At 38.8% G+C, this 56,281-nt stretch overlaps 2 protein-coding genes across 4 annotated transcripts; both read right to left on the bottom strand.

Moving 5' to 3' along the window:
- Positions 1-1,259: 1,259 nt before the first annotated feature.
- On the bottom strand, positions 1,260-22,360 carry LOC109033353 (glucose dehydrogenase [FAD, quinone]). Its single transcript, XM_019045937.2, has 2 exons — positions 22,215-22,360; positions 1,260-5,158 (listed from the first exon to the last, which is right to left on the bottom strand). Exon 2 carries the CDS (start codon positions 4,925-4,927, stop codon positions 2,990-2,992), a length of 1,938 nt encoding a protein of 645 aa, XP_018901482.2. The 5' UTR covers positions 4,928-5,158; positions 22,215-22,360; the 3' UTR covers positions 1,260-2,989.
- A 7,133-nt stretch (positions 22,361-29,493) lies between these two features.
- Positions 29,494-55,490, bottom strand: qm (geranylgeranyl pyrophosphate synthase quemao). Of its 3 annotated transcripts, none has more exons than XM_019047832.2 (7): positions 55,354-55,490; positions 54,314-54,468; positions 50,990-51,088; positions 40,870-41,014; positions 39,578-39,698; positions 38,194-38,333; positions 29,494-37,166 (listed from the first exon to the last, which is right to left on the bottom strand). In XM_019047832.2, exons 1-7 carry the CDS (start codon positions 55,408-55,410, stop codon positions 36,858-36,860), a joined length of 1,026 nt encoding a protein of 341 aa, XP_018903377.2. In that variant the 5' UTR covers positions 55,411-55,490; the 3' UTR covers positions 29,494-36,857. The 3 variants fall into 3 exon arrangements, with proteins under 3 accessions (XP_018903377.2, XP_072159865.1, XP_018903386.1); XM_072303764.1 differs by lacking the exon at positions 55,354-55,490 and adding an exon at positions 54,904-55,226; XM_019047841.2 differs by lacking the exon at positions 50,990-51,088.
- Positions 55,491-56,281: the final 791 nt, after the last annotated feature.

Genomic DNA, 56,281 nt, shown 5'->3' with positions numbered 1-56,281 from the left:
ATCCCTGTACCCTCTCTCCATATCACGAGCTCTCGCTCTTTGGATCCAGCAAATTGGCAAAGTTGCTTTCCCTCCGTTTAAACTTGTGTTAAATAATCGATTCTTGTCGGAGCACCTGCCCCTTCCAGAATCGATACATTTCCATGGGCTTATATGGAGAGAAAACAATGTTGCCAACTTGCTGGATCCGCCGATATACTCTCTCCCTCCTTTCTTTTATTTAAAGGAGTTTGTCAGGTACCACACCCCCCCCCCCCTTTAATACCTAACATCACCCATAGGCGGTTCTTTGATAGCTTGACATTTTTGGAAAAAATGTATCTAAACTGATTATGAGAACCATAACTCAGCAACAGTTACTATTTAAATGAGGATAAAGTACATTTTTCGAAACCGATCAAACAACTTACTTTTTAGTTTTTCTTTTTTCGTTTAAACCACGATCGCCATTTCGGGCGGGGCGCCCATCTTCAGGTGACTAGGACGGGTTGAAAACTAGGGAGATAAGACCGACGCAGTCGCGACGCGGTGGCTGGTACTGCCTCGCTAAGAAAAAACGCCGTATGAACATCCGAGAGTTGCCAAATTTTCCCCCAATAAAACATGCATTTTGAAGGAAAGTTATGCATATTTTTCCTTGAAATTTTCAGATATTTTAGATTAAATCGTGAACAAAATTGACTGAAAAAAATTGGGGAAAAATATTCATAATTTTCTCAGTAAATTTGATTTTTATTGAAGGAAATATGGCAACGCCTGAAGGCTCATACGGCGTTCTTCCTCAGCACGGCAGAGTACGACACCCGTCCCCACGTGTCGCGACTACGTCGATCTTATCCCCTAATTTTCAACCCGTTTTAGTCACCTGAAGATACATACAGGCAGTAGGGACCCCGCCCGAAATGGCCATCGTGGCTTAAAGTAATACAGAAAAACTAACGAGTGAGTTGTATGATCGGTTTCAAAAAATGTTATTTATCCTCCTTTAAAGTTGTGTTCATAGTGCCGATAAAGTTTCAGCAAAGTGCGTTACCTATGCAACAAAATTACTTTTTAAATTTAAAAAGTAATTTTGTTGCATGACGCACTTACCTACCGCGCTAACGGTAGGTACTAAAAATTACTTATTTTAGTCGTGGGATTAAAGAGAGCAAAAAAAACTTGCAATGTTGTAAACAAGTTTCTTTGCCGTCTCAGCTGACTTTAGAAAGGAGGATTTTTTGTAATCATGAAAATTTTAAAAATAGTAAACAGGTATCTTTTAATTAATTTATTCATTTATTTATTTACAATCACAAGCAGTCATATTGAGGGAAACAGTTGATGTGGTGAAAAGGTAGAAGGCTGAGGAAGATCAATGGCAAGGATATGGTTTGCGGCAATATTGATTTAAAACAGGATGTATATTTTGGAAGCTCCTGAATGACAGGAAGGACTTATGATGAAGTCTTAACAAAGAGTCTCATGTAAAAATGTATTTACCTAGCACAGAACGTAGCAAAAAATAGTATTGTGTTCATTTTCAATAACTCTCTGTCACTTTAGGTGACTTACATTTAAAAAACATTATTTCGTAAAATTTAAGTAAAATATAATCGGTTTGGCAAAACCCCTAAACTTAATGAGAACATTTAGTACGATTTTACGAAGTCGCATCCGAATTGTCAAAAGTACATCTCTGTAAAACAAGATTTAAATTGCTCATGATTTTTTATTACAATCTCAATCCCGCGGTCATTCAACTCCCAAACGTGATCTTTAAATTTTCTGGACCTCTTTGGAATCTTGCGGTTGCTTACAGATGAAGGAAGCAGAGAGCGGCCTAAAAACGGGACATTTTTGGAATACCTTTTCCTTCTCCGTCGAGAAGGAAAATAAGGATAAACATTAAATATTCATTTTGATCGGTGTGTACTCCGCTCCCTGCCACTCCGTTTGAGGAACCTTTGATCTCGTAGATGTAAGAGGTGAAATTCAAGATTCTGAGGGTAAAATGCGGTCACATCAAATCACAAGTTTTTTAAGAGGGGCAGGCCGGCGGGGCATGAGTTTTAGAACCCAAGTAGCACAGCGCAACGAAAATATTGAAATTTAATTACAATTTGATTTCAATCAAGTAATTTTTTCACCATGAGATTGCAATATTTTTACATCATTTAGTCGAATTATGTCGATTTTAAACAATCAGCAAAATGAGCTCCATCGGTCAGAAAGGGAGGCAATATGCAATGCAATGAAAAATAGGGAGTTAATATTATCGAACAAAAAATCGTGATAAATTGAGATAAAATTTCGATTTTATCGAATGTGATTTTACAGAGATAAAGGTGCGACAAGTTGAGAATGATCGCGCAGTGGATGATGACTTTAACGATTTCATCACCAAAAAAATCGTAAACAAATCGCAACTCAATTCCAAAATGTCGCGCTTTTTTCAGGTAAAAAATACTACCTGGGTGAAAACCAACTTGTTGTGACTTGGTTTCTTTCTGTTAAGGTAATTCGTCAAGCTCAAGTCACGTGGTCGAACTGGTATGCGATATATCCCATCGATTAGGTCAAAAATCTCGGCAGATTTTGAATTTTTAGCAAAAAAATGACGATAGCCCCTGCGCATGAGCCTAAAGAATCATTCTGAACCTAAACATCGGCAAAATTCAGAGAAATGAAAGCAGAATAGCGTTTGGGAAAGAACCTCGCATTCGGTACAGAAATCGATAGCTGAATCAAATGCGAGGTTTTTTTCCAAACACTATTTTGATTTTATTTCTCTGAATTTTGCCGATTTTTAGGTTTAGAATGATCCTTTAGGTTCATGCGCAGGGGCTATCGTCCTTTTTTTTGCTAAAAATTCAAAATCTGCCGAGATTTTTGACCTAATCGATGCCATGTATCGCATGCCAGTTCGACCACGTCACTTGAGTTGACGAATCACCTTAAACTCAGCTAAATTCGCCGCGTCTTCAAGTTAGGCTACACCAACGACATCTTACCCGTAGTTCGAGGTGGAATTGACAAAATTATTAAAGTGCGACTCGGTGACCTGATCCGTGGGGAACGTGCTCATACCCGTCGTCGTCTCGACCCCCCACGCCTCCTTGATCATATCCGCCAACTTCTCGCCGACCATCACCGTCGGCGCGTAGGTGTGGGCCGTCGGGAGCTGCGGGAAGATGGAGCTATCACACACCCTCAGGCTCTGGATCCCGTGCACCTGGAGCTGCGGGTTCACAACCGCCGTGGGATCCGACCTGGGGCCCATCTTACACGTGCCGGACTGATGGTGGAGCGTGTACATCAGGTACTTCAACGCGCACCGCCAGTATTCGTCCGTCCCGAAGGCGTGGGGACACCCAGGGATCCGCATCTCGAAGAGCCGGGACCCGAACCTCTTGAACGCCCGCGTCTCCGCGAACTTGACCGCGGCCTTGATCCCCTCGACGAGGACCCTGGCGTCGTCCTCGGACTGGAAGTAGTCGTGCTCGAAGACGGGCCAGTGCCAGGGGTTCTTGTCCTTGAGGCGAAGACGTCCGCGGGACTTGGGGTGCAGGATCATCGGGAGGATCGTCCAGGAGTCGCGGCCGATGACCGGGCCGTAGACCTCGTTGAAGAACTCGTCCGAGATGCCTAAACTCCTCCTCAATGTATCGCCGGAGAGGATGGACCCGGAGGCGAAAATCAGCTCGATGTCCGGGTGCTTGGGTATCTTGTTGTGCTTCGTCGAGATGTAGCCCAATCCTTCTACACCTCCACACAACGAAAGAGGTCCTTTATGGTCCACGAACCAGTCCTTGAAAAGGAGCAGGTCGTTTGCCCGCTCTTCGTTTATCGTCAGTCCTGTCTCGTTGACCAAGAAGGTCAGTCCGGCGAAGGTCCAATGTTCGTTGAGGTTCTCGCCAACCCTCAGGTTCTGTATGACAGGCTTGATGCCCAGTTCCTCCAGGTGTTCCTTCGGCCCGACACCGGACAACATTAGTAGCTGCGGCGTGTTCAACGCCCCCGCGGCGAGGATCACCTCTTTGCGCGCCATAACCGTGCGCCGCTTACGGTTCTTCACGAACTCCACACCGATAGCCTTCTTCGTGGTGGGGTCGATCAGGACCTTCGTCACTCGGGACTCGATGGAGACATGGAGGTTACGCCGATGCTTCACCGGTTTCAGGTAGGCTTTCGACGCGCTACAACGGCGACTCTTCAGGATAGTCGTTTGCACCCTGGAGACACCAATCGGGGTGCTGTTCGTGTAGTCCACCTCATCGTAGCCCAGCTCTCTCCCCGCCTCGAGGAAGGAGTCCAGAAGCTCGCTCTTATAGGGAGCGTAGCCCACGTGTAATTTACCGGTGGTCGAATGGTTAGGTGAATCCTTGAACTTCCTGATTGACGTCTTCTCCGACTTCAGGTAATAAGGTAGGACATCGTCCCAACCCCATCCAGTATTCCCGGCTTTCTCGTAGTCGTCGAAGTCTTTACGGTTTCCACGGGTGTAGATCATGTAATTGATGATGCTGCCGCCACCCATGCCTTTACCTCTTGGCCATACGCAGCGCTGGTCCTTGCTGCCCAGGCACTGGTTGTCGCGCTTCTCTGAGGTGTAGCCCCAGTTGTAGTCGGTGAAGAAGAGGTAGCTGGCCAAGGCTGGGATGTCCGTGTAGATGGATTCGTCTTTGCCGGCCTCCAGGACGAGGACGTTCCAGTCTTCGACTTCGGATAGACGACCGGCGACGGTGGCGCCCCCTGGCCCGGCGCCCACAACTATGAAGTCGTAGGTCTCGTAGATTTGCTTGTTGCCGAGCCAAGGGTCTTCTCTGAATGGGATTCCTTGTTTCTTGTATTCTCGGTAGATCTCTTGGAAGACTCCGAGCCCGAAGGAATGGACCTGGACCGCTAGGAATGCGGCGAGAATGGTTGATAAAATAGTTACCGACATGGTGGTTTGTGTAGATTGATTGGCTTTCTATTCTGATGGGTTATACTTTGGTTTGGAGTGAGAGCTTTTTTCTGAGGAAATTCTTTGCTCTTTTTACTAAATTTTAATCTTGAATCAGTCTTATATTTATCTGGAAATCTTTTGGAAGTTTGGTCTGACGGCAGAGGTTACATCTTTCTACATTTTGCTGTGTAAAAATTATAAAAGATTTTCTGCACCTGCCTCGGTTATCTGAAACAAAATGAAAGAGAGAATACCTATTAGACTTTTTGATAAGTCTCTTGAGGAAAAATATTTTGGTTTATAACGAGAGTTATGGAGGATTTTTCAAAAAAAATTCTTATTTTTTTGTCAGTAAAAATTCCTTTACCTCGCGACAACGAAAAAAAGGGGGAGTGATAAATAATTTTTGTATTCAAAACATCTGGTTTTTTTTTAAATAAAAAAATGAATCAATCAAATTTTATTTGAATCAGGGAAAGTCGTTTTAACTGCAAACTTTTTTGATTCTCATGCATAATTGAGGGGCTTGGAGGACAAGGCGCATGTAAGTCTAGTTTTTACTATTCCGAGAAATACGAGTTTGAAGCTTCGAAATTACGTAGATCCTTACGATGGAAATAAATTCAAACAAACTTTTTGATGCTTAAAAATTTTAATTTGGCGGTGAATTTTTCACAGAATGTGCATAAAGACTATTTTCACTCGAGAGTAAAGTTTTTCTATTTCGAAAAATGAGAGAATACTTTACGCATTGCGCCAAACGGCCGGTCGGCTCGGTTGGCGTCAAAATGCACGATGGTGCCTACAGGACCGTTTGAATACTTCACGCATTGCACCACACAGTACGGTGAACGGTCGGCTCGGTCGGCTTGAACCGCATATTAGCGCCTACAAGGCTGTAGGCATACTTCACGCATTGCGCCAAACACAGAGCGGTCGAGTGCAGTTTTTGCTATTTCGAGAAATACGTGTTTAAAGTTTCATAATTACATGAGTCCTTATGGCGGAAAGAAAGTTCAAATTGGCTTTCTTATGCTGAAACATTGGAATTTTAGAGCGAATTTTTCACAGAAAGTGCATTAAGACTAGTTTGACTTGAAATCGTTAATATTTCTATTTTTTTTCAAAAACTGCTTTTATGCGCCTTGTCCTCCAAGTCCCTCAATTGAAATTGGGAATTAATTGAAGTATCAAATCATCGAGATGTATCGATGCTTCCAACACGCGCTAAATAAACGCTCCTTTTCGGGTGTCCAGATTCACTCGCGGAAAAGTTCAGCATAGCTTGGATCATGTCAATCGTTTGGCTTTTGTTACCTTTTTTATTATCTCATGGATGCCACCTCTATTTCAGCTAAGGGCCATGATCTGCATGGAATTTCAATGTAAGCACGACTGACCATTTACTTGCAGCAGGAATCAACTCCCCAATTCTGCCAGCAACATCAGTATTCATGAGGTATCTGTCAGTGACTCATTAAAGCTATTTTGCTCGTAGGGTGGAGGAAGATGCGTATGTCATGTGCGCTTCATGAAATCGTGAAATTTTCTTCCGAATTGATTTTATCCCTCCCTGTCAAGCAACATTGAGCTTCTTCGTGAAATAGCGGATGATTTTGTATTTTTACTTAGGTACGTTTTGGATTCATACGTTATAGTAATTATCTTCTTTTTTTTTCTTTTCTTTTTCCTTCCATGATTTTTACCGGTTGTCACAAAAACTTAGGTTACAATGGCCATTCATCTACTTCAGCCAGCGTTTTTCCTCAGCACGGCAGCTTTGACCTTGACAGTGGCGTGGCGTGAATGATCGATTATCGATATCTCTCCATTTGAAGCTATGGTAAAGAATCGATCTTTAAGGTGTTCGTTGCGAACACCCTGCATATCGATCCTTTTCGATAGGTTTAAATGGCAGATCATTCGATACATCGCAAAGCACGCCACGCCACTGGACCTTGATGGCAATTTAATAAATGAATCTTGCATTCTAATCGCATTTTTCAATGTCTGTGAATCATTAAACATATACATACGTTCAATCAAGATTGCACGCAGTGGTGTGGCGTGCTTTGCAATATATCGATTGTTGTGCCATTTAAACCTATGGAAAAGGATCGATAAACAGGGCGTTCGCAGCGCCACTAATCGCGCGGTTGATTTGAGAGCTCGTTACTTGTAATAATTTAAAGATTAGGCTACGGATGCGATCTTGGAATTAATTGTAGCGATTGTAAGACTAAATATTGCAATTCAGAATCAATAGATCTCGCTGATTCATGAAAGTACCTATTTGAATGGGGAAACTAATGGCCCATGCGCTGTTTTTAAAATGAATCAAGCTCATAAACTGGACGTTTTATAACATGTTTAACTGTTCTCTTTCAGTTTAAGGTCTGATCCTGAAGAGGATTCTGCTTTTATGCTTAAAATAGTCTCGTCACAATCATTTTTTTGTAGATTTAGTTTTGAATTTAAATTTTAAAATTTTAATATTCGTTAAACCTGTTTTTTATTGATTTTAAAATTGAATCCTCCACGAGCATGAATATTAATGAGATCATTATGGAAAGAGTTCAATTTGAATCACATTTTAAATGCTCACCAGTAAAAAATCGGACGGTGAGATCAAACTGTAATAAATAACATCATTAAATAAATACATATTCTTATTATTTAATCAGGTTACTTTACCCCCTACATAAATAAAAGAAATTCATACAGCTTTAAATCTCTGAATGAACGGTAAAAAATTACGCTTGCCCTTCTGGCCGCACCTCAAACTTTCGTCACGCAGCTTTTGTAATTTTGGAAAAGAAAACATGAATCATTCGTTAATCCCTTCCTTTAGCGCCATTTTATGCGAAGTAATTCATATTTTGATCATTTACGTACAATCACGTGGTATAGTTTAGAGAACAAGACAATTGAGGGACCGATTAAAAAAATTAAGTCTCGTAATTTATTCAGCAAATCGATAATGCTCCGTGTAACTGTAATGGCGATCAAAAATTGAGTGTTGGCGCACGAAACATTGTTGAATTTACCATAGACTTAGGTTCCTTTTCCTGGGGTTGACAATGAATGGTGGAACTACAAAAAACCATGTTTATCGGTTTTCAACGTTGCAGACTTCCTGTCATACTTGATTTTTTAAACAGAGAGCTATTCAACGTCAATTCTTGAAAACTTTAATAATTTTTCTTTGCCGTGCTAGGCAAATTCTGAGAAAATCTCAAGAGGTGATGTTGGTTTGTTTTCCTTTAAAAAAATAAAACAGGAGATGACATTTTTAAACACGGCAAATGAGATACGTGGTTGGAAGTTTCATCTTTCATATTAGTGGCGTGGTGTGCTTTGCAATTTGATTGATTTGCCATTTAAACCTATGGGAAAGGATCGATAGACAGGGTGTTAGGTTAGGTTAGGTTTACCTTTATAATCGATTATTCTTTACCATATCTGCAAATGGAGAAATATCGATGATCGATCATTCACGCCACGCCACTAGTTGATATGGACTGAGCTCAGCAAAAACGTACCCTGGTAAAAATTGGCAGTAGAATCTGTGTTTCAAAATACCATGGACCTACAGCCGGCTGTGAGATTTCCAATAGCTTCTATAGCCGGCTACACAATTTCTTATAGCCTTTTATAGCCGATGGCGATTAAGCAACAGCCAGGCGATAAAGTGTACGCTAAGCGTTACTAATTACGGATGCTAGGACTCAGTGAGTTTTTGGAATACTGCTCTCTTTTTGGGCCGTAGTATCTTGATTTATTTTGCGAGGAAAGCTCCGTACTTTTGATGGATGCCAGCCATTACTAATATATTAGAGCGCCTTCAGTTTCGTATGATGCTGTGCAATACCTCTGGTGTGAAATAGTTGCTTGAAGCGCCGTGGCACGCTGCGGCGCGGCAGGCGGGCAGCCAACGCGAGACGCGCATTGGCGCCTACAAACCTAACAGGGATACTTCACGCGTTGCGCAATGCGTGAAGTATCCCTGTTAGGTTTGTAGGCGCCAGTGCGTCGCCGCTCCGCTTTGTGTTAGACTCTATTTAATCTGGCGGAGTCAGCGTTATTCAACTCATGATTTTGAAATTTTTGCACATCCTGTATGGATTATTCTCATTTTAATTGATGAAAAAAAAATATGTATTGAAGGAAAATATGATGTGTGTTTTGTAAATATTAAGGTGGTTCCGTTTCAAATTTAATGATTTCCAAAGCACATGAATTTCCACACAATTTCTTATAGCCTTTTATAATCGATGGCGAAAAAGCAACAGCCAGGCGATAAAGTGTAAAGCCCGGCGATAGGAACTAAAGCCCGGCTGCATAATTTTTTATCGCTTCGTATAGCCCGGCCGTATGATTTTCTCCGCATTCTACAGGCAGCTATATGATTTTCTGTAGCCTTCTTTAGCCGGCTATACGAATTCCTATGGTACTTTGAAACGCAGCTCTTATCGCCAATTTTTACCAGGGTATTGGCTCGCATTTTGAGGGGATAATCAATTGAGAGTAAATTAAAATTCAACCAGTCGTAAATTTTCTACCGTGAAAAGTTCAAAGTCGTGCAAAAATATTGTGAACGTGAAAATGATCGTTATAATTTATCCTCAACATTGAGTCTTATGGAAGAGGAAAACCTCAAACCTGTTTCTCTCGGTTCAAACTTGATGCGACTTAGTCTGCCTTGGTGAGGAATAACGCCATATGAGCCCCCAGACGTTGTCAAATCTCCTTAGACAACTCACAAATTTTCGGGGAAATTTGTAAAAAAAAAAAAAAATTCAAATTTTCAGTGAAAGTTCGTAATTTGATCTGAAGTGTCTGAAAATTTCAAGGCAAAATATTCACAACGTTCTTCAATGGAAAATATTTCCTAAGAGGCAATTTGGCAACATTCGAATGCTGATACGGCGCTTTGCCTCAGCACGGCAGAATATACTGCTGACCTGAGGAAAAACGTCGTATGAACACCCGAGAGTTCCCAAACTTCCTTCGATAAAATGTTTAATTTTGAGAAAAGCTAAGAATATTTTCCCTTGACATTTTTTGGAACTTCAGGTGGTGTTGCCAGCATAATTATCTGAAAAATTAGAAGAAAAATATTCACAAATTATCCCGGAAATTCGTGATTTACTCAAGGAAAGTTGGAAACGCCTGAAGGCTTATACAACGTTTTTCCGTAGCAAGGCAGTATTGTTTCTGGTTTGAAATGGCAAGTGAATGCTCGGATAACGTTTTAAATTGAATCATTATGTTCAGCTGCCAGTATTTCAACGAAATGACCCGTTGATGCCCATCAAGAACACCTCTAACGATGTTCGACATTTTTGTGGAGTCGTACGTTGTCACCGGGCGCGAGATCAAGTTCATTATGTTACTGTGGTTTTTTTGCTTCGACTGCGAGATCTTAATGACCATGAGGCGTTCTCAGAAGCACGTGGATATTCGGACAGAGATTTTTTTTTTTTTTCACTTTCGGTCAAAATGTCACTTCAGGGGCAGGGAGGACGCGGTTGGACCTGCATGATTATTTTATCATCATTATTAGCAAAGTCTGGCCCGTTCCAATCCGTGGAAAGCAAGAGGAAACCATACTACCTTGCTAAGGAAGAACTCCGTATGGGCCTTCAGACGTTGCCAAGTTTCCTCCGATAAAAACCGAATTTACTGGGAAATTGCGAATATTATTTTCCAAAATTTTCGGACGATTTTGTACGCAAATCACTACAAAATATCTGAAAATGTCAAGGAAAAATATGCATAACTTTCTTCAAAACTACCTATATGTTTGTTTCCGGAAATTTGGCATCTCTCGAATGGTCATATGGCGTTTTTCCTAAGCATGGCAGAATAGATAGTGGTCAACTCGGCGGGAAAAGAGCTAGTCCAAGGTCTCGCGAACCCTTCGGATCTCCACACTTAGTTTCTTCCCTCTTTCGTGGAAACGAGACGCGTCTTCTAAATGACTAAGTCAAAGTAATCTTTGTAAACTGCGTGTGTCGTTGACACTGATTTTATGAGAGTCTGGTGGAGAAAATGACCAGCCGCAAAATTGAGAGACCCTCCACTAGTATCCCAGTACTGTCGCTTATCTTTTGAAAGATTATGCTGTTCCTATGGACAAAGTTTGGATTTGTATAAAAGTTTTAAAGGGTCATAAATGCCCTAGGATTATTCTTAGGAGGAAATGGTTTAAACGCCTATGTCCGCGGTTCACATACAGGGAAGGCTAGGTTAGATCGAGGATCAAAGCAGGTTGGATGAAGAGATGTTGAGGAATGGGAAAATAGTGAAAAGAGAATAATTCAAGAACGATTACTTTCTTTTAACATTCATGCATATTGCATATATTTGCTTTGCGGTTTTAAGTGCAAGAATTCTCTTAAATTTTCAGAGGAAACTAGATTGGATCGAGAATCTAAGCAGGTGTTGGAGGAAGACGTGCTGAATGCAAAAATATCAACAGGAGAATACTTCAATAACGGTTGCAATTTTTTTTAACATTCATGCAAAAAGTTACTTGCGCTTTTACGAAAAATCTCTGAAATTTTCACTCTGAAAGACGCACCTGTTAATTTATAAAGAAATATTTTGTCAGATAAAACTTTGCAACCTTGCGATCTTTCTGATTTTGACCTCCTCATTTGAGCACTCCAGCCTCCAGCATGCAAAGAAATTAGCTTAGGGCCACATTGAGGATATTGACTCGGTATTTATCCAAAAAAGCTAGCGGAGTTTTGCATTTTTCGCGCACCTAAACTTGTGCGAGAAAAACACGAAAAAGTCATTAACGGGCCTCACCCAGCATGCACAGCGGGCGTTACCACTATGAATATTTTATTTTCCTTGGAGCAAGGAGGCTGGTCCAAAGGCGTTTCCTTCCACTTCAAAAGATAGTTTCAGATGAAACTGAGGACGACCGAGATTTGAACGTTTTTGCAACGCTTTCGTTGGAAAAACGCAAAACGGTTGCCAAATATCCCCTAGTATTTTGACGACATTCAAGCTTTTTCGAAATTTTCGGATATTTGAGTTTGCGTACAAAATTGTCTGAAAATGGGAAAAATATATTCACAATTTTCTTAGCAAATTCGGTTTTGTCGAAGGAAACTTGGCAACATCTAAGGGCTCATACGGCGTTCTTCCTTAGCAAGAACGTTCTGTAGAGGCTCACTTCCGAATGTGTTGGAGTCAGGGAAAAATGAACTACTGGAGACAGCCAAAAAAGACTTACAGCAAAAAAAAGAAAAGAAGAAGAAAAAACCAATGCTAAAATTATCTATTTTTCTATTTTTTTAACATGATCTTTTCTTAATACTCTCCATAATATTGAATCAAAGTTATTATTTGCATTATAAAGAATTTAATGTGCATTTGACAAATACTTTACATCATGACATTTTTTCAATGGACATTAAAAAGATATTTCTTAGTCAGACATTTTTTTTAAAAATATGTATGGTATCAGAAGTTCTTTCAATCATTTCGGGGGCATAGCCTCATCTGACAATAGATGAAATTTTTCAAAATTTTGACTGAGTTTCTTTCGATTTTGCAATTTTTCGTTCTGAAATTTTGAAATACTCACTGAAAGAAATAATATTTTTTGGCACCAAGGATGTCAAAAATGTGTCTGGTGATCCCAAGATGCTCCCTTTATTGCCCTCGCAGTTGACTTTAAATCCTATGAATGCAAATTCAACTGTGCGCAATCAGGTAGCATCTTAGGATCACCAACACATTTTTGACATCCTAGGTGCTAAAGCAGCATACAATTTTTTTAGTGCTGTTAAAGAGTCAATTTTCGGAATTTTTGTGTTCTGTTGCAGCAAAGAGTGCAAAATCAAGCTATCTGCCTGTCCATCTATCTATTTATCAAATTACAACGTGAAAAAGATACCCTTTGAACCAGAAACGGCCTTGGCGAGTTCAACTGTGTGCATAAAGCTATGATGAATAAATATGCAAAACCAAATATTAAAAAAACAAATAAAGATGTAAATTATTTAAAACTCGGTCATAAAAAAGCCGACAAACCCGACTACCAAGAGCTTATACACGCGGGTCACCTCAGCACGGTGGGACAGAATATTTTCACGCCCAATGACTGACCTCATCTCCTCCGTAAAGTGAGCACAACTTTCTTAAAAAAATTAGTGTTGATGAGCTTTATCGTTCTGTATCCCTCAGCACTTTTCTGAATGGAAAAAGTAAGATTTCCATCTCATAATTTTGTCGAATGGAGGAAGCATTTCCTGATCAGACTTTATGTACACTGAGCGGCATCAGACTATCTGTTTTATACAGCCGGTTGGTTCAACGACCCGACAGCAATCGGCAAACGACCGGCTTAAAAATCCAAACGATTAATTTCAGCGGGCAGCGCGTGACTTAACTCAAAGGGGGCCCCGTCTTTTGAGAATTGAATCGGTCTATGTAAATGCCGCACATGTCTATTATCTGATGAGCCTTAGAAAGTAAAAATTCTTATGGAACTGAAGGCTCGTCAGAAAATGGACTTGTAAGGTCTTAACATCGACCGCTTCATCTCACTTAATTGCACTTTTACATACTGTAAGCGAGGCTTGCAATGTAATACCGGGTACTTAGTGGGCTTTTCGCAGGAAGCATGCCAGTCAAATCCATTCGTCAAAGTAATAAAAACTACAAAATAAGGTTTTGAATCTACGATGTAAAGGTTGAAAAAATGCTCAGTTGTTGTCAACTGGAAACGCGACTAATTTATTTAGGAGACATGCTGCTTTTCTCGTTGTTTTTCCTGATCTATAGTAGTCTCTGCAAAAAGTGTGCAATTATTTCTACAGGATGTCCCAAAGTTAAACGTTATTTATTTTTTCAGAATCGATTTTTATGATCAAAATAAGACTTTTGTTCTGAAATGTTCCCCCAAAAAGTCGCCCCCTTTCAAAGATTCAATCCCCATAACCACCTTTAAAATATGATTTTAGCATTTTGTAGGTCAAGGATGTCGTTAACGTATAAAAGAAAATAGAAGAGCCAATTTTTGGGCGCTTCGGTTTTTGAACGTCGTCACAATCAAGATGAAACGGATTCTCGCTCAAAGTTTGAGGGGCTGTAACTCCAAGGGGAGCATTTTTTGGAGGGAAAACGTAAAAAAATTCATAATAAAAAAATTCATGTTTTGCAAAAGTCGATTTTGAAAATTTTCGAGTTTAACTTTGGGACACTCTGAAGACTCAGTTTGTCCCACAACAAAAAAACTGAACCTCTCAGGCAATAAAAGGAGAAGGCGGTCAAAGAAGAGTTGGTAACCTAATACTATGAAAGATGGACTATGAGAGAAAAAAAGAGATACAAATCCATATGTTTAGGGAAGTGACATATGTAGGAGAGACAGAAAAAGGAGGACAAAAAATTTTAAAACCGTTCCACGTCGCAGGATACCGTTTTAACAACGTTGAATCATTCTTCGGGTGGATATCAGTCATTAAATGTTTGCTTGCGGTTGATTCAAATCTCGCAAGCGCGTGCCTGTGTTAAATGTCTCTTTGGCCACTAAAGTAACGGAATCACAGACAGAGGGAACGAGACTTGTTGACCACAACAATCCCAGTTTTTGTTTTTAAAAGAATCCCTCTCGACTCTCTGAGTTTTGTCGATTCAACTTGAAGTACTATACTACCGCGCGTGCTATGGAAAAACGCCGTAGGAGCATTCAAGAGTTGCCAAATTTCCTTCGATGAAATGTTTATTTTTGAGGAAAGTTATGAATATTTTTCCGAGAAAATTTCAAAAACTTAGGTTAAATTGCGAACAAAATTATGTGAAAAATTGGAAGCAAATAATTACAAATTTCCCCGAAAATTCATGATTTAACCACGGAAATTTGGGAGCCCCTGAAGGTCTTTACGGCGTTTTTCTTTCGCACGGCAGTATAGCCCATGGAGGAAAAATTTTTACCCTCGTTAAAATTGGCAGTAGAATCCGTGTTCCAAAATGCCATAGACCTACAGCCGGCTGTAAGATTTCCAGTAGCTTCTATAGCCGGCTACACAATTTCTTATAGCCTTTTATAGCCGATGGCGATTAAGCAACAGCCAGGCATAAAGTGTATGCTAAGCGTTACTAATTACGGATGTTAGGACTTAGTGAGTTTTTGGAATACTGCTCTCTTTTTGGGCCATAGTATCTTGATTTATTTTGCGAGGAAAGCTCTGTACTTTTGATGGGTGCCTGTTATTACTAATATATTAGAGGGCCTTCAGTTTCGTATGATACTGTGCAATACCTCTGGCGTGAAACAGTTGCTTCAAGCGCCGTGGCAAGCTGCCGTGCGGCAGGCGGGCAGCCAGCGCGGAACGCGCATTGGCGCCTACAAACCTAACAGGGATACTTCACGCGTTGCGCAATGCGTGAAGTATCCCTGTTAGGTTTGTAGGCGCCAATGCGTCGTCGCTCCGCTTTGTGTTAGGCTCTAATATTTAATCTGGCGGAGTCAGCGTTATTCAACTCATGATTTTGAAATTTTTGCACATCCTGTATGGATTATTCTCATTTTAATTGATGAAAAAAGATATGTATTAAAGGAAAATATAATGTGTGTTTCGTAAATATTAAGGTGGTTCCGTATTAAACTTAATGCTTTTCAAAGCACACGAATTTCTTATAGCATTTTATAATCGATGGCGAAAAAGCAACAGCCAGGCGATAAAGTGTAAAGCCCAGCGATAGGAACTATAGCCCGCCTGCATAACTTTTTTATCGCTTCGTATAGCCCGGCCGTATGATTTTCTCCGCATTCTACAGCCAGCTATATGATTTTCTGTAGCCCTCTTAAGCCGGCTATAAGAATTCCTGTGGTATTTTGAAACGCAGCTCTTATTGCCAATTTTTACCAGGGTAGTGCAGCAATTTTTGTTTAATTCCATTAAAAAATCGGATAAATTGATTTCTTTGCTTGGAAACCACTTTTAAGTACCCGGAAGGGCAAGTTTCAAGTAGTATAGTTTGTTTTTAAGTAATATATAAAGCGCGTAAAATTGCGTCATAATCCGGAAATTCTGCGCCCTCCGAAAAGTAGATACAATTTTAAACAGCTTTTTTTAGAACCTTTATTTTTTGTACTGCCAATTACCAACGAAATTTTTGAAAGACACACTACTATCATGTGGTGTTGATACTTAAATGTACCTCTTGCACATTGCTTTATTTTATTAAAGCATTGCCTGAGTCGCAATCATTGCATGTATTTGTAAAATCGGCTAATAGCTCAACTTTTGATTTCACATTATTAGTAGCCGGAAACCGAAAAATCTTGTTTTGAGATTATTTAGATTATTAATATTTACATTCACTTTCTATGTTTTTTCAGTCCATGTCCATAATCCTGCCTAATTCACAGAACCAATTTTGAATGACCAGTTTTTAAAATTAAATTATCACCTGCTCTTATACTGTTTGTTTGCACATTCAGGTGTCACGTCATCAGGGTTAAAAGTCTCGCCGGATGTATTCGGAAAGAACTTCAATGACGTGCATTCTGCCGTGCTAAGGAAGAACACCGTATGAACATTCCAGAGTTGCCAAATTTCCTCCGATAAAATGTTTATGTTGGAGGAAAATTGTGAATATTATTCCTTGAAATTTTCAGACACTTTAGGTCAAAATCCGAACAAAATTCTCTGAGAAATTGGCAGAAAAATATTCAAAAATTTCCTGAAAACCAGTGATTTTTCAGAGGAAATTTGGCAACGCCTGAAGGCTCATACGGCGTTTTTCCTTAGCGCGGCAGCATTCTTAAGAGCACTGGCAGATTTTGGTGGTCATGAACTATAGTTAGCAACTCTTTGTCCTTTGTATGGCAACAAGTGCCAGTGGTCGGTCACAAAGTAAGGTTATGTCCGATGCAGATTAAATATTGTCTTAGCGTAGGAACCAATCAAGGTTATCGTCATCGCAGCGCTCGGAGGAAAGAGACGCAGTGTTTCTTTATAGAATAGCAAACAGGGACATCCTGGCGGGATGTTTGGCTATGAAGAGCCGAATTGGTTCCATTCGACACTGGTGAGAAATTAGGGACCAGGCTCTCTTGACCAATGAGCACATGAAAAACATTACCAAAATTTCCATGGCTGAAGTTGGAGAGTGCGTCATAATGGAGAATTTGCATGCAAATTTTTTATTGCTTCATCTGAATGCGCTTAAAGAGCTGATTTAACAGTATTTTTTATAATTTTTTTCTGATATAGGAAATAGTATTAAAAAAAGAAAGGTTAAAGTGAGAAAATGCACCGCATAGTGACGTCTTCTGGCAGCATTTCTCATTTAAACACACGTATTTTAGCAGATTAGATCGTTTATTATATATTCTCGAATAATTGTTCAATTCATGAACCAAGGGTATCCTCGTGTTCAGTTCACTCAGTATAGTTCCCACTTAAACATGAAATTCATCAAATTTCATCAATATGTTGAAGACACAACCGATCTCACTGTGTCCTGACAGCAGTTACGGCAACCAGCTCACGTGAAAACAGAATTTGGGTACGATGTTCAGCTTAAGATATGAAATTCATCTGCCGTAAGTCAGGGCCGGATTTACCTACTTGCCGCCCATGGGCCGCCTGTATTTTGCCGCCCTCTTCTCATTCGTTTTGAAACATCAATAAAAACCAACGAGTGAACGTGCCGGAGGAGGAGGGGTGCATAAGACGCGTTTACCTATTCGTGTTGGATACATTTTTTGCGAAAGCCCTGTCAACACTACTAGCAAAATTTCACGGAACTTGACGCAAAAGTTAAGTTCCGTAAACCTATCTCTGTGTGGGCAAGGTCCTCCATTTATAAGAAAGGGGGAAAAAATATGAAAGAACAAAAATAAATGTGGTTTAATAATTTTAACTTTCGTCGCTGCGCCGCTGATCTTATTGTGTTCGGCGTAATGCGTGAAGTATTCCTGCAGTCTTGTAGGCGCTATGCGTTTCACGCCAACCGCTCCTGACCGCACTGTGTTTGACCTAATGGGTGAAGTATTCATGCAGTCTTGTAGGCGCTATGTGTTACATGCCGATCGCCGCGCAGAGGGCTTGTCCTTTTCATCTCAAGTCCTGGTCATCATACCTCTCTGCGCTGAGCTCCAGGCCAAATCGCTTGTTTAGTTCCTCTCTTAACTCGACTAATTAAAAATGCTGTCTCTTGGATCACCGAAAAAACGACAAAATTAGAAATTACTATACTCTTATTAAAGAGAGATTTTGTAGCCTTTTCTCATTGATAATTTTTTTTTTCTGAATCCGTTTTTTTTTATACCTACATTTAAAAAAATTGCAAAATTTGCCGCCCCCTTTTGCCGCCATGGGTCGCGGCCCATGTGGCCACCCCCTTAATCCGGCCCTGCCGTAAGTTAACACAATTCAGTGCCCATGAAAGCCCAGCTTCTTGATTTCATCTTTTCTGCAATACGCTGAAAGTAGGCACATAACCTGAGACTACATTCCATTCACGGGCACCGTAAACTCCGGCAAAAATCTTTCACTCCCACAACATCCTACTCTCAAGCTAGGTCACTGTCAGAGGGTAACCAACTTGCAGCTTATTCTAATCCAAGTTGAATCGTGATGGAGTCGTAATCAAACGCAGGACCGCTCTATCGTGCTAAAAAAGAACGTCGTAGGAACATTTGAGTATTGTCAAATTTCCCTCGAAAAGATGTTTGTGATGAAATCAGGCGAAATTGAACTGTAAAAAAGCAGTGTGGATAACTACACCATAGCTTTGTAGGGGTAATCTGACATGATTTGGCGCAAAAAACGTAAAGTTTACAAAGCCAAGATTGCAATTAATTGCTACCACTCGGTGACCATACTTTAGTGGTCGTACTAAATCGGCATTTATTGAGCTAATAATGTGAAAATATTGCAATTTTATTGCATTAAAATTGCAAAATTTTCGTTGCACTGTGCTATTTCAAGAAAAAATTCTAGAACTTGACATTTTGAGAGCATTTCATAATTAAGGTGATTCGATGGACGCCATATTTTGTGTCAAAGCGGCATGCGATATATCGCATCAATTTGTTCCATTTGTTCAGCTACTCGTCATTTTTCTCCAATTTTGAGATCGCAATTCTGTTGTCAGGAGACTAAAGCACTCACTTAATAATTTTAAAAAAGAAATTCAACGTAATAAAGGCGTGGTTTTTTTAGAGAGAAAATGTCGCATTCGAGTGCAGTTTCGATATCAGTATCGAATGCGATGTTTTCTCTCTGAAAAAACCACGCCTTTATTACGTTGAATTTCTTTGTTAAAATTGGTAAGTGAGTGCTTTAGTCTCCTGACAACAGAATTGCGATCTCAAGATAGGAGAAACATGACGAGTATCTGAACAAATGGAACCAATTGATGCGATATATCGTATGCCGTTCTGACGCAAAATATGGCGCCCATCGAATCACCTTAAGAAACAATAAATTGACAATCTGAAAAAAATGCTTTTGAAGATTTCTGGCGTTGTCCAAAAGTCAAAAAAAATTCCCGATAAAAATGCCGCAACGCAAGGGTTTAAGTTCTTTTACAGCAAGGAACACCACGAACAATTTTATCAAAACTTGAAGACGCTTGCTAAATTATAAGCAGAGACAAATTATAAGCAAAACATATTTTTTCGAAAATACGTGGCAACGCCCGTAGGCCCATACAGTGTTTTCCCTTTGCATGACAGAATTGAGTCCCGACTATTCCGAATCTCGGATCACCCGTTAGTTGGTGAGGCGTGAACTGCACTCTGCCGTGCTAAGGAAGAACGCCGTACGAACATTCGAGAGTTGCCAAATTTCTTCCGATAAAAAGTTTATTTATGCGGAACGATATGAATATTTTTACTTGAAATTTTCAGGAACTTCAGGTGAAACTGCGCACATAATTATCTGAAAAATTAGAAGGAAATTTTTAACAAGTTTACCGGGAAATTCGTGTTTTATTGAAGGAAATTTGGCAACGCCTGACGGTTCATACGGCGTTTTTCATTAGCACGGCCGCACTCGCGTTTGACTTGCAAATCGGCCGAAAGTGTGTTAATGCATCTGCGAGATCTCGGATGTTTTTTACGCCCAAGCACACTAAGTGGTTCCTGAGTGGGAGGCAATGAGGCTTGTTGGATGGGGCAAATGAGTGCCAAATGGGTCATTTGCATAGCTTCCACGTAGGAAATATTCTGCCGTTCTAAGGAAAAACGCCGTACGAACCTTCAGGCGTTGCCAAATTTCCTTTGATAAAACACGAATTTCCTCGTAAACTTATGAATATTTTCTTTCCAATTTTTCAGATGACTTTGCTCGCGATCTCACCTTAAGCTCCTGAAAATTTCAATTTTTCAACTTCCTACCCAAATTTTTGGTAGCCATATTTACTAGACTCATATCATTTACGGTGGAGGAGGGGGGGAGGGGGAGCCGAAGCTTGGCTTCTTTAATCAGAGCTTTGGTCACCTACGCGGAAATTTTTAAATGTCACATAGGTTAAAGTTAAGTTGAACGGAGTTTTCGGGGATTTTCTCTCCGTAAGCACTTGATACTTTCATAAAAAATGTTGACCTCAGTGGGAGAATAATGGGAAGATACTAATAAGTACGGTAAACAAAAGAAAACTCAAGTGGCCTCATAAAATGAATACTTTAATTTGTACTATTTAACTAGAATTTGTAGAAAAATTGTGTTTAATGCATACTTAGATGCAGCTGCAATGATTTCCACACTTGCCTTTGTGACATTGACATTGTTGACTTTCAACATTTATAACTGTTGCAGCTTATTACCTACGCGTGTTATGACTCATTATGAACAACTTTCCTTTACACTCCTAGCTTCGTTCTCTCGGTCCTATCATACTATTATCAACTATTCTTTAAGTTAGGAAATTGAATAATGTGTCAATCATTGGCAAAATTAGGGGGACCGGGCGGCAGAGGCCAGCCCCCTGAAAAATCTTCCTGACCCACCACAAAACAAGTATAAAATTTTGATAAATTTGAGTTTGTGGCATTTCTATTATATTTAAAATTGTATCTTGATATATATTTGGGGCCAGAGCTGCTCAAAATTGCTCTTAAAGTGCCTCAATGGTTAACTTTTTGCAAGGGTAGTCCTGTCCGGACTAGCGGAGAAAACCACTCACTCGTGCCGCGTTATTCTGAGCCTCCCAGAGCCTTCTTTATGGGGTGCTTTTCTGTGCTCGATCCCTAACAAAAAATGCATTATGCTACTATGCCGATTCCAAGCAACGATTCTCAGGAAAATTAATTTAAAAATTTCAGAGTATCCTATGTACATTTAAATAAGGAAAAGAACATGTTGTTAAATTTTTAAGTAAAAATTATTTAAAATTTACGTGGTGCCTTCTCAAACCTGCATTTTTTGAGCCTGAATACTCAAACATTTATAACTCTGATTTGTTTTGACATTTTAGAGCGTTTTTTGTGCCAATATTTCCGTAGGGCCTTTCTTTTGCAGTACCAGTGTTATTTCAATAAAGGGATTTCCTACACCGATGTTTTTTTCGGCATGGATACAAAATCACGTAAATTTTAAATAATTTTTGATTAAAAATTTAACAACATGTTTTCTTCCTTATTTAAATGTACGTAAGATATATTCTGAACAGTTTTTAAATTAATTTTCCTGAGAATCGTTGCTCGGAATCGACATTGTAGCATAATGCATTTTTTGTAAGGGAGCACAGAAAAACACCCCATCAAGAAAGGTCTGGGAGGCACAGAAAAACGATTTGTTTTGACATTTTAGAGCGTTTTTTTGTGCCAATATTTCCGTAGGACCTTCCTTTAGCAGTACCAGTGTTATTTCAATATTATCGTGAAACCACCCCTCAGACAAAACTTTTAAAACTTTTTTGAAAAACTCACACTTTCACTAATTTGTTTTCGCTTTACTAAATTGTTCACTAATTTGTATTTGCTATACTAAATTGTTCACTAATTTCACAAATTAGTGAAAGCATGAGTTTTTCAAAAAAGTTTCAGATAAAACTTGAAAAACTTTTTTGAAAAACTCACGCTTTCACTAATTTGTATTTGCTATACTAAATTGCTCACTAATTTCACAAATTAGTGAAAGCGTGAGTTTTTCAAAAAAGTTTTAAAAGTTTTAATACAGCTTTTACTGTTTTTCAAAGATTTCGATTATTTTATTAAAAATTCACCCTTCAGATCCTCGCTATGTTATTATCAGTGCGTTGTCGCAGGGAAAGAAGAAATCAATCAGAGTGCACCCACCTGGAGGTGATCCAGTTTCGGGTCTGCGGGCGGGTCTTCGGCGTCGGCGACGGATCGGGCCGAAGACGACGGGGCGACGCGGACAGTTAAGAGGGACTTACGAGTTCCTTGAACTTGATTTCACTACTAACGAAAGAGCCCGACTGTTCCGCGCCATCCTTACGTCGCGTCGTCCGCGCCACGGCCAAGGTCATGAACGGCCGCGCAACGGTCCGCGCTCGGCTCGCGGTCGCGCCTCCGATTCGCGGGTGATGGACAGACCCCCCGAGCCCCCCCCCCAGCCCCCCCCGGGGGGGGGGGGGCACCCCAACGCACACGAAGCGCCCGGCCGAAATCCGACGATTTCGCGATCTAAAGGCCACCGTTCAATGGGTCAATACTGCCGTGCTAAGGAAAAACGCCGTATGAATATTCAAGAGTTGCCAAATGGTGTTGATGTTACATGTGTGAGGAATTTGCGATTTGACCATTGATTCTTGTGTAAAAGTTCACGAGAAACACGATAGTGCCACTGGTTTTCCTGAAATCAACTCCCAAACTCAAAAAAGCTCTCAAGTTAGGCCAAAATGGAGGGGATATCCTGCGCTATCCTGAGAGTCCACCTCTACATCAAGACAAACTCTCCATGCAAAGATAGGGAGCAAATACATTGACAGGGCTGCCAATTTATTTGGAGACTCTTAAACTGAAAACATGGAATCACTGCTAATGTATTTGCTCCCTATCTTTGCATGGAGAGTTTGTCTTGATGTAGACGTGGACTCTCAGGATAGCGTAAGATATCCCCTCCATTTTGGCCTCAACTTAAGAGCTTTTTTTGAGCTTGGGATTTAATTTCAGAGAAAACCAGTGGCACCATCGTGTTTTTCGCAAACTTTTACATAAGAATCCATAGTCAAATCGCAAATTCCTCACACATGCAATATCTCCATATCCTCCTATGAAATGCTTATTTTTGAGGAGAGTTATGAAGATTTTAGCGTGAAGTTTTCAGACAATTTACATCTATATACGAAGAAAATTCTCCGAAAAATTTAACGAGAAATATTCAGGATTTACTCAACGCACACGGAGCGCCTGGCCGAAATCTGACCGATTTCGCGATCTAAAGGCCGCACCGTTCAATGGGTCAATACTGCCGTGCTAAGGAAAAACGCTGTATGAATATTCGAGAGATGCCAAATTTGAAAATTTCCTCCAATGAAATGTTTATTTTTGAGGAGAGTCATGAGGATTATGACGTGAAATTTTTCAGATGATTTACATCTAATTTCGAAGAAAATTCTCCGAAAAATTAAACGGGAAATATTCGGGAGTTATTCTGAAAATTCGTATTTAATCTACGGAAATTTGGCAACTGGCGAAGGTTCATACGGCGTTTTCCTTTTAGCATGGCAGAATGGGTCAACACTGTTGCAATGAGGGAGAACGCTGTATGCGCATTTGAATACTGTCCCATATCATTTGAGGACTGCATTCAGTGTATCTCTACTGTTCTAAACCCGCGTTTAAGTCTCCAAGTGAAGTTCTTTCACAGAGTCTTGCGCCGAGTGCCTGTTGACTAAATTTAATCTACCTTAAACTTTAATGCGGCTCTCGTTGACTGGTAATCATCCAAAGATCCATACTATCTGTAAAGGGAAAACGCCGTATGAACATTTGAGAGTTGCCAAATTTCCTTCGATAAAATGTTTATTTTTAAGGAAAGTCATGAATATTTTTCCTTCATAGTTACAGAATCTTTAGGTAAAATTGCGAACTAAATTATTTGAAAAATTGGGAGGAACATATTCAATTTACCAGGAAATTTGCGTTTTATCAGAGGAAATTCGGCAACGCCTGAAGGTTCATACGTCGTTTTTCCTTAGCACGGCCGCATATTTCTCTCGATTAAAGTCTCCACTTTTGGTTTTCTTTTGATTAATGTTTCTTGATTGGTGAGGAATGAGCTATGCCTCTCACGTCGCCGGCTTAAACGTAGAACAGAAAGTAAAGCAATGTGTTCAATCTGCTGTGTCAAAGAGACATCAGCTGATGCTGGTGTCAAATTTCATTGGAATATTCACGCAAAAAAAAGTTTGCTTGTTTATTTTGCGTATTTCACGAGAAACTTCTCGCGAAAGTTTTCCGAGAAAACTTCTTCTGAAATTTTTAGAGAATTTACTTTACGGCATAAAACATATTCCCTTAAATTTAAAAAAAAAATTGGCACGACTGGGCCAAGTTTAACATAAACGCACTGAGTCGCAACAAAAGTGAACCGTCAACCGAGGAAAAGATGTTTGAAATTTATTATCTCACCATGAGACTCACACTGGAGGAAAAAAACACATCGGATCTAGAGTCCAGACTCTTGATAACATTGACAAGAAAAAATACTCTTGATTCAATCAGATTTTTGCTTAAATCAAAAGGAAATCCGCTCAAATTAAGAGGCTTGGTTCTTGATTTAAGCAAAAATTCATCTAGAGTATCTTTTCTTGTCGATGTTTTTTTAAGAGTCTGGACTATAGATCCAATGTGTTTTTTTTCCAGTGCAATGTTAAAGACAAAGTTTATTTTTTAGCTATTTTGACGATCGAATTAATATTTCTCACCTTTAAATTTTTGACAGGAGACAATGTGTTACTCGTTGAGTTCGAAGCAACTCCGGCTCATTTTTTTTTATCAGAATGCGTCTTGGTTCGTTTTTCTTATACTCGCTCCAACTGCTCTCTTTTAATGCACTTTCAAATGAACTGTCTCTAAGTTTCGTTTCGCGGAACATCGCTTTATTACTGTAACTTTTCAACGGTGTTTCGCTCTCTCTCCGTTCAGTTCGCCTTCAATAGCTCAAGTAGGCTATATGAGCGGCTTTTGGAGCAGTAATAGTGGCTGGGCTCATTCGTGCCAGTGGCGTGGCGTGCATTGCGATATATCAATCAATCTGTCATTATTAAACCTATAGAAAATAATCGATAAACAGGGTGTTCGTAAAGAAACACCTTAATAATCGATTCCTTACTATAACCTCAAATGGGGAAATACAGATAATCAATTCTTCACGCCACGCCACTGATTCGTGCCAAACACAACAATGGCGGCCCAATATTTTGCTATCGCAATGTATTGCGTTCCTCCTGTCCACTGCGCCTTCAATAACATCAATAGGCAATGTGAGCGGCATAGGAGCAGTAATAGTTGCTTGCAGCACTTTGGACATATTCACTCGTGCTAAGCATGATGTAAGCGAATAAACAGTTCCATTAAAGTGTTTCGGGCTCAGCTAGCCCAACGCGCCTTCCATTATGCAAGTAGGCAATATAAGCAGCTTAGGAGCAGCAATAGTTGCTTGGAGCAGTTTGCCGATGTTCGTTTGCGCTGAGCTTAGCACTAGCGAATGAATAGTCACTACGGGGCACCGCTTTACCTTTGGGTATACTTCCGTGAAAAGAAACCTCTTTACAAATCTCGATAAAATCCTATAGCGTAACTTCATAAATAATCCTTGCAAGGGGCGATTTTTATTTCGAAAATATCGCGATAGATTGTCGGGCGATAAAAGCGCGATCTCATCGCGATAAAATCGCGCTTTTATCGCCTGACAATCTATTGTGATATTTTCGAAATAAAAATCGCGATAAATGGCGATTTTATCTCAATTTTATCGACGAAAATTGATCAAGATTTTATCGAACCAAAAATTGCGATTTGTAGCGATTTAATCGCCATATTTCGCAATTTTTAATACGATAATATCTCGATGTATTGCCACCGTTATGATCGCAATAACCAACCGATAAAATCGCTATTCTTCGCGATCACTGCTACTTGGGCAAGCTAGCAAAAATTCGTGGAAAATCCAAAAACGTCCAAAACTCGGGACTACTGCGCGGACCGCGGCGCCTGACGCGCGTCTAAAACGCGCGAAGAAGTGGCGATCCTGCCCGACTCTCGATCAATCAATCGGCGAGGACTAATTGAACGTATTTACGCCAAAAGGAACTATGTCTCACGCAAGCTCTATGCACATAGTTCCTTTCAGCATATGCGTCCAGTTGCTGCAATCCAATCGCATGACGCTCGTTTCTCACCTGGTCACTGCGTCCGTGTGCGAGCGTGTTCCACAGTCGAGTGCGAGTGTGCGCGTGAGTTCGCAGTCCCGCAGTCTGCGGTCTGCCACTCGCGGAAATGAACGAGTGATGAGCAACGCTGCCGTGCTAAGGAAAAACGTCGTATGAACATTCGAATGTTGCCAAATTTCCTCCGATAAAATGTTTATTTGTGAGGAAACTTATTCATATTTCTCCTTGGAAATTTCAGGATCTTAGCGCGAAATTGAAAGAAAAATTTACGATAAAATTGGAGAAGGAATATTCATGAACTTACCGAAAAATTTGTGCTTTATCAAGGGAAATTTGGCAATGCCTGAAGGCTCATACGGCGTTTTCCTTGGTTTTCCCTCAGTATGAAAGAACGGTTGATTTTATGAGAGCGTCGAGTAATTTCGCGGGTCGGAGACCCCGATGAATTGTGAGTTGCGAATTTGCGGGAGAAAGGATGAAGAGGTCAATCCGAAGAGAATGAATCACTGGGCAACGCAGTGGCGCAGCTGGAAATTTTTCGAGGGGAGAGAGGGGGGAGGTGTGAAAGGTCTATGGTTAAAAATGCGGCTGCGATGATGCTCGAATTCCCTCTTTTTTACCTTTTTGGAGATGCATAGGATTGCGCGAATGTTTCAGGCACTGAAAACTCACATGTTTGCGCGAATATTCAATATTAACGAGGAGGGATTAATCTGGCAACCTTGGTGGTTTGTGGTAGATAACTACATCGCAGAAGACTGTTTATTCCATCCTCACCTACGGTCATGTCTCTCATCGAATAGTCCTCGAAGCACGAATGGCTCAGAGAGCTTTCATAGACCTTTAAAAAGTGGCCACAGGCCCTAAATTCACTTTTGTTCGTTTTTGCCGCACGCGGTCGCCTTTACTGAAAAAACTACACGTAAAAAATCGTAGAACAACCATGTTCAAGTTTTTCAAGAGATGAATGGATTCAAAACCCGACGGTTGCACCCAAAAGAAAGCGCATATTATATGTTATTGCAACGTTCTGCACCACTTTAAGTTTTTTTTTTTTTTTTTTTTTATAATGTTTTAAAGAGCTACATCCAGTTTTTCTGAGTCGTTTCCGCGAATTTACCGAAATGATCCCAAATAAAAGAATCAAACATTTCGACGCGATATTTTCGGTCGTTCTATTTTCTTTTAATGCAACCAAAAAAAAAGATTAAATAGCATCCGAATTTCTGAATCGTTACAGTGAGGATATATATTTTCCCTTAACTTGTGTTTAAAACTGGAGCAGAAAGTCAAGAATGGTGACACGTAGTCCTACAGCATTCCTGCAGTCTTGTAGCCGCAAATGAGCGTTTCACGCCAACTAACCGACTGCACTGCTCGTTTGGCGCAATGCAAGAAGTATTCACGCAGCCTTGTAGGCGCTAATGTGCGCCTCGCGCCGACCGCACTGTTTGGCGCAATGCGTGAAGTATTCTTATAGTCTAGCAGGCGCTAATACACGTTTATGGCCATCACTGTGTTCGGCACGATTATTCGAACTCGCCTTAGAATAATCGTGGCCTCGAATGAAAGCTTAAAAGCTCATGTTGTGTCTCGACGCCGTTTGAGCGTTCCAACGTTGCCTTGTTTCTCCCGATTTAATATTTTTCCCGAGAAAAGTTAGGAAAGTTCTTAACACCCTTGATCACTATTCAAATCTTTTTACTTCATTTATCATCAGGAAGACATCGATGACTTGTCAACAAAGTAACTTAGGTAAACTAGCGTTAACATAAAGATGCGTTTATTTTCCAACTGTTTCCTGCTTTGCCAAACTTCTACCTTAAAGTGACTTCATTTTAAATTCGCGCATTCCTGTAGCAGATGTTGAGGTTCCTATATTCGCGCAATCTTTGTGGCTTTTTCTCGCAATCCTCATATACTTTCTCAGACCTTTCGCGCAATCCTGCATTACCGAAAAATGAATCGCTCAAGCAGCAGTGATCGCGATAAGTTGCGATTTTATCGGAGAATGCATCGCGACTTTCTCCGCGTCGATTTATTGCAATATCATCGGACGAAAAATTGCGATTTCATCGCGAATAGGTATTTGCAATAGAATCGCGATTCTATCGGCGGCGATCTATCGCAATATTGTCGAACAAAAAATCACGATTTTATCAACTGCGATTTACCGCAATACCTATTATTTTGCGAATAAAAATGTCGATAAATTGAAATACATTTTCGAACACGATTTTATAAATATGAGATACACGCAACCTGCAAATTCTTTATTGCAGCGAGCTCCTGTGCGGGCTAATGGATCCAAATGACGGAGCTTAATCTTGCTAACTGTGAAATAGTATATTGCTTTTTTTTTAGAATGTTTTCTAACCATCAACAGGTTTCCAAACAGTGTCCTAACTTTGCCACAAAATTTTAGAAATCGTTCAAATGGGATACGAGAATGATAATGTACTATTCACGACTTTTCAAGGACAATATAGATTTTTTTTTTTTTTTTTAAAGAAACGAGACATTCTGCAAGGTGCAAGGTGCGTGTTTAAGTCGCTTTTACGGCGCGCTAGGGCGCTCTGCGACGCCTACCCGCCACAAGAATCTGTCATGGTAGAGATCCTCCGGCAGCTGGCATCTCTCCAAGGTGCAAGGTTCCAACAGAAATAACTGCTGCAAGAATTTTTATGCTCCAAAGCGTAATTTCTAAGTTTAGGGCACCCTTTGGAAATAGAACAATCTTGTCAAAAAGAAATGTAAACTTAATCATTTTGTTCGTAAAAACTTTCTTCTTCCAAATTTGAATATTGGAAAATGATTTTTCTATTTGCTTTGCAGTCCAGAAAAAAGGGGATACGGAGGGGAGTGGGGGTAGTGGATTATTTTTTGTCAATGATTTATTGTCTTTCACCTTCATCCTGGAAAGTTACAAAAAAGTATTTAAAGATAGGTAATCTGAGGACGCCAAAAATTGGGCGAGTCGTACCTGGATAACGATTATCAAAAAGGAAGCGATTATTCAGGGCTCCTTTAATTAATGAGGAATTGCTTTTAATTCTCCCATCTACATAAATGTTTTAAATTATGTACTTATACAATTCGTTTTTTCCTGGATAAATGCAGTTCATTTTACCATTTTAATGATTAATTTTTCCAGGATCTGGGCACCCCAAAAAGTTCAGTACAGGTAAAGGATTGATTAAATTACAATTAGCAGCTGAACGGCTAAAAAATTTATTTTTTAACATCTACTTACAAGCCTGATTTCTACAGGACGATTATGAAAAGGGGAAAAAATGTTTCATACAAATCAATGATAGGAAGACATGTTTTATCACAAGATAACTCTATAAACAGGTGTAAAAGGTTAAGTATTCGGATGAAATAGGAGGTAGGAGATTACAGGTATTGAGTCTAGTATTCTATTGTCCTTTCGTGTTTTACAGGTCTACGATAAAGAAGAATGTGGAGAAAAATAAAAAAAAAAATTCCAAGGATTTTTCCTCAATCTTAATGATCCGTGGAAAATTGTTACAATATCCTCTCAAAATCAATTCTTTTCTCTTTTTTTGGACACTCCATTCAGAATTCCAGCATAAAATTTTACTGAGGAGTAGGTATCTCCTTAAAAAAATGAAAAAATAAAATAAAAATTGAATACTCAAAAAAGCAAAACAAAACCACACATGACTCTGAAAAGAGGTTACTTTCAATTTTTATCATCTGATACTTTTTTAATTACTTAATATCTTGGAAATCATTTCAAATGTCAATTTAAAGTTTTCAGTGCTTTTGAATCAAGGCGATTGAGGTGCTGGGTGCGGAAAAGGCATTTCTTGGTTGCGATGCCTCAGAGCTTTTGTTAACATTTCATCAATTATAATTACAGCAAATTGTATGGAATTCGTTGAAACTTCAAATGGATTTTCTTCATGATTTTACAATGCTGAAAACGAAAAATTTCAGAAAATTCACTGGATAGTTTTCTCCCTAAAATATGAATTAGCGGTGCAGATTTTGAGACACTGCAACAAAGGAATACCCTTTCTGCACCCACGCTTCAATTAATCTGTTCCCACTTGGTGCCGACTGAAAAATACATAAGAAGCACTGAATGTTCAAAATGTATTCTTACTGACACAAGTATTTACCGAGTTGATTATGTATGAAGGATAAAGAGAAGTCATCCGATTTCATTTCAAAACCTAAGAAAGATGAATCAAGATATAGGAATGTCCACATTTGAGAGAAAAATTAAAACATTAAGGCTTAAAATTTTCTAAATAAACAAAATGCATTTAATTGGTATTAAAAAAGAATCTACTCGGAGGGGAAATTATCTTGAAAATCCTAAGATATAATGACTGAAGGTTGCACTTTAGAAACTAACATAAAGCACCTAACTTAAAATTAGTTCAATAATATAAATGCTCTAAAAAGACGAATGGCCTCTTAAACCAGTTATTCTCGATGAAACTTCTACGGGAACTTCTTTCAAGAGCAAAACCTCGATTTCAAAGCAAATAAAGGAGAACCGTAGAGCTTCATAGAATAACAACTTGTAATTACATTAAGAGAAGGGAGGGTTTTCTGAGACTTATGGACTTTAATATTTCATTACAATACTTATTTTTTTAATGGAAGTGCTACAGAAATTGACTGGCACTCAGATTTCTGAGAGAATAAATGACTCACATTTGTTGGAAACAAAGGAAAGTTCGACTTATAAATCAAGGAAATCGATTAAAAATCAAAATGTTAGAAATATTTTCCCTTGAAAGCACACAAACTTCAAACTGTTAAACAGTGTTTTTAGTTACTGGCCAATTAGTAGAGAAAACCGTTTTATGAATATTAAAAAAAATTGATAAAACATAAAATAACACCCATAAATTCTGAGCTTTTGCAATCCCATTACCTCACTAAAGTAAAAGTCGCTTAATTAGTTATCTAGTTACATTTAACAATGAAGGAACATGGTTCTTCAAGAACTTTTCAAATTACTTTCTAATAAGTACAATCAGTAAGGAGTGACAGTTTACTCATTTCGTCGCTCTTCTGACGTGAAGGCGCACCTCCATTTCCACGTGAGCACCAGAAAGAAGTTACGTGGATACAAGGTCTCACATGAAAATTAACATACGATCTTACACCAAGAGAGCAACGATTTTTGAGAGACTGATCTATAGTACATAATTACTTCATTTAGAAACAAAGGATACCAGATAAAATTCCAAAATCCAGTCCTTTCACTGGCAACGCTGAATGAATTTATTCTCAGCCCAAAGATGCAGAATAAAGGCTTTTTTTCCACACACTAAAAAATGTGCCAACAGAAAAACTGCATTACTCGATTGACAGATGCTCCTTGAATAACAGAGGGATAAAACATTTTTCAAAGTTCAACTTCCTTAAGATAATTGAACAAATCGATGTGTGTAATTTTTGTAAATATTATGCAGACAAGATTCAGAAATCATCGATCAAAAGTGACTAGAGGAGACTAGATCTAACAATGAACAACAACTTGCTGGCATAACACTGAAGTAAAAACTTTCAAAAAAATTGCCGTTTTTTACATGATCTAATCTATCAGACATAGACCCAGATAATTTAAAAATGGAGTTGATGGTGGTTAGGTTGCTTAAGCATAGATTCATCTTGCGGAAAAATGATAAGCAGAATAACAGAGTGACTGGACAAGGTCTGGTTCCTTCTAAACACTATAGTTGGAATTCAACTGTAATCTGTATTGGATCTGCACGAGGCGTGAGACGTGAAACACTAGAGACAGCCTTACGAATTGGAACACATGTGATGTGTTGGTCAGATTGTTTGAAAGACAGATACCTTTCTTACGTGTAGTGTTTTTCGATAAAATTTTCATTGAGACTTCATTTTCTCACATGAAATTACAAAAAAAAAGAAAGATTAGATAGTTTAACTAAAACAATGAGATCCTTTAACGAAAATCGGCAGCTTAAATTTTGACATGATTTGATACAGAACAAGCAAACGTTGCTGCAAAAACATTTCGGGATGAGCAAAATTTTAGGCCAACTGATAAGACGAAAATTTACATTCATAGGTTAATCCTGATCTCCTCACGTTCCAGAGTCATTACTAAGGGAGTAAATGATCGATAGACTGAATGAAGGGTTTTTGTCCGCAGCAGAAAGATAATAAAAGGAAACTTACAGTTCAAAAAAAGCTTTCACATAAGCTCAGCATAGTAATAGTTAAATTCAGAGGATATATCAAACAGCATATTGAAGGTGAAACTCCCGAAGTATGTGTTTCCTCTTCATATTCTGGAGACTTTTACTTAATAAATTTTGACAGAGGCATTATTTAATTTTGTTCCTCTTTGAAATGAAACAAGAGGTGAAATTTTAGACAATTACATACATATGTCTCCTAGTTTTAAGTCCTAAATACAATATTTGAGACTTTTAGGGGGAAACAAATTTTGAAAAACAATAATTTCAAATTAATTTTTAAATTGTCTGCCAATTATTCTTTCGATGATTATTTCACCATGTCAGCCAGACTCAAATAAGACTGAACTCTGGTTTTTAAGATTCAAATTGAAAGTAAAATACGAGTCTAACATAAAAAAAAAATTGACAAGCCATCCTCTGTAATATCTACTAGATGGCATAGCTCAATAAGACACGATGTGAATGTGGTGAGAAAATGTTAAACTCCAGAAAAACGTATTTATACTTTGTCGCTCAGCTGACAAAAGTGCGTAAGTACACATTAAGAAAATCATTAATTTGTATGAGCGACAGGTTGACAGGGTTCATTCCAGACTATAGTTGCGCACTTATGTCAGGAGGACGACGACTTGATGATTGCGTTTAATATTTCTGAGGATAAGTAATTGTAAGAAGCTTGCAAAAATTAAACTGTAAGATAAAGTTAAACTTTTTTAAAATACACACTAATTTAAGAGACTTCTTTTAATGTAAATGACAAATCAACAGTTACACCCTTAAAACACGAGCTCCTGGTTCTTATGTTGGAAATTTCTTGACAAACTTTATTTTATAAAGGAAGAGCTAGTCAAAATCGTTTCTTAAAAACTCTTGTTATTTTTCCCCGGTTTCCATCTCATTTGTTAAACTAAAATGCTATCAACAAGTTATTTCCTTGCTTTCACTTATGGGTTGGATGGAGTATTCCTCACAAGTGGCAAAAATTTGGCACTTCCAGGCTGAATTCTACTTCTCCCCCAACACCGAAAATGACTGAAATTTCATTTGGGTACATCTCAGTGCAGGGAATATTTTTCAAAAGTAATTAATCTACAAAAAAAATTCAACTTCCATTGCATTAATACAGACGATTCACCCACTAACTTCACAAAAAAAAATCTCTGAATATAACTCGAATTCATGGATTTAGTTGCCTTTCACAAAATTAGCTTCTGTCAGGAACAAAAATGATTTCCAAGAATCATTACAAATGAAACGCTTATCAAGCTCAAAAATTTAAGAAACAAAAACACCATCCTTGGAGGATTGATCTAATGCACAAGGGTTGGGACACAACTTATTTACAAAGATTCTGGTAAAATTACATACAAAACACAGAGATACAATAAATTAGCCCACAACAGATTACTAACTGTTGGTTTTTTTTACGTCCATATCTTTTCCTAACTAAACTTCTTTGAAATAAAATCAAATAAAGTTAAACGATTACAACTAGTCTTAAAAAAACAATTGTCAGAATAAAAATTGAAATGTTTGAAGCAAGTTTAGTTTAAGTATGAGTGAAAATAGGCTGACAAGTAAGCAATCTGTAAATAGATCCACAATAACACAGTAGTACTGTAACAAGTAACCAATTTTAAAAAAAAATGTAAGTGAGAAACTAGAGTAATAGCTCCCTTAAAAACTCAGATTTTGGAGCCGAATAAACTTCATAGGGCGCATTTCCCTCCCAAAATTTCCACACGTATAGCTTCTTCTTACTTGACATACGTAATAAAGGCCTCAAGAGGGGGCTACTATGCCTTGCGGCCTTCCTGCCAGCTAATTTCGGGCCAATGTGCTCAACTTATAAACAAAAATTATATTAGGGAATAAGATTAATATATTTTGATGAGTTGTTGGGTGTGAGAATCACTATATTAGTTTCTTTGTTATCTCCCACACGAATGAACATATCTCTCTTGCGCTGTTTTCAAAATTTCTGCAAATATTTCAATTTTTCGTGGAAGAACCGTCGCACAGGTTAGTTTGAAAATTTCAGAATCTTTTCTTCACAAGGATAAAGACAAATTGCTTGAATTATCAGGAAAATTCATGAGCCAGTTCTTCGGTAAACAAATAAAACGTGAGACTTATTGAAACAGCGCAATCGAGATACGTTTCTTTGTGCAGAAGATGACGATTCGTTTGCGAGTTCTGTTTATTTCAATGATTTCACTGTTAGAGTTGCGTTTAAAAAATGACCTAAATTTGCCTAAATGGCATGATTAGGCGAGGATACATTTGTTTTATTTTGAGTAAATCAAATGTTGACATTGTCAGGAGTGCCCAAGTAGCACAGTGCAACAAAAATGTTGGAATTTAATTGCAATTTGATTTTGATGAAATTGTATTTTTTTTACCATTGAATTGCAATATTTTTACATCATTTAGTTAATTTATGCCGATTTTAAACAATCGGCAAAATGAGCCCCATGCTCAATGTGTCAGAAAGATAGGCAATATGCAATGCAATGAAAAATTGCAACTTATTTCAATTTTATTGCAATAAAGTTTCAATAAATGGGGCCCCTTCAAATAAGAGCTAGGCAACATACACAACACTCAGTGGAATTGCAATATTTTGACTTCGTAATTGCTACTTATCGCAATCTGTGCTACTTAAGGAATAAGGGCGGACTGCATAGGCACCAGCGCATTGCATAAAATTTGTAGAGGGCAGTAAATAAATCCCTGTGAGTGCAAAATACAGATGTTCCAATTAAAAAACATTACATATTTATAATTTCAACAAATGAGCTTTACATGCGCATCTTTCCAGGCGCTAAATACATTTCTTTTGAAGGGAAGGCCCTTTCATTTGACCTCCAGGGGCAAATTCGACTGGATTTCATTTTAGTTTCCCCACATGCAATGTGTTAACAAAAGGGATATTTAGAGGACGTATTCAGTTACGATTACAGGATAAGCTCTAAAATATATGAATCAATAATTAACTGATAAAAATTGTGAGAGGATTTGTCCATTCCCTTGCCGAGAAATATGAGCAAGGGGAAAAACTGAAACTTACAAGTGACTCATAGGTATCTCGCTTGTGAAGGACGGCAGTGGTTGACTTTATTTCATCACTCTGCAGGACACAGGATATGGACCATTGATTTTTTGTTTACTTTTGAAGTTTAAAAACACGAATCATGAAGGGCGAAAAACGCAAAAATACTTCCCTTCTACGAAAAGAGGGGTGAAATAAAATTAATAAACATTACGTATGCCTAAAATACATAATAAGCAATGGGAAACATCACAAAGCAAGTTGCTGGAAAATTTCTGAGACCTACTGAAAATCCTTATACCTTGTTTTTTTGTTGCTCGACAAAAATAGAACAGACATTTTCTAACGAAATTTGATTAAAGTGTTTATTTTTTTTTGAATTATTGAAAAAAAAAAAAAAAATACAGACACTCACACCTTTGCTTCAAAATTTTTAAAATTTGTCCCGCCTTAGTTTTTATGTTCCTTAGTTTTTGCACTTCTCATTGTAGTTTTCCGCATCGGAAAATTATATGAGAAAAAACGGTACAAAACAGTTTCATAACAAACTGTAGAGGCGAATAAATATTAGGCCTTTGAGCAAATCTTTCAATTTGATCGTACAAAGATCCATAAAAAAAAAAGATCAGGTAACTCCTGAAGATTAAAGAAACCAAAAATTAATGTTATCAATAAGGGCCATTTTGGGTTCATTACCACCCTGAATTTCCTCTCTCAACAATTTTTTGCTCGTTAAAGGTCAATATTTTACGGAATACACTGTGATTTGGTCATTTTCAGGGTTAACACTAGCCGATTTTGACGCAAAATGTAGATTGTTCAGCATTTAACCGCAGACCTACAAAATTCGCATTTTTTAGTGTGGCAATATCGGCTATCAGACCTATGTTTAGACCAGTATCACACCGGAAAAGAGACCAGAAATGGCCAAATCATGAGGCATTCTGTAAAATATAAATCCTCAATGTGCAAAAAATCGTGCAGTTGAGAAAATTCAGGGTGGGCCCAAAACGACCCTTATAGATACCTCTCCTTTATTAACGCACTGTTAAAACAATATTACACTTTACCTCATTGTTAGAGAACGAACATAAAAGTTAGGTCTTTAAAGCCAATTAAATGATCAAAATTAAAATTTTTACTACCACTTAGGAGGACTGAAATTTTGATCTAAATCCACTATAATTGACCTATTATATGCGACTTCTCTAATTTCTGTGAGCAACTCAAGTATTCTCGGCTTTTAAGCTTCCAAAACCAAGTTCAAAATTTTAATTTCCAGCATTTAAAAAGGCTTCTGCTGTCAACCTTACTCAGTCTCTTGGTTCCAGTTATATAGTTCATCTAAAATCATCATCATTTTTGGATTCCCACCCAGTTTCTCAATCTCCTCTCGTGCTTGTCTGTCCAATTCCACTAGTACATCGTGCGTGTACTGGAAAGAACCAAATTTTTCCAAGAGCTTGACGCAGTAGCGTTTAACTTCGACATCCTGCGTTCGCTGCCGCAAGATGTTTAGGACTTGTCGATCTTCTGGTCGACTCTTGATGGCATGAATTATGGGGAAGCTGAATTTGCCTTCCGTGAGATCTTCACAATAGCTCTTATTTTCACAATACTACCGACACAACAACAAAAAAACTAAATTAGTCAACATTAGTGGAAAATTAGACAAAATGACACTTCCATTTTAAATTCATTCATCTTAAAATAAATCGGTAGCATTCCAAGAAAAAGCTTTTTCTACATGAAGCATTTTCTGTGTCTTCTTCAATAACATTACAGTTAACCTCTGATTATCTGAACTAATGTGGCGGTCGGCTGGTTCAGAAAGTTCAGATAATCTGAATTCGGGTATTCTGAGGTTTACTGTACATTAAAAAAGTTACTGAAGCATGCCGAAGATATTTTCGGAAACATGCAAAATAATGATTGAGTGCAGGCACAGCTTATGCACCATTATGTTCAATAGATATTACAATTTTTGAAGATTATATCTTAATCCCTTGAAATAATGGAAAATCAATCCATGTACTGACGAGTAGAAGGAGAATAGTTTGGTTACCATTGCCCAACAAAATATTGCATGAAAAAAAAAAAGCACCCATGCCTTTTTCCTTTCTCTGCTTGACAGTAAAAAGAAAAATGGGCTTGTGTGATTTTTCTCTTTTTTCGAGTATTTTCTAAATTTTGAGTTAAGTTGAACAGCACCTAATTTTTCCACTGATCCAAAAACCCTATCTCTCTCTCTTTCATTTTTATCTTCTTTTTCTTTCTTTCATAACTAGACTCAGTTTTTTTAAAATCAAAGAACCATGGAATTAGTTCATTGCACTGTTGTTCATTACAAAAAGAAAAGATGACCATACCCATCAAAGTAATTCTGGAGCTTTTTTGTTCGAAGGTGCTATGCGAAGATCAATTTCCTTAATTGTGCCTCCCGGGAAAGCTACACTTTAAACGGCATTGAAATTTACTTTTGTAAAAATTTATTAATTCAGATTTCTTTCGAAGGAGATAAGTCATTGCTTCTGGTGCTCCTAACAGCTCAGGATATCGAGAACTTAGTAAAAATGGTGTATCGACAGTAAGCTGATGCTACCCATGTTTTCTAGACAAAACTGAGTAAATTGCTTGAAACTTACCTCCTTCAGACTAAGATTACAATAATCATCACGGATTTGAAAGTAGAGTCCAAGTATGCCTGTGAGTTTCGTAAAATCAGACTTATTGTCACTAAAGAGCTGCATCAACCTGATAGCAAGCATGAATAATCCACCAGTTTCTGCAAAATAAATAATGAGGGTCAATACAATTGCAGTGGCTTGGGAAATGAACTTCAATACATTGATTAGGTGGTGGCCATCTAGAACCACAGCTTTATTTTGACTAATTCTGTATCATGTATCTCGAAATGATAAAACTTTAGGAGGATACACTAAAGTTGAATGCAGAAAGATGTTAAAGAATAGTTTTCTGGGAGGTATTCACGAAAAGTATTTTCTTGTCAGGCCTGGCTGTCATTTTTATTGTGTGTCATTTGTTGTGTTATGTCATTTTTGTCATTTTATCACTTTAATTACTCCTGTAGATCTCTGTCCTTCCCACTCTTATAATAGCAGATTTAAAAGCATAAAAAATTCAAAGATCAGGCTAACTTCAACAATGCGAAGCGTAAAGTATTCTTCTATCCAATTATTTAATGCCTTGCCTTGGGAACTAAAATCTCTTTTTCGTGAAGGCCGTGTTCAATATTTTCTAAGTAAGCTCTTGGAACATCTCCTAAAAAATGCTTTCTACAGTATCGATGAATTGCTGAATGGTATAACCCAGACCACCCTCCTGGTTGAATAGCTGACTCTGCTTCTCTTGGTACTACTGAGGTAATTCTAGCCCTCTCTCGAAATTTGTAAACAATATTCTGTGCTTTCGGATTGTTATCTTAGAAATTTAATACTTTTTAGTTGATTAAAAAAAACTTTATTGTACCTGAATTGACCTATACTATAGCCTCACGGCTCCCGTGTATCAAAATGTAATAAATAAATAAATAAATTAATTTTCTGGTGCGCTAAAAACCACACAGTAAAAACTTTATAATTCAACCACTAATTATTGTAAGCCTGATAATGACAATTGAATGAAACATACATTAAATGCAACACATGATCAAGAAAAACAAATGACACTCGCACATTTTTTGGCTATCATTACATGACTTTTAGTTACTGTCATTCATTAGTACTGAGTAGATTAAGAGGTGATGCTTCAACTTACTGCAGGCACCCGCAGATAACCTGCAACTATACACCTATTTTCACCAGCCAAAAATCATGGTACGGGAACATTTTTCAGAAAGTATAGGACACTAAAAATTTCCGAATTTCAAACGATCAGGGTGCAGGTTATCCGCTAGCGCCTGCAATAGTTACGTGCATCATTTTGTGCTTAAAATTTTGCATAAAATTCTTGTGCTCAAAGCAAAGCAGCTCTAATTTATTTACTCATGATTTAAAAGAAAAAACTTACTACACATAGTCATAGTTCGGTATTCTTCTTCGGAAGGACATAGATAATTGTCTCGCCAATAAATTTCCATGCCCTGTCCTCGGTGCAACTTCAAGAGCTGTTCTGTATACACAGATGTTGCCTGAAAAAGAGCAGGAATAGTTGAATAGTCAAAGTCAAAGCACTGAGACGATATTATCTGAGAGGCTGTGGAAAAACATTGAAGATAAGTGGGTAAGAAATGCAACTTGCAAGTTTTTCGACTTTACATGTTGAATATTGAGACTTGCTAGTTTAAGAAGGAAAAGACGGCAAAAGATTAAAACAGAGTTGTATAAAAATCCGTGCATATTCCAGATTGGATGCCGATGTAAAAAGACTAGTAAAATCTTGCGTCAAGCTCAACTGGACACATACAGTTCACAATCCAAGTTCAAGAGGAGCTTTGTAGCAATGTAATCCTATAGAAGGGATAATGTGATATTCTTAGAAATGCTATTACACGGACCTTTCTGACAAGCCTCAATGCTGCACCAGTAACAGTATTAATATTAAGGAATCAACGTCCTTCAAAAGCGACCAATTTAGAGTTCTTGATAGGTGGGTATGTAACCAAAGTGCTAAAAAATTTGCAAGAATTAACTTACATAAAAACTGTTTTATTTGATTATAATTTTTGGTCGAAGCATTAAATAAAACAGTTTTTAAGTAAGTTATTTCTTCCACATTCTTTAGTCTTTTGGCTCCATACCCACCTTTCAAGTTAATTGCGGGCTACTACCACTACGTTACAAATTATTGAATTAAGATTTCAAATAAGAGGCGTCACTGTCAAATTTAGTTTTCCAGAGTGTTTTCATCAAATTACACGCTGATAAGCGTTGCGGTCGCATTTCTCTATTCATGTTATTTCTTTTTCTCTCTTTAATACAAGAAAAGTGTTTACAAATGCACAGTGGTAACATTATATGACACAGGACCTGAATTCACGTATTGAATGAAGTATGAAACTAAGAGATGAGATATAAATAGATTACATTCAGCGGAAATGAATCAAGCCACATCAGCTTTTGCCAACTTTAACCGAGCAATTTAATTTTTTACAAGAGAATGTTTGTGCGGATATTTTTTTGGAAAATTTCTAGGAACTTGCTTTGTACTGCGCAGACAATTCGCTGAAATTTGCACGAAAATCCGCAAAACCGTTTTCAGGTAAAACATTAAATTGCCCGATTAAAGGCAATAGCTTATATGGCTTGGTTCCTTCCTGCTTAGCGTGGTTCAAATATGCAATTAAGAGGCAAAATGCTTACCTCTGGATGACCAAGGCTGAGCACCCTTTCAAGGGCTATAAAAAGAACATAATTAGCAGCATTGATGGTGCTGGCCACTCCGTAGATAGAATGAGCAACAGGGATGCCTCTCCTTAAAATTGAGTTATCTTGAATGTCATCAATTCTGCAAAAAAACATTAAAGTAGAGAAAATAAGATAATTATCATCATCAGAATTTTGCTGTTCGCGTCTAGAGGCATTTTGCCAACACACAATGTGTTTTTTTTCCACTGCAACTGACGAAATTCGAAAAATTTCAAATTCCCGCTCACATTGCGACGAAAATGAAAAAAATTCCGGACTGTCTTGCAAAATTTCCGCACTTTTTCAGTACTTCCAGACCGCCCTTGAAATATCAGTACTATTATCGGACTTTTCGGAATTTCCGGACTTGTAGACACCCTGATTATACTTTCGCATTTTCAAACTTCCTAAAGGGGGCCAAGTAAGACTCTAGGGGGCAGGCTCCCGCCCCCTTGTTCTGTCCACGATTGTTTAACATCCATCCACACGAGCAAAATGCAATATTAGCGATTAGCGAGAATCGTCGATGGTGGCGTCTGGCATCGCGTGGGTGGGCGACTAGGCGTCCAGACGCGTGACCATGACAGCATGACATAATCGAAGCGTGATAAGAGTGTGAGTGAACATGTATGTACCAAGATTTCCGGAACCAAAGCAGTCAAGCCAACTACACTGCCGTCTTAAGGGTAAACGCCGTATGAACATTCAAGAGTTGCCAAATTTCTCCCCAGGGTGTCTACTAAAAGAGGCTGGCCAAAAATCAGTACTGTTACAGTACCTTTTCAGTACATTCCCAAGAAATTCAGTACCTTCTCAGTACCTCCAAGTGACGAAATTTGAAAAATTTGAATTTCCCGCTGATTGCGACAAATATGACGAAAAATGAAAAAAATTCCGGACCGATTTGCAGAATTTCCGCACTTTTTCAGTACCTCCGGTCCGCTCTTAAAAAATCAGTACTATTTCCGGACTTTCCGGAAATTCCGGGCATATAGACATCCTGCTCCCAATAAAATGTTTATTTTTGAGAAAAGTTTTGAATATTTTTCCATGAAATTTTCAGATAATGTAAATTAAATTGCGAAAAAAATTTATCTGAAAAATTGAAAGAAAAATATTCGTAAGTTTACCAGGAAATTCGTGTTTTATCCAAGAAAATTTGACAACGCCTGAAGGTTCATACGGCGTTTTTCCTTTACAGGGCCGTAGCGGGACTCGAAAGTCGAAACGCGACTCACGGTGCATGATTTCCATAAGTATTCCATTTTAGAATTCCCCGAATTCAGGGTGTCCGCTAAAACAGGCTGACTCAAAATCAGTGCTTTTACAGTGATTTTTCAGTACATACACAATTCCCAAGAAATTCAGGACCTCCTCAACCTAAAAATTCAGTTCTCATTAAGTACACACCTCCAATTGACGAAATTCGAAAAATTTCGAAAATTTGAAATTCTCGCTCAAATTGCGACAAAAATGACGTAGACACACAATTTTATGGGTGGCTTGAAGATTAACTGACTGCACGATCGTGATCTTGCAGGCATATATTACTCTAAGAATTAACGCGCAGGGGATTTCATATTTTCCAGGCTTTACTAAAAACACGCGTGGTATGCTGTCGTGATAGCGAAAAGAGCCGTAAGGGTCAAATTTTCGAAAACGAGTTTCCTTCAAAATTCGTCTGATCTCTTTCAGATGAAATCACTGAAATAGCTAAAACAGCAAAATTCATCTTACTTTCATGAAAACGAAACATGAAAAAGCCGTAAGTGCGCAAAAATGACGTAGTTTAAGGCAAGACAGCAGTGACATGCAGCATATCCCTGGTAAAAATTGGCAGTAGAATCCCAAAATACCATAGACCTACAGCCGGCTGTAAGATTTCCAATAGCTTCTATAGCCGGCTACACAATTTCTTATAGCCTTTTGTAGCCGATGGCGACTAAGCAACTCACAGCCAGGCGATAAAGTGTATGCTAAACGTCACTAATTACGGATGCGAGGACTTAGTGAGTTTTTGGACCACTACTCTCTTTTTGGGCCGTAGTATCTTGATTTATTTTGCGAGGGAAGCTCCGTACTTTTGATGGATGCCTGTCATTACTAATATATTAGAGTGCCTTCAGTTTCGTATGATGCTGTACAATACCTCTGATATGAAATAGTTGCTTCAAGCGCCGTGGCACGCTGCGGCGCGGCAGGCGGGCAGCCAACGCGAAACGCGCATTGGCGCCTACAAACCTAACAGGGATACTTCACGCGTTGCGCAATGCGTGGAGTATCCCTGTTAGGTTTGTAGGCGCCAGTGCGTCGCCGCTTCACTTTGTGTTAGGCTCTAATATTTAATCTGGCGGAGTCAGCGTTATTCAACTCATGATTTTGAAATGTTTGCACATCCTGCATGGATTATTCTCATTTTAATTGATGAAAAAAAAAAAAAAAATATGTATTAAAGGAAAATATAATGTGTGTTTTGTAAATATTAAGGTGGTTCCGTATCAAACTTAATGATTTCCAAAGCACACGAATTTCCACACAATTTCTTATAGCCTTTTATAGTCGATGGCGAAAAAGCAACAGTCAGGCGATAAAGTGTAAAGCCCGGCGACAGGAACTATAGCCCGGCTGCATAATTTTTTATCGCTTTGTAGAGCCCGGCCGCATGATTTTCTCCGCATTCTACAGCCAGCTATATGATTTTCTGTAGCCTTCTTTAGCCGGCTATAAGAATTCCTATGGTATTTTGAAACGCAGCTCTTATCGCCAATTTTTACCAGGGATGACAATATTCCTCTAGATAGCCAATGAAAAAAGTGCTTTCAAGTAAAGTGCCACCATCTTCTGCCAATTTCTAACAAGAAAATGTGATTGTTGTGTCCAAAACGCAACCACGAAAGCATGCAGTGGATAACACTTACGGCTATCTTGCCTAACAATTTAGCCTAGCATGAAAAGGGAAAATACCCTTTCTATGTAATTAATCATTCAAACGATTTCTAGGAGGAGTCTTTCGGACGATTAGTGATAATTTGAGAAAGAACCGAGGATTCCTTCAATAAAATCAGATGCTTCTGAGCCCGTTTTCTCAAAACTTCATTTTTGCGCTTTCTGCTTTCTTCGGTATCACGGCAGTATGAGAAAAAAAATCCCGGATCTTCTTGCGGGATTTCTGCACTTTTCCAGTGCTTCCGGACCGCCCTTGAAAAATCAGTACTATTTCCGGACTTGTAGACACCCTGGACTTTCCCTTCACTTCATCTGCTTTTGACCGATTCCAAAATTTTCTAACTCCTCAACCAATTTCCCCGACCTCTGAAGAAGTTTTCTTGTCGAAAGTGCGCTGACTTTTGCTATACAGTAAAGCTTCGGTTATCCCGGTGATTGAGACCGAGAAAATCGCGGATAACAGAAAATCGCGGATGATAGAAAATCGCGGATAATCAAAAATCACGGACCATAAAAATGGTTGATTTTTAAGGAAAATTCTAATTCTGTAATAAGTACTTTTAAAAGGAAAAAAGGAGTCGCACGATTTTGAAAACACCGTAATCCTGGTTCCTTTTTGCTACATGCGATCCATTCATGGACGACCCTTATTAGACTTATTTCACTAGACCGGTTATATAGTATCATAAACTTAGTTTTTGATGCGAGCATTATCTTATTTTTTCCCTGTGGTTGTATTTCTAATAACTTTGATTTTTGGGCACTGCTCGAGGAAACAGAAAATCACTGGAAGAAAAAAAAGAAAAAAAAAATCTCGTCACGTGTTTATCGAGCATTGAACTCCTAATGGCTCCCCGAAATTACCTCATCGAAATGATGTCAGTCCTGTCTCGGAAAAGCAATTATGATTACTTTGCACATTAATTTTTGAATTGCAGACGACAGGGGCGGACGGCACGGCGTTCAACGATGGAGGAAACAGATTGCGATTTCGCGAGACAGAAACATAGCTAATCGTCAAAATAATAACCTAGGGCAACAATCTGAGATAAACAATTCAAGAGCGAGTCTATAAACAGAGGAAACAAGTAACTGTAACTTTAAACTGAGAACGCCGGGAAAAAAACATCCACGGACAGGCAGCTGTGCAATACCATGCACCGAACGATCCGGCAAAGCAAAAATAGCGAAACTCCCATGGAAACATTATGTACAGATCGGCGGTTTTTGTTGAGCATGGCAGAGTATAGAAGCTATATATTTTTCCCTATCTCCTCATTTTGCGATGATGAAACTCCAAAATCACGTGTCTCGGTTACGACAATATTCACGAAGGTATAAAAAAATTCGGTGCTCATAGCGACGATTTTTTTAATGGATTCACGCGTTTTCTTGACTTTACAAGGCATACTTTCCGTTTCAGGTAAACCAATACTATACTGACAGGGTTGCCACAATTTTTTTTATCTTCAACTTCCCTGACTTTCTCTGAATTTTATACCTGACTATTTTTGCTTTTCCCTGACTCCGAATTTTTTCAATTCCCTGACTTTTCCTGACCTTCGAACATAATTTCAACGTTCTTATTTTTCTCTTGGAGTACGCTATTTTCATATGTATAAGCTTTGGACAAAGTGTCCTTGTTCAGAGATCAAATGACAGATAAAGGCGTTCAATAGCAGGTTAAAAGATGACAAGCCTTAAAATGACCAGAAGGGTAAACAATTGGAGGATTAGTGATGTTTTGGTGGTTAGATGTATCCAGAAATTCCCTGAATTTTCCCAGTCGTCACACACAATCTGGCTTTCCCTGATTTCAAAGACCGCCGGCAACCCTGTAGATCATAAAAACCGATGTTTGGAATCGACAGGATAAATTTTTGACAGCGATAGACTGGAATACGTATGATCTGACAAAGAACATACGAACCTGGTTTTCTAAACCAAGGCTCAGTTTTTATTGCCAGAAACTTCAGTAAACTGGATTGCATTTTGCAAAAAGGAACCAGAATGACGAAATTCCGGACCTCCTTGCGGAATTTCCGCACTTTTTCAGTGCTTCCGGACCGCCCTTAAAAACTCAGTACTATTTCCGGATTTTCCGGAAATTCCGCACTTGTAGACACCCTGAGAAAAGAAGTGTTATTTTCGTGACTTATTGATAGTTTTTTTTTCTGAGTGTGCACGGCAGTGGCGAGGCGTGAATAATCGATTATCGATACTCCCCCATTTGAAGCTATGTTAAGAATCGATTATTAAGGTGTTGTTGCGAACACCCTGTATATCGATCCTTTTCTATGGGTTTCAATGGCAGATCAATCGATACATCGCAAAGCACGCTGCGCCACTGGTGCATGGGCGCGGGTGTAGTATTGGCGACAAATGTCCGCATTAATTCGCTACATCGTCACCTTCCCGGCAAAGTATCACAAGCGCCATGCGACGTTTAAAAATTTCATTTTTTGACATTTCATTTTTTAACAGAGGAATTTTTCAACTAAGTTGTCCGAAAATTTTACTGAATTTTCTATAGGCTACCGATAAAATTCAGTGAAATTTTCGGACAGCTCCGTTGAAAAATTTCTCTGTGAAATAATAAAATGGCGGCGGAAATTTTGAAACGTCGCATGGCGCTTGTGATACTTTGCCGGGAAGGTGACGACATGTGTTCTGTGCCGACCATTCCAGGAACGCACAAAAACGATAATGCTGCCGTGCTAAGGAAAAACACCGTACGAACATTCGAGAGTTGCCAAATTTTCTCTTAGAAAATGCTTATTTTTGAAGAAAGTTACGAATATTCCCCCTTGAAAATTTCAGACTATTTAGATCAAAAGAGCTAAATTCTCTGAAAAATTGGAAGGAAAATATTTACAAATTTTCCCGAAAATTCGTGATTTACCGAAAGAAATTTGGCAACGCCTGAAGGTTCATACGGCGTTTTTCCTTAGCACGGCAGAATAACACAGCGAGCTCTTCGCTCAGCCTCGCTTGAAGTGCCTGCTAAGCTTCACAACGACTCTAATAACGGTAAAATTTTAACGACGGTCATAACTTTAATTTCCCAAACCTATCAACCAATTTGAGCTCTCATCGTGAATTTTGGATACAGAAAAGTTTCCGACACGGCGCGATTTCAGACGGCTCACAGTGGATCGAGTTAATGGGGGAGGTCGACAAAATTTGGAAACTTTGAACGGTCATAACTCCATTTATGCAAAACGTCGAGGTTCTAGAAGTGCCTCCATCGGTTTCCTCGTGAAATTTTCGACTGTACAGGGTGTCTAGTTTTTTTTTCCACTTCGGGAAATCCTGATTTTTCCTGGGTTTTGACTACTAAAACCTGATTTCGAAACTTTTCCAAATCCTGATTTTTTGCGGAGAAAAATTAAAATTTCTGCATAAGCGTATGCGAAAGCATAAAAAAATCCGATGGGACAGCCGACTTGTCTCAAATCCTGATTTTACGATCGATTTTTCCTCGAATCCTGATGAAATCGGGATTAAATCCTGATTAACCTCAAATTCTGATGGAATCGGGCAAATCTGGAAAATCCTGATGCTAGACACCCTGTATAAGCACCCCTAAAAATTTAAAATGTGACGAAATAAACATCAAAATTTGCAGTTTTAGTCAGATATATCATGTCAGACCTGTCCGATTGACTCGATCCACTGCGCGGCTGGAGGCTGTGACAATTTTTGGGGCTGAAATTCGTACCTATTTGATGTGAAACTGACACCTCGATTTGCGCGATGAGTTAGGAGAAAAAAATTTATTTTGAATTGTTCCGATTGAGATACCGAGAAAAGCAGGTTCAATAAAGTTGAAATTTTACGATTGTCGTCCCAATAGTAAGTTTTTCATGTAATGGACCACTAGACAAGGTACGAATTTCAGCATTCTGATACATGTTTTTTAACCGAAATTTCACGTAGAACACGATACGCGCAACGAAAATTACAGAAATTAACTCCTTACGAAGATATTTAATGATTCTTGATGCGTGAATTGAAACCACCCGCTCATGAAAACTCAATGCTCTACGTGATTCACATCGCGCGCTAAACGTTATCATTAACGTCTCAGCTATATAAAAATCTGGCAACCTCAGTCTTAACGCTTTGGCTCAACTATAGCAAATTGCTTATAGTTTGAACAACACATGGTGGGAAATGAACATTGCTCGATTGAGAAGCTTGCTGAAACCATTGTAGTGCGCGCGATTTGACTCACGTAGAGCTTTGAGTTTCTTGTGAGCGGCCAGTTCAAATTCCTCGTAACTTATGTGAAATAAAAACGTTAATATCTTCGCTAAGTGTTGGCTTCAGTAACTTTTGTTGCGCGAATCGTGTTCTACGTGAAATTTTGGTTCAGAAACATGTATTAGAATGCTAAAATTCGTACCTTGTCTAGTGGTCCATTTTACAAAAGTTGTCCAAAAACAAAAAAAAGGGAGAGTTGACTTGTTTTGAGAGAACTACCAAAAATATCTAATTATGAGTTTTAGAAACTTGTAGCTTATTCCATCAGCTTCCTACCCGTCAAAAATTCGCTTCTCTGCGATGATTTTTCGGTGGCGTGTAAAAACAAACCGCTCAAGAATTTTCGAGTTTTTATTCATTCTCTATGAACATGGTCAACCATTAGCGGATCCAGCAAATTGGCAAAACTGTCTTTTCTCTATTTAAACATATGAAAATGTATCGATTCTTGGAGGGACCAGATGCTCTGACAAGAATCGATTATTTAGCATATCGACGGTGAAACTACCAAACCACGTATCTCGTTTGCGGTGTTTAAAAATCTACGCTCGCATTTTATTTTTTTGAAGTAGACCAAATCAATATCATTCCTTGAAATTTTCACAGAATTTTCTCCGCACGAAGAGGAAAAATCACAGAAATTTTCAAGACTAGACGTTAAGTAGTTTTTCATTTAAGAAATAAAGTATGACAGGAAGTCTGCGACGTCGCAAACCGAGATACGTGGTTTGGTAGTTTCACCGTCGATATGTTTATATGGAGGAAATCCGGTGATACCAAATTGCTGGATCCGTCTCTGTGTTCAACACAAGTAAGAACACAGCGACGTAGATGTTAGATGTTTTATGTGGCAACCTCCAAGCTGTATGGTACGATTTTTTTTTTAATTAAGTTATCATAAAAGAGGTTAAATTGGTTTAATCGAAAGCACGACCTATCCGAGATTATCTTGCACGTCGGCGCCGGCGCGTGTCTGTGGAACTGTGGATAAGTGATTTTTGAAATAAATTCAAACAATGGTATCACTACTTCACCCGCGCCTCCTTTCGTCAAGGTTCATTCGCTTCTGCGGGCTGATTATTGAAATTCATAGAAGTGTTCGACAAAAAAGACATACGGAATATGCTGCCGTGCTAAGGAAGAACGCCGTATGAGCCATCAGAAGTTGCCATATTTCCTTCAAGAAAACCCGGATTTACTGAAAAAATTTCGAATATTTTTCCTCAAATTTTTCAGTCAATTTTGCTCACGATTTATCTAAAATATCTGAAAATTTCAAGGAAAACTGTGCTTAAATTTCGTCAAAAATACACGTTTTATCCGGGAAAATTTGGCAACTCTCGAATGTTTATACGGCGTTCTTCCTTAGCACGGCAGTATGGAGCGATCCTATTGGTTGAAGCCGGTGGTTCTTATAGACTAAGGGAGAAAATGATGGACGTAAAAGCACAAATCTGCGTAGGAAAACCGATGACGTGTATGTTGTTTCTAAAATGGGCCAGAAATAGTGGTCCCTTATTGCAAAATGTAGTCGATTTTATCAAAAGAAATTTTGAAACATCTGGAGGACAATACGGCGTTCTTCCTCTCCAGTGGCGAGACGTGATTGATTGATAATCGATATTTCCCCATTTATAGCTATGCTATAGAATCGATTGTTAAGGTCTTCGTTGCGAACACCCTGCCTATCGATCTTTTTACATAGGTTTAAATGGCAGATCAATCGATATATCGCAAAGCCCGCCACGCCACTGGTTCCCTCCGAGGGACAATTTGAAGGTTTCTTATTTTGGAGCCCCTCCAGAGAGAGATATCTCGGATTTACCCTCAACGAGACTTGAAGGGATTATGCATTCTAACCCGTCAGCTAGCAAGTTTTGGCGTGCGGGCGAAAAGTTTCGTAAAACCGGCCAGAGAGGGGGGTCCAGGGGGTGGGCGAGAAGGGGTAGGAGGCTGTGTTTTGAACGACTACGATCAATGTGATATTCTTTGACCTGTAAACAGGCTCGGAAACAAGATCTTGAGCAATTAGGACGATTCTATGCACGAAACTAGGGAGGCCGGGTGGGTCCTCTCGAAAATCTACTTGACAACTTTGGGCAATTTAAAGGGATTTTGCGAGTAAAGAAAGAGCCATTTTTTTTGGCTTCGAAATTGTGATTCCATCAATTTTTCGGTAAAAACGACTTAAAATTGCTTCCGAGATGTCTCGATTTTTTTCGTTATTGAAATCGATAAACAAAAAAGACATTGAGAACATGGAGCGAGGCAGTTTGTTGGAAAGGGTAGTTGTCACAGACTGAGGGGTAATATGATGGACCGAAAGCTATAGACAAAGAAGACATAAGGAGTAAAGAGAGATCCTATTGGTTGACATGGGTGGTTTTTATAGACTAAGGGGGTGAATGATGGACTGACTATCGGGTCTCTCGCGGGTTTTTCATTTTGGTTCTTTTTTACTATTTTTGTGAAATTGATATTGTGCCCTACGAAAATTTCCTGAATCCCTAATACTGACAGCGTCCCCCCTAAGGAAATTTTCATGCCACACTTCTCACACCAGCCCAGTTTTAATCGGAAAAAGTGACGATGATATATACCTAATTTTGACTTGAACATAAGACTGTGAGCATCATACCAATAATTCAAGAAAGAAAAAGGGAGACATGGCATCTCAAGCCAACAATAGGAGAAGAATTCAGATTGGTACGCATATGCAAAAAAAAAAAAAAAGAAGAAGAAGCTTAAAACAGCACAACAGCAAAAAAATCTCCAGGTCAATGTTATATGCCACACGAAATATTAGCGGATTGCATTCCCCAATGCAGGAACCACAGATAGGGTACAAAATATTAAGTCTTACCCACTATCTAGTTCACCGATGAGAATATTTGGTTTATGAACGGAATCAATTGTCAATTTCTGTCTGTCAAGCTCAATATCTTTTGGCAAACTACTGAAACTAACAATTATCTGATTAATTTTTTGATGTACTGAGTAAGACTGATTTAATGAAAACTGAAAAAAGTTCACTGATAGGTCATTTTTAGATGAAAACTGATGAGAGGCATGACACAATTTTGTGGTAAAAATTAAAGATGGCCCATGACTCTATCTTCCATCAATGTCCAACCTTTTATGACTCTTCGATTTTAAATTTGATAATTACCTTTCCTATTGCTATCAATCTCATTCCTCTGCGGCTGACTGCTAAATATTTCATTTCTACTTCACCATTTCATAAGGCGACACTTATTCTACCTTGTTGCTCATAAACGTTTTTAGAAAAACTAAATTGAAAAATTCTTGAGGTAAGTCTCCATTACCTTCTTCCTCCCTACATTAGACCCCGTGCTTTGCTTTGTTTGAAAAATTTAAATGATTAAAACTTTTAAGTGAAAAAATACTACATCCAAAACAAAGAAAGCTTAAAATTATTTTGAAAATGCAGAAGCAAAAAGTCTGAGAGAGCCAATTGAAAAGCTAAAAAGGTGAATTCATTTGCACCATGGTTCTTAAATATTTTTCTTATGAAAATGAAAAAAAGCTAGCCCAAAAATTACAATTGAAAACAAATTCAAAACAAAAAATAAAATTAAAATTGCATAAATAAGAAATTTAAATTAAAAGTTGACTACCACTACCGAGCATATCTTTTTTGTGAAAAATCAATATCAGAGTCAACTTGCAGACAGAATTGTTAATTAAAATAAAAATTGTAAAACAAAACAAAATTGATTGCTGCAAAAAGCCATGAACTGAATATGATAAAGACGTGATTACATGGTCAACTCCCGGGCAGAATTATGACAGATAAAGCTGACTCCTCCCTTAAAAATTGAATTCGTAACAAATTAAATAATAATCTCAAGCAAATTTGTATTCGAGGTGAGCCAATATTCAGTCTAAGCCAAAATATGAATACTTAACACGGCAAATGAGAACAACTCTGAAACAACTTTTAATGAACACTAATTTCCCAAAGCTGTAGATTCTTGGATTGTTGAACAGAATGAAACGGTATCATCCCTCTTCATCGCAGCCCCTACCCACCCCCCCTTAATGCCTCACCCACATTACAGTGTGGTAATGTTGACTAAAGATGCTCCATAAACAGGGCCGGGTTTACTTACTTGCCGCCCATGGGCCGCCTGTATTTTGCCGCCCCCTTCTCATTCGTTTTAAAACATCAATAAAAGCCATCAAGTGAACGTGCTTGAGGGGGAGGGGTGCATAGGACGCGTTTACTCGTGTTGGACACATTTTTTGCGAAAGCCCTGTCAATACTACTAGCAAAAGTTCACGGAACTTGGCGCGAAAGTTAAGTTCTGTAAACATATCTCTGTGTGGACAAGGCCTTCCATTTATATGAAATGAACGAAAAAATTATGAAAGAACGAACATAAATGTGTGTGGTTTAATAATTTTAACTTCCGCCGCCGCGCCGCACTGACCGGATTGTGTTTGGCGTAACGCGTGAAGTATTCCTACAGTCTTGTATGCGCTATGCGTTTCGTGCCGACCGCTGATGCACGCACTGTATTTGACGCAATGCGTGAAGTATTCATGCAGTCTTGTAGGCGCTATGCGTTTCTCGCCGCCGACTGCTGACCGCAGCGGCCGCACTGTCTTTAACGCAATGCGTGAAGTATTCATGCAGTCTCGTAGGCGCTAATATGTGTTACATGCCGAACGCCGCGCCGATGGGTTTCTCCTTTTCATCTCAAGTTCTCGTCATCATCGGCATGTATCTGCACCGTGCCGTTCCAGGCCAAATTCCGTGTTCGGTTTCTCTCTTGGTCTTAACTTGACTAATGAAAGGTGCTGTCTATTGCATCACAGAAATACGACAAAATTAGAGATATATATATACTCTCAGGAAATGAGAGATTTTGTCATCTTTTCTCGTTTGTATTTTTTTTCTGAATCCGATTTTTCTTTTCACCTACATTTAAAAAATTAAAAAATTTGCCGCCCCCTAAATTTGCCGCCATGGGCCACAGCCCATGTGGCCACCCCCTAAATCCGGCCCTGTCCATAAATTTTGATTGTAAACTACGTGCAATGGGACAAATTGATTGGAAAATCCGCAAAAAAATGTGGTTTGTGTGGACAATTTAGGATGTTCCCAGAGAGAAAAATGTTCACAACACATCACAGCCAACAGAGCTGGTTTTTGTGAGGGAGTATTCCTCATTTTGAAGGGAAAAAGTGATCAATAGGTGTTCGATCTTGAAGGTGTTTTATTCCCACTTCCGTTTTTTGTACATTGTGAAGTGGTTGGATTTTATCTTTAGCCCACAATACAGATATTCCATTTCCAGGAGCTATAAGAAATAGTGTTTTACGGTTGCGATTTCATTTTGTGATACACACAATGTAAACATTAGTCAGTCACTGCACAGATCTCCTTACTCAGTCCATCGAATATCCCTCTGGTTTTATCCAGCAGGTTAATAACACAGAATGAACCTCTTCCAACAGGATCAGTTCGAGTTTATTCCATGCAAGTTTAATACTTCCTCATGGGGATAAAAACAAATGTCTATTGTATATCCACTATAAGTGAATTTTATTTCAAGTTCGGAACCTCTTTGGGAAGTTCTGTCCCGGTTTGTCTCATCAATCACCAACACCAGTGGACACCGTTATTACCAGATTCGACAGATCAGGTCTGTTGTTTTTCGATGGGTCAAATCTTTTTTAGAATCACCTTGCGAGGTGTAACCAAAATCACGCACCAACGTTGCGATTCGCTATCGGAAGTTCTGAACTCAAATAAAATGGCAGCTCGGAGGTTCGGGCAAAAAAGTAGTGCCGAACCTCTAAATAAAATTTGGTGTATGACATCAGATTGTAATTCTGACTTTGGCAAAAAATTGATTATTTATAGGAAAAAATTCCAACTGGATTCCAATGTTAAAGCACAGATCTAAAAATACTCTTTTAATTTACCAATTAAGGGACATGCTACTCCCTTCAACGTACTACTTTCAAATTATTTAACTTTCAAACTTAGAAACGTCTGTCTCCCATTAGAAAAGCATTCTAAGCTGTGAGAGTATTTTTCCTGCCGCACCACTTGATGAAAAGTGAATTTTTGTACACTGGAATGACTGACCTCAGTTGTCAGATCAAGGTGTAGCATTACTCCTCAAAAAACTATTTATATAAGGTTCTTACTTACAACAAACTGGAGTTGTGCAGCAACAAAACAATATCCCCAACAACGGCCAACTTCTCATCTGGAATATTTAGCCAAACATTGAAAGCCTGCGCTAATTTTCCTCTGATTTGCTTTCCTGGAACTTGCAGGATGTACGTGAAGGGTTGCAGTAAAATCTGAAAAATTATACAAAAATATAATATATACTCTTGCAACGATAATTGATAACCAGCGACACATATCTAATCATCACAGCTCTATACACAGTGTACGGATGAAATCTATATTCATAATAAAGGGATTCTGAACAGCCATACTTAACCTCGTGCGGCGTGGTGATCCAAGTAATAAGATGACGACTAACTTTACTCGAACACATGCCGGCTGAGGAGTATAAATGTGGACCATAATTACCCAAAGAGGTCAGTTGATATCCTTGTGGTCCAAGAATAATATGCTGAATATCGAGTGCTCTCAGCTTTTTGCGAGATCGTACCTTCAAATGATTTGAGAAACTTTGAAGCTGAGAATGTCCGATCACAATGATGAGAAATTAAGGCACTCCAACATTCGTCACTTCACAGTGAGCGACTGAGGTGATAACAACTTACATCTTTCAGAGAGCTGCACATTTAGTATTGATAAATTCAGGCATCTAGATTTACCGAGTGGTTTTCATGTGCTGCTGTGAAGTGAAATCCTGGAGATGAGAGGCAAGTTTATCAGTTCCGGGTACAGACTAGACTGTTTATTTACTAGTTGACAGTCCATTTTAAAGTATTCAATGCATATTTTTTACGCAGAAGGAGAGAGTAGAGGCCTCAATATATACAAGCACGAAAAGAAACTGAGCAATTTCACCTAGAAGTAATGATGTGATATCGATTTTTCAGAAAAATGATAAGGCTGTAGGGAACATGTTTTGAGGTTAGCTCGATAGCAAGAGACTAGTTGTTGTCTTTGTGACTCCTGATGATCAGGTAACATGGAGATTTTGACAGTTAAATGATGTAATTAAAAGCATAATGCACTAGTTATCAAAGGCACAAAACGTCACTTACTTCATCTTGATCCTTATCGCCAGTTTTGCTTTTGTAGACACAGCCGTTCACATCCATCTTTGCGCCGCGACGGTCTGAGATCTGCAGGAGTAAAGCGCGCACAGAATGCGTTTCGTGAGGTCTGCAATTCTGCAAAGCAAAATCGACTCCCCCCCCCCCCCCTCCTCCTACCCCCCGCAGCACGATGCGGCTTGAATGCGGCATTTTAGCTGCGGCATGCGCAATATTTTCGGTCATAAATTCCGCTTATCAGGCAATATTTAAATGAAGAGCGCCAACGGATGCTATCGCTGCTGAAGGAATAGTGTATGATCTCCATCTATTCTCTCCATCTCCGCAGAATGTGTTCCTCAGCTTATAAACACCCCCCTGACCCAAGTGGCAAAAGGACGAAAAAATTACACGAAATTTTATTCCTATTGCCAGGGCCGGATTTACCTACTTGCCGCCTGTATTTTGCCGCCCCCTTCTCATTCGTTTTGAAACATCAATAAAAAGCATCAAGTGAACGTGCCGGAGGGGTAGGGGTGCATAAGACGCATTATTCGTGTTGGGCACATTTTTTGCGAGAGCCCTATGTCAACACTACCGGCAAAATTTCACGGAACTTTGCGCGAAAGTTAAGTTCCGTAAACCTATCTCCGTGTGGACAATGTCCTCTATTTCTAAGAAATGAACGAAAAAATTATGAAAGAACAAACATAAATGTGGTTTAATACATTTTAATAATTTTCACGTCGAGCGCTGCTGAACGCACTGTGTTTGACGCAATGCGCGAAGTGTTCACGCAGTCTTGTAGGCGCTATGCGTTTCACGTCGACCACTGCTGTCTCTGACCACTGCCGACTGCACTGTTTTTGACGCAATGTGTGAAGTATTCATACAGTCTTGTAGGCGCTATGCGTTTCCCGTCGATCGCTGCTGACCG

Source organism: Bemisia tabaci, chromosome 8 (assembly GCF_918797505.1).
Source record: "Bemisia tabaci chromosome 8, PGI_BMITA_v3".
Classification (NCBI taxonomy): domain Eukaryota; kingdom Metazoa; phylum Arthropoda; class Insecta; order Hemiptera; family Aleyrodidae; genus Bemisia; species Bemisia tabaci.
This window is presented reverse-complemented; position numbering and strand designations above follow the sequence as displayed.

Excerpts from the sequence above, each read along its gene's own strand:
- LOC109033353 (XM_019045937.2), bottom strand. The coding sequence starts at position 4,927 with ATGTCGGTAACTATTTTATCAACCATTCTCGCCGCATTCCTAGCGGTC.
- qm (XM_019047832.2), bottom strand. The coding sequence starts at position 55,410 with ATGGATGTGAACGGCTGTGTCTACAAAAGCAAAACTGGCGATAAGGAT. Across the intron at positions 39,699-40,869 it reads TCAGCCTTGGTCATCCAGAG|GCAACATCTGTGTATACAGA; the intron begins GTAAGCATTTTG and ends GCTCTTTTTCAG. Across the intron at positions 37,167-38,193 it reads GTAATCTTAGTCTGAAGGAG|TATTGTGAAAATAAGAGCTA; the intron begins GTAAGTTTCAAG and ends TTGTGTCGGTAG.